A 72,089-nucleotide genomic window follows, 5' to 3' on the forward strand; every position below is an offset into this window, starting at 1 on the left:
TTAACAAACCAGCCTTTTCACGTACCTGCACAGGGTGACCCCCTCACAGGGAAAAATACCCTCAGAAAAATTCCATAAAGTCCTTGAAATATTCTTGACTGAGTCCATTCTTTAAACAGAGATTTTGCGATCTCTTCAATACCCATACCTCCCTCATGCACTAAAAATATAAACTCCCATCTGTTAAAAATGCAGCAGAATTGTATTCCACCACAATCTGCAATCTCATGGCTCGGCATATCCCTCACTCTACCATTACCATCAAGCCAGGGAACCAACCCTGGTTCAATGAGGAGAGTAGAAGAGCATGCCAGGAGCAAAGCCAGGCGTAGCTAAAGATGAGGTGCCAACCTGGTGAAGCTGCATGCAGGCTAAACAGTGGAAGCAGCATGTTGTGGACAGAGCTAAGCGATCCCACAACCAACGGATCAGATCAAAGCTCAGCAGAGCTGATCCATCCAGTTGTGAATGGTGGTGGACAATTAAACAACTAATGGGAGGAGGAGGCTCCATGAACATTCCCATCCTTAATGAGCCCAGCATGTGAGTGCAGAAGGCAAGGCTGAAGCGTTTGCAATCGTCTTCAGCCAGAAGCACCGAGTAGATGATCCATCTCTGCCTCCACCTAAGGTCTCACTATTACAGAAGCCAATTCGATTCACTCCATGTGATATGAAGAAAAGGCTGAGTATGCAGGATACAGCAAAGACTATGAGCCCAATAAAATCCTGGCTGCAGCGCTGAAGACTTATGCTCCAGACCTAACCGCACATCTAGCCAAGCTGTTCCAGTACAGCTACAACTCTGGCATCTACCCGACAAAGTGGAAAATTGCCCAGGTATGTCCTGTCCACAAAAAGCAGGACAAATCCAATCCAGCAATGACTTCGCCATCAACCTACTCTCATTCCATAAGCTTGGTGTGATATTTGAGGTCCTGGTCTTCAAACACTCTTCCTCAGGTGACTGAAGGCTGCACTGGCAACCTGGAGGCGGTGTTGTAGCTCGTCATCAATGTCTGCCCTTGCTGATAGTAGGCTCCCGAGGTATGGAAAATGGTTCACGTTGTCGAAGGCCGCGCCGTGGTTTTTGATGACCGGTGGGGCAGTGCTGTGTGGTGGGGTCAGGTTGGTGGAGGACCTTTGTCTTATGGATTTTTAGAATAAGGCCCATGCTTTCGTACGCCTCGGTGAAGGTGTTGTCGAAGGCTTGGAGTTCGGCCTCTGAGTGTGCACAGATGCAGACGTCGTCCACGTACTGTAGTTCGATGACAGAGGATGGGACAACCTTGGATCTAGCCTGGAGGTGACGAAGATTGAACAGCTTCCCATCGATTCTATAGTTTAGTTCCAATCCAGCAGGGAGCTTGGCACCAACTTTATGGTCTACAGGGCAGCAGTGATATCAACCTCCTATATGGCTCAGAGACTATATACAGGAGACACCTCAAGGCGCTGAAGAAGTACCACCAACGCTGCCGCCACATGATCCTGCAAATCCACTGGGTGGATAGATGCACCAACATCAGTGGTCTTGCTCAGGCCAACATTCCCAGCATCGAAGCACTGATCACGCTCGACCAGCTCCGTTGGACGGGCCACATCGTCCGCATGCCCAACACGAGAATCCCTAAGCAAGTGCTCTACTTGGAACTTCGACATGGCAAGCGAGCCCCAGGTGGGCAGAGGAAACGTTTCAAGGACACCCTGAAAGCCTCCTTGATAACATCCCCACCAGCACCTGGGAATCCCAGGCCAAAGACCGCCCTAAGTGGAGGAAGAACATCCGGGAGGGCGCTGAGCACCTCGAGTCTCGTCGCCGAGAGCATACAGAAATCAAGCGCAGACAGCAGAAGGAGCATGCGGCAAATCAGGCTCCCCACCTACCCTTTCCTTCAACCACTGTATGCACCACCTGTGACAGTGACTGTAATTTCTGCATTGGACTGTACAGCCACCTGGGAACTCACTTTCAGAGTGGAAGCAAGTCTTCCTCAATTTCGAGGGACTACCTATAGAAACGTAGAAACATAGAAAAATAGGTGCAGGAGTAGGCCATTCGGCCCTTCGAGCCTGCACCGCCATTCAATAAGATCATGGCTGATCATTCCTTCAGTACCCCTTTCCTGCTTTTTCTCCATACCCCTTGATCCCCTTAACCATAAGGGCCATAACTCCCTCTTGAATATATCCAGTGAACCGGCATCAACAACTCTCTGCGGCAGGGAATTCCACAGGTTAACAACAATTAATGATCTGAGGCTCATTAATGGACACCTTTCATAACAGCAAAAAAGTTACACTGGGACAAATGTTCAATTAGTTTTCATTCAGGCAAAGTGCAGAGCAGTCCAGCAGTACCCTGGCACCTTAAGAGTGTCATCAGCCTACAATATAGAGCAGGATTATTGGGCCATGATCTGTTTACTTGTTCAGCTTTTGTTCAATACATTTGCTGAGTGCATTAAATTTAAAACAAGGTTTGCATGCATGAAGGTGTGAGAGATGCTGTGGGGCACAGGCTGAAAGTGAATAACAGACTGGGTTTTATGATGATGATGACTCTCATTCATAAGCAAAATGCTGGAAGGGGCCATTGACAGTGCTATCAAGTGGCACTTACTCGCCAATAACCTGCTCATCGATGCTCACTTTGGACAAAAGGGCTGAATTCTAGAGGCGAGGTAAGAGTTACTGCCATTGACATCAAGGGAGCATTTGACCAAGGAGCCCTAGAAATATTAAAGTCAATGGGTATCGGGGGGAGACTTCCCACTGGCTGGACTCATACCGAGCACAAAGGAAGATGGTTGTGATTGTTGGAGGTCAATCATCTCAGCCCCAAAGGCGTCACTGTAAGAGTTCCTCAGGTTAGTGTCCTAGGCCCAACCATCTTCAGCTGCTTCATCAATGACCTTCCCTCCAACATAAGGTCAGAAGTGGGGATGTTCGCTAATGATTGCACAGTGTTCAGTTCCATTCGCAACTCCTCAGATAATGAAGCAGTCCATGCTCGCATGCAGCAAGACCTGGAGGACATTTAGGCTTGGGCTGATAAGTGGCAAGTAACATTTGTGCCACACAAGTGCCAGGCATTGACTATCTCCAATTAGAGACTCTAACCACCTCCCCTTGATATTCAACAGCATTACCATCGCCGAATCGCCCACCATCAACATCTTGGGGGTTACCATTAACCAGAAACTTAACTGGACCAGCCACATAAATACTGTGGCTACAAGAGCAGGTCAGAGGCTGGGTATTCTGCAGTGAGTGTCTCACTTCCTGACTCCCCAAAACCTTTCCACCATCTACAAGGCACAAGTCAGGAGTGGGATGGATGAGTGCAGCTCCAACAACATCTAGAAGCTCAATACCATCCAGGGCAAAGCAGCTCGGTTTATTGGCACCCCATCCACCACCTTAAACATTTACTCCCTCCATCACGAGCACAGCGTGGCTGCAGTGTGTACCATCTACAAGATGCACTGCAGCAACTCACCACGGCTTCTTCGACAGCACCTCCCAAACCCGTGACCTCTACCACCTAGAAGGACAAGGGCAGCAGGCACATGGGAACACCAACACCTCCAAGTTCTCCTCCACGTCACACACTATCTTGACTTGGACATATATTGCTGTTCCTTCATCGTCGCTGGGTCAAAATCATAGAACTCTCTCCCTAACAGCACTATGGGAGTACCTTCACCACACAGACTGCAGCGGTTCAAGAATATGGCTCACCACCATCTTCTTATGAGCAATTAGGGATGGGCAATAAATGATGGTTTGCCAGCAACACCCACATCCTGTGAATTAATAAAATAAAATATAAGAAACCTATGGAAAGGATGGAAGGAGCGTCAAACCAAAGACAACAGTCTAAAATTAATTAGAAAGGAAAATTGGTCTCGGAAAAAGATTTGAAGGATACATGAATACAAAGAATTGAACAATAAAATACAGGAGTTGTAAACTTTTAGAAGCAGGGCAAGTGTCAATATCATAGGAGTAAATGAAATATAGAGAAATAATGATGAATGAGATATTAACAGACAGGCTTTCATATGTTTTGGATAATTGGAGGGCAGGAAGTGGAGTAGAAGAATTGTCAGGAAGCGACTGAATATAATTGAGAATAAGATTGTTGGAAGTGGCACTGATTTGGATAGAAATGAAGGACAGCAGTTGGGATTAGTTAGTGATAAAAAATATTCTACAGCCCGTAGATAAACAAAGGAAGTTAAGTCAAGTCCTCTGAGAGGTAATAAAGCAGTGCTTTGTCCAGAATAGTGATCATAAAAAGAAAAAAAGACTTGCATTTATGTAGTGCCTCTCATGACCACCGGACGTCTCAAAGCACTTTACAGCCAATGAAGTATTTTTATTGGAGTGTAATCACTGTTGTAATGTGGGAAACACGGCAACCAATATACGCACAGCAAGCTGCCCCAAACAGCAATGAGATAATGACCAGATAATCTGTTTTTGTTCTGTTGATTGAGGGATAAATATTGGCCAGGACAAGGGGATAACTCCCCTGCTCTTTTTCGAAATAGTGCCATGGGATCTTTTACGTCCACCTGAGAGAGCAGACGGGGCCTCAGTTTAACCTCCCATCCGAAAAACAGCACCTCCGACAGTGCAGCACCCCCTCTGGAGTGTTAGCCTAGATTCCTGTGCTCAAGTCCCTGGAGTAGGACTTGAACCCATAACCTTCTGACTCAGAGGCTACCTCTGTGGAAAGTTATTGAAGTGATGCAGGATTTGTTTCTAAAACAGCATATGAGAGAACCAACACCAGAGAGTGCAATACTGGACCTAATTTCAGCTAATGGAAGGAGTGGGGCATCAGTGAAGGAATATGTTGGATCAAAGAACCACATTGCTATTAGATAAGGTAAAAACAGTGATTATAAAATAGAAGGGAGACTTTTAAAAAGCTTGATTTTAGGCAAACTAGCTTTGAAGATGAGGAAACACATAAAGACAAAAATTGAGGAGGAAATGCTAATATGAAAGAGTAATAGAAAATAGGGAGGGACTTCTAAAAAAAATTTTAAGTACAGAAGGAAAATGAGTTGGGGCCGAAAAAGATAAAACCACCACAACTGACTAGAAGAGTCAAAAAAGACTTAAGTAAAAGGAGAAAGTGCTCAGGTTGTTCAAGAGCTCAAGTAATGAACAAGATAAGAAAGTCTATAAAGGCAGGCTGAGAATCTCACACAAAAAGCTGATAAGAAGCTACAAAGAAGACACATGAAGAAAATATAGTAGCAAATATAGTAGTAAACAGTAAAGCCTTCTTCAAGTAGGCTAGAAGCAAACAAAGAAGAAAATCAGCCACTAAAAATGAGAAAGGAGTTTGTATGTGAGGACAGTGAAGTTGCTGAATTGCTTAACTGCTGTTTCACAAGTGTTGACTGATGAAGTGCGAGGAGAAATGCTGGAAATAAGGATATGTTTGCAGAGGGGCGTACACTTGATAATTCTGAAATCACAAGCGAGTAAATGCCAAGTAGATTGCAGACACTGATGGATAAGGCACCAGCCCTGACAATCTTCACCCCGGGGTTTTAGAGGAGTTGGGAAAGGTAACTGTGGACCCACTTGCAGATATTTTCCAGAGATCACCGCAATGTGAGCAGATCACAGGGGACTGGAAAATAACAAATTGAACTCCTGCCTTCAATAGGTTAGGGATGAGTCATCTAATTTTAGACCTCCAAGTCACATTGTGGGAACTTGCTTGAAACAATGCCCAGGTCAGTATAAAAGACCACCTGAGGAGCATAGATTAATGACGACAGGAAGTGTGGAGTGGAAGATTGCATTTTTTGAATATATTAGATTTTGTGTTGAACTTTCCAACCTTATGGATAAGAGTAAGAGACTGGATCTTATTTATCGTTAGATAATATTACTGCACAAGGTTCACCTACATAGGATACATAGAAATAGATTAAGGAATGATTAGTTGAAAGAAATTAACAAGTAGCAGTAAATGGGAATGGATGGGAGTTGGTTGTTAGTTGTGCACTACAGGCTTGGTATTGGGACCACTGTTGTATATCATTTTCATAAATGACTTAGAGCCCAGAATCGGTTCAACGTTGTCTATATTTGCAGATAACACCAAAATGGGAGCACTGGGAAAAGATTACAGCCCCTGAATGATGGTGAGATGGTAGGTTTGTGGGCAGAAAAATGGCAGATTAATATAAAGTGAAGAGATTTGGCAAAAGTAAAAGGTAACATGGAATACGTCCTCAGTGGGAACATACAGGAGATATCAGAGCAGGAAAGAAATCTTGGAATATCTGGGGTGATAACTAACACCATTAGCGTACGTATCGCCAGGTAGTAATAAAAAACATGGGTTGCATAGCAAAGGGTCCCAGATATAAATTGAAAGAGGTGATTTTAAAATTGTATGTGGTCTTGATAAAACACCTCCGGAATATCATATCCCTTTTTGGTCCTCCTGCTTCTAAAGGGATATCATGTTAATGAAGAATGTTCAGTGGGAGACTATACAATTAATACTAGATCTTAAAGAAATGATCCATGAAGAGAGGTTGTGTACCTTAGAAGTTTCCTTTTGTGAAAAGACTAGTTAGAAATTTTGAAGATTATGAAGGGTTTTGAGTGAAGTTGTTGTTTTGCTGCATAGAAAATTCCAAAATCACAAAGCAGAGATTGAGGATAATGAAAATTAAAGTAAATAAGCAATTCAGCCCAAAGGAAATTTAACAAAATTTATTTTCCATAAATGTGATCGATATATGGAACAAACTGCAGTACATGCGGTTAATAGGAGACTTTAACTAGTGTGAAATAGGAAATAGACAAGCTCCTATCATTTGAAAGGATTCACAGTTATTGAATTTTATAAATGATATTTCACAAGAAAGAAAGAGAAGAATTGGATGGACAAGCTAAATGGTCCAAAAGTCTTCCCCTGTCTGAAATGTATTTGTTTTATCATAACCTAGGAATTATTCGCTATCGGTCGCTATTACCAGACTAATGCCCAATAGGTGATTGTGGCATTGGTCTGTCTGTTAATTTAACCCATTTAAAGTAAACAAGTGAACACGTGTTAACATAGCTAATAAAGTAACATCGTGCAAACATGCTAAACTTACACTCACTAATGTCGCCAACAGTAACTTCAGGCTTATGTTACTATTGTTCAGTTGCCTGAGTTGGCACGGCCTGCATTTCTGAATGTTCACTAATTACAGCTTTCAGTATGTTCGCCATACCTGATGGGATCTAATACCGTTTAGTAAGGTAAATGTATGACTCATAATCTAAATATTAGGCTGCAAATTGTACAAAATAAGCAGGTTTCTGTGTAAAAGCAAGAAAATGAAGAACAGTCAGAATGAGTTATTAACTGCTACTGGCACAGAAAATACTCTTCCAGCTGTGTACAAGGTTGCCAATGTTTTTCCACATACCTTAATCATTTTACACAAAGATAACAGATACATTCTCGATAGGATACAATTCTGAGAAAACCTTGATGTCAGAGATGGTTTTGATTAAACTCTACGCTAATTGGGTAAGATCTACAAATTCTACTGTGGCAGGACACTTAGGGAGGTTGTTGCTAAACCATAGGATTCGAACTTTTATCTTTTGAAATTGAAACAAATGAAAACACAGCTCGTTGTGGAGGAGGGCTGCTTGCTGAGCAATCTGTACCAGAGAGAGACAGCGCAAACCTCATAGGGAAACATATTTCTAAAACCTCTCCCCTTCCAAATTCTGGCAAGGAAAGACACATAAACAAAAGAAACAGTGATAAGAGAGATAGAAAAATATAAAATAACAGACAGACAGACAGACAGACAAACTGAAAAACACACAGACAGACAAAAAGATACACGTAGATAGCAAGTCTGTTTTTTTCATGCTTGAATTTAATTGTATAATTTTGCATTTTTAAGGAACATGTGTTTTTGGGGAAGTGGGTGTGTTTAGAGACAGCAAAAAGCAAACTTGATTCTCAAACTGTCTGTGATTGCTGCACTGGTACTTTGCATGTCATACCGGCAACTATGTAACAAGTTATGCCGATACTTATATACCCCAAACACAAAATGATTTGACAAGACAGAATGCTATCAATTCGACATTGTTGTTTCCCTATTTCAAGAAGCCAATTCAGCTTAGTCTGCATAGGAACGAAGACCACAATAGACATTGCCAAAAAGATGAAATGGAGGAGCTGGTGCTCATAATCTGCAAACATTATGACCAGTTATACAAAGCAACACTATACAAAGATCCTTGAGGCCTCCAAAAAGATATGATGAGAGGTGATCACTGCTCAGCTGAAGATATTTCCCACATTGCCTGGATACTAGAGAATGCTACACATGTTGTAATTCTGCCAAAAAGATTATGAAAAAGAATATTGCAGATTTTTGTAAAATACTCATTTGTACAGGCAATAGTCCATCCGACATGATTAACAAAAGCTAAGTATATGTATACCACATGTAAATTCTAGTTTAAGAACAGCCAAGTTTTACAGTGAGTAACCCTTCAGGCAAGTCATTAATAAAAATAGAAAAATAATCTAGTGTTACAGACTGTCCCTCCATTACAACATTATTACATTACAACATTATTCCTACATTACAACAGTAACTACACTTCAAAATACATAATCGGCTGTAAAGGGCTTTGGGACATCCTGAGGTTGTGAAAGGCACTATATAAATACAAGTCTTTCTTCCTTCATTCCTTTTATACTCCCTTCCTCCCTTCCTTCCTTCTCTTCTTTGACATTCTTTTGCAGTGGTCATTCATGAATTCTCTTTTAAAACTAATTATTTAATCATTCCTTCTCTCAAGGACGCTTCTCGTTGGGAATGAAAATGTTGTTTTGGCCTGTGTCAATTAGCTAAGTACTTGATTCCAGCAACAGTCAAGCAGAGTGAAGTGGAGAGACCTGTTAAATTACCTGATAGGTACCTCTTGGGCTTGGAAGGTTATCTGACAAGTATGCCCCATTATCAAGAGGTACCTGGACAGAAGTGGAAATACATCTCTCTCCCTGTACATCTAAGAAGTGCTTGTTGGATACTTATCTGTGGTCAAACCGTTGTACTTTAATGAAAGCGCTCATTAATCAGTCTATCGAATGCTAGTTAACCTTATTCTCCTGATGTTTCATTTTCTCTATAGATCTGCAAGGGTTAGACCAAGATAACTGCTGATGGACACAGAAGGAACTGATTCTACACCTCCATCAGCACACAGTGCCCATCCATGCGTTACAAGAGTTATCTATGTCTGACCCCCTTCATGAGCCAGACACTGTAAAAAGGTGAAATAGTAATTACCAACTCAATATTATAACTTCATTTGTGCAATTGGCGATGTGGAAATACCTCATTTCTTGGATTAATTCTCTTGATTTGTATTTCGTTCAGAATTTAAGTTTTTTTCCTTATGTTAAATATTCCACAATTAAGTCTATCTCATTTACTGTTTTACTTTAGCAACATTTTTTTGTTCTATTTATAGTTTTGAATACAAACTTTTCCAAAGTGTGGGATGTCACTAGGGATTTTCATTGACCAGCTAACCAAATTTCCTAAGTTCATAATCGTGTGTGATAATTGATGGCATCACAATGGTCACATTCTTACCTTTAAACATGATTTTCTTGATTAAATGGTTCCTCAATTTCAGTCTTTCACTTTAAGTCTTGTACTGAAAGTTAAATATTGGAAACCTCCTATGTGAAGTCCTTATGTTGCCCTCATCAATGCAGTATTGAGGCAGTGCTGTACTGATGGGTGTGCCGTCTTTCAGATGAGATGTTAAACCGAGGCCCCATCTGCCCTCTCAGGTGAACATAAAAGATCCCACAGCACTATTCCGAAGAAAAGCAAGGGACTTTTCCCCAGTCTCTTAGTCAATATTTATCCCTCAACCAACATCGCTAAAACAGATTATCTGGTCATTATCACATTGCTGTTTGTGGGACCTTGCTGTGCACTTTTTTGGCTGCTGTGTATCCTACCTTACAACAGTGACTACACTTCAATAGTACTTCATTGGCTGTAAAGCACTTTGAGACATCCTGAGGTCATGAAAGGAGCTATATAAATGCAAGTTGTTTTTTCGTTCTTTCTTTCATCCACATCTGAATCACTATCACTATGTACAGCAATCTTGCAGTATGCTATCAAAATATTTCAGACTTTGTAAAGTATATTGTAAATATAGTTGAAGCAATAAAAGAGAGGTTGAAGCAACAAAATCTCATTTTATTAATGTGCCAAGGTGCTCTCATGAAGGTGCTGGTTCTTACCAAGTTATGATTCTACATATGCTAGCAGCCCTCTGATGCCTTACCTGATATCCCCATCACTGAATATTCTGCTAATACTCACCACCCAATGTCAGATTGGATGGTGTCTATTAGCAGACTATTCAACTATGGGGGACATCAGAGATCACTGAATAGGATTTATTTTCTTTACTAGTCTAAGGACTTTGAAGCCAATTGCATTTCCCAGATATCAAACCCTGCTAGAATCAGCTAACACTGGTCTCAGCGCTATATCAGGCAGTGCTTTTCCCCAGAAAACTATCCAGGGATCTGCTGGTTGAATTGCTAATGAGAGTTGTAAATCACATTTTAATGCATAGCCACTATCCCATGAAAAGAAGGGTGGGACACAATTAACGGCAGATCACATAGTACTTAATCAGAAATAAAAACAGAAAATGCTGGAAATACTCAGCAGCTCAGGCAGCATCTGTGGAGCTCGAAACAGAGTTAATATTTCAGGTCGATGACCCTTTGTCAGAACTGATCAAGTACTTAACAAGACATTGGTTTGTAAACCATACTGTACTAACCCATTAACCACCTCCCAGCAGCTCATCATTCAGGCAATGATGTGCCAAACCAGATGAAGTAAAAATGTTCCAAAACTAAATTGCTTTTGGGCAGGTTATCTGGATATCATATAAACACAATGATTGCACCAATACTTGGGAAAGCTAGCTCCATCATTCGTGCACTTTGCGGGACTTTGTATCTTTAATTCTGCTAAAATGTCAGGTGCTGGAGGATGTTTTACTGTGGAAGAAAGCATGACTGTTTGCAGCTCAATTAGCATTAGAGAACCAGCTACTCCTCAGAACTTGCAAACTATTACCAAATCTTTGTCATTTGTTCTTCACTCAGTAATGGTTTTTTTAAGTGTTAAACAGTTTAATTCCCATAATTCCATATTTTTTATAATGTTTTTATGATTTTGTATTGTTATTTCACTTTAGTCAATATGCTACAATTACTATGGTGAGACATTTTATTAATATGGGTAAAAAAGCATTATGAGACACCATAATACAAATTCCAAATTGGTTAAGGTCTTGAAATTACCATGAGATGTGAATGTACAACCTCTTAATGTTTTTTCTGAAACTTGCCTGTTTGCTATTTTAGTGGAGACATGAACTAATTTAAAATAAATGGATTTGCACCTCTGCTAACAAATAGCAGAGAAATGTCAAACAAGTACATTGCATGTTCATATATTATTATCACAGTCATTTCATGGCTTAAATTCTGGACTGTTTCTGCAAAAATACCACACACCTTTGTTGTGTGCTGGTGGGCAAAGGAGAGACTTATTTCCCATGTCTTTTTTTCCTCATCCATTTTCTCCCCTCTTTTTCTAAAGGTGTCGACTCCTTGCTGCCATACTCTTATTTGAGCTCAAGGTGCCCTCTGCCCAAGTAACCATTCTTCGCGTGTAGATTTCACCAGTGAAGGATCACAGCTAAGCCTGATCCTCTCCTCATCCATGCCAAGCAAGGATGGCTGGAGGAACTATTGGGAGGGGGACCCCAGAACAATTTTTCCTCCACACAACTTAAAAGTGTTGAGGCCAATCATAGGACCACTACCACTACCCTGACAACACAGATTGGTATTGAACCTTCCTGATCTGGGCTTACTGCTCAGTTATAATCTGAATAAAATCACTGAACCATCAGGGGATTGAGCCCTGTGCTTTCACAAACAGCAGGTTTGAAGGGCTCAATGGCCTTTTCTTATCCTATGCTTTCTTATATTCTCATGTAATAACTGAAGTCCAGTATAGTGAACAAACACTGGGGCTAATCTGTTAATGCATTAGAGTCCTTTACTACTGTGTGCACTCAAAGGAAGGTTGTAACTATCACTGTTACACCACGTGCTCAAGCATTTTAATGAAAAGCATCATTTGAAAAATATTTACACAGATTTTTCTATCAGGAGAACGAATCTTCTATGTTACAGCTTTGCAGTGATGTCAGCATGTTCTCAGGGACTGATTAATGTACGCAGTGATATATTTTGTTTATAACATATTCTTATCTCTAAATTACATGTTAATTTAGTTTTAGAACTGCACAAAAATTCTCTTATTCTCTCTTCCTCTGATAATATTATTCCGCAGCAGCAATATGACAACAGTGTCTTAGACTTCAGTCAATAGCCTTGTAAATACTGAGAAAATATTATCATATGAACACTTAACATGTTTGTATCAAATTCTTCTATCTGTTATTTTAAAGGAAACTTTAACCATTTAAAATATAAGCTAATGCCTCATAAAATAGCAGAAGCATTTAATACAAAATCTTAACCATTTGACATTGCCCATAGTAATTTCCACAGTAATGTCATTTCAACACTACTTTTAATTGTCACAAGCTCTATAATGACTTTATTGAGATAAGTAATTATTTAAAAAGTGTACATGGTTGAATTTAATCTTGTAGTCCTTGGCACCCATAAACCATTTGAAATTCACTCTCAGTGCTTGTAAGATCATCCAAATCCTGATAGTAAATGTTAGCCTTCTTACTTAGTAGGCCATTTGTAAATCTCTATCAGGTGTTGGCAGAATCTGAGTAGCTACCCGTAAAATGTATATAAAACCCACTCACATATATGAGGGATCCTACATAAGTAATATTTTGTTCATTCTTGGCTATGAATGACTTATAGTGTAAGGTATTATTTTAAATTAGGATCTTGAGCCATCGCTATACCATGTATTAGTTGCTTTTGAATAAAATATTAATGCATTTGCCACTTGTCTTATTTGGGATTTTATGCCACGTGTTATAAAAGCTGCATTATCACACAGTGCACACACCAACCAGGGTTATTTCAGTGTCTGTGATATCCCCACATTTTATTTTCTCCCTTGTCATAGGTTGTACTTTCAATAAAGTTCCACATGCGAGGAGACACTGAAGATACAGTTAATGATGTACATCATCTAATTTTAGCAATATATGTTGTAAAGACATTTTTTATGTATTTGCCCCTATAAAAAAAAAATTCTGATTAAATCTGAAGTTTTCTGATTTGGAATATTTTATTTTAATTTTAGCTCAAAAAAGCACAGATTCACACACACATTTTTTATATCAGCTCAGAAAACAAATTAGAAGGCCTATTTAAAATAAATTGAGAAAACTATTTTGTGTCCCATCATACTAAAAATTATGGGAAAAGAACAACTATTTGTACTTTGACCACACAGTATTATCTTCACTAATATAAAAGCAGAAAATGCTGGAAATGCATAACAGACCAGCCAGCTTCTGTATAAGAACAGAAAATATATCTTCTCATACAGCACAAACCACATTTCTGTCATCATATTCTGTATAATTCTCTGTGCTCTATGTTATTCTTCATTGAGTTCTCTGTATTATATAAAGTCAGTATTTAAGAACAGGTTAGATAGGTGGTTGAAGGAAAGGGGAATAAAGGGATATGAAGACAGGGCAGGCTCATAAGATTAGGACTCCAGCCTGAGTGCAGGATAAACACCAACATGGACTGTTGGACTGAAAGACCAGTTTCCCTGTTGTAATGTCCATGTATTTCTAAGCAATTCTATGGTCCTGCCAGCAAAGTTATATTTATATAGGTAGGTTAAAAGGGAATCTTAATCAAATCTATAAACCTATTAGCACATTTCATAAATCTTAATAGAAATTGGAAGGCATAAGAACATTACGGAGGCATTTATGTTCTGTAGAAAAATGTTGATGAAAATCTCCTCTAATTTAATCTGCACATGAATCAGAACAGTGCAGCAGATCCAAGTCCAACTAGTCTGCAGTATTTTGCAGGATATACAGCACTGTACAGGCATCACCAGATTCAATATCTTGACTGCAGTTTATTCTACAGTCAAATTTTGTTTGAAAACCATCCTGTGAAGTGCCTTGGGACATTTTACTAAGTTAAAGACATTATATAAACAGAAGTGGTTGTTGCTGTTGTTTATGTTAATTCGTGTTTTTAGGCACTGATCGGGATGTGAAGTTCAAACGGGGATCATAAAAAGGCAATGTAAATTCATCTCTGTTCTTTTAACTTTTATTTGTGATTCTGATTCTCTCCCTCCCCTTTTCTCCCAGCAACATCTATGTTCTCTGCTCTTTTGTGTCCTCTTAGGCCAAGTGTAATTTCCCAGCCAAGAAATGGTCCTTATCCCCTGAAAAGAATCCAAAGTTACTCACCAGACCATTTCTCAATGGGATGTAGCATTCTCTTTCACTGGTGCTTCTACTGCCACTGGGTTATTTGCAGATAACTTGATTTTACTACACTAATTAATTATGAATATCACATGTTAATCATGTTTTTGTGCACTATATCAATGAATAATATTACCTGACAGTTTACTAACTAGGGGCTTTTAAAATTTAACCTAAACATCTCCCAATGAAAAGAAAATCTTCATTGCATTCTGGTAGCAAGTCTAGTTTTTTGACCATCATCTAGAGTTTTATTGTTCGAGTTTGGCACAAAGGGCAAAAAGTTTATTTTACTCAAACATTTTTAGAATGGTGAGATAAAATGTGCTAACAAACTTTTTCAAACGGCGCTGAGTCTGATGATTATAATTAATGAGGTGAATGTGAAAAGAGGTTCACCTGACAATGGAGAGTAAATGAAACAAATTTAAAGCAGCCTTCTTGCCTATCTCCTGACACATTTTTTATCGTACATGTAAGGGGAGCGGTGTCTTACTTAATGTGTCTCTTGCAATCGATGCCAAAACCAACACTTTTAACATTAAGAGGGTCAAAGTATGCCCTGTGACTAACTTCCAGTGGTTAAAAGGGGTGGTGCTCCTGTTCCTTCAATATGTAAAAGTCTTCACTGATTAGATTAGGAGATGAAAAGAAGGATTCTTGTTGGTTGAGAATGGTGCTAAAATCCATAGTAAACACATGGTTTTTCTCAGCACTTAAACTGAGGGCTTCAGTGAGATAAATATAAAGTATAAATGGAATGAGATTAATATACTCAAAGGCAGAAAATGTGTTTATTATGAGTACAGGCATGTACATTTTACCACTTGGCTCTTTCCTTTTATTAAACATTGTCACAGATGCACACCTTCAAGAATTATATACTTGGGCCTGCTTAAACCGCTGTAAGAGTAGAGACATCATATTCCAGAGGTCATGGTGCAGAGTATCAAGACTACCTGATACACAAACCTGACAGCTTTACTTGTCAGTTCTATGTCTGCTAACAATGTGTATTCCATCACAATATGAGAGAGGTCTATCATGGTCGAGCCCATGTTTTGACATAGACAGGCAGAGATCTATAGTCTGGACTACTCATGTTCTCAGCAGCATCACAATTTAAAGGAATACGGTCATGTGTAAAACAAAATAGAGGAGGAAGATGATATCAGTTGATAGTTTAATAATATGCACTGGTTAAATAATTTTATTACAGTAAGAAAATGCTTAGACTTTTATGCTAATATACTGGAGTTGTCAATAACCGGTTATGTTAGAATGTCATCATACCAAACTATGGTTAACACAATCACAATCGTTAAGGAGGTGGTACTCAGTAAGATAATGGGACTAAAGGCAGATAAATCCCCTGGACCTGATGGCTTGCATCCTAGGGTCTTAAGAGAAGTAGCGGCAGAGATAGTGGATGCATTGGTTGTAATTTACCAAAATTCCCTGGATTCTGGGGAGGTCCCAGCAGATTGGAAAACTGCAAATGTAATGCCCCTATTTAAAAAAGGAGGCAGACAAAAAGCAGGAAACTATAGACCAGTTAGCCTAACATCTGTGTTTGGGAAAATGTTGGAGTCCATTATTAAAGAGGTAGTAGCAGGACATTTGGAAAAGTAAAATTCGGTCAGGCAAAGTCAACATGGATTTATGAAGGAGAAGTCATGTTTGACAAATTTGCTGGAGTTCTTCGAGGATGTAATGAACAGGGTGGATAAAGGGAACCAATGAGTGTGGTGTATTTGGACTTCCAGAAGGCATTTGACAAGGTGCCACATAAAAGGTTACTGCACAAGATAAAAGTTCTCGGGGTTGGGGGTAATATATTAGCATGGATAGAGGATTGGCTAACTAACAGAAAACAGAGAGTCGGGATAAATGGTTCATTCTCTGGTTGGCAACCAGTAACTAGTGGGGTGCCACAGGAATCAGTGCTGGGACCCCAACTATTTACAATCTATATTTATGACTTGGAAGAAGGGACTGAGTGCAATGTAGTCAAGTTTGCTGACAATACAAAGATGGGAGGAAAAGCAATGTGTGAGGAGGATACAAAAAATCTGCAAAAGGACATAGACAGGCTAAGTGGGTGGGCAAAAATTTGGCAGATGGAGTATAATGTTGGAAAGTGTGAGGTCATGCACTTTGGCAGAAAAAATCAAAGAGTAAGTTATTTTTTAAATGGAGAAAGATTGCAAAGTGCCGCAGTACAGTGGGACCTGGGGGTACTTGTGCATGAAACGCAAAAGGATAGTATGCAGGTACAGCTAGTGATCAGAAAGGCCAATGGTATCTTGGCCTTAATTGCAGATGGAGTATAAAAGCAGGGAAGTATTGCTACAACTATATAAGGTATTGGTGAGACCACACCTGGAATACTGCGTGCAGTTTTGGTTTCCCTATTTACGATAGGATATATTTGTGTTGGAGGCAGTTCAGAGAAGGTTGATTCCGGGGATGAGGGGGTTGACTTATGAGGAAAGGTTGAGTAGGTTGGGCCCCTACTCATTGGAATTCAGAAGAATGAGAGGTGATCTTATCGAAATGTATAAGATTATGAGGGGGCTTGACAAGGTGGATGCAGAGAGGATGTTTCCACTGATGGGGGAGACTAGAACTAGAGGGCATGATCTTAGAATAAGGGGCCGCCCATTTAAAACAGAGATGAGGAGAAATTTCTTCTCTCAGAGAGTTGTAAATCTGTGTAATTCGCTGCCTCAGAAAGCTATGGAAGCTGGGACATTGAATAAATTTAAGACAGAAATAGACAGTTTCTTAAATGATAAGGGGTTATGGGGAGCAGGCGGGGAAGTGGAGCTGAGTTCATGATCAGATCAGCCATGATCTTACTGAGTGGTGGAGGAGGCTCGAGGGGCCGTATGGCCTACTCCTGTTCCTATTTCTTATGTTCTTATGTTTATATCACAATAGGTCAAAGTTCATTTTGGACCGATCTGTAAGAATCAGCACAGGATGGCCACTCAGTGTGCCATTCAGTCTTTTTTAGTAGAGGTACACAGCTTGAAATAAGAACCTCAGAACTGAAGCGGTTTGCAGCACAGGATGCCGTTCAGCCCATTGTGTCTGTGCTAGCTGTTAGCTGGAACAATCCCAAATTACTCTCACTTAATAGCCCTGTTTCAAATGTTTACCCGATCTTCCCTTCAAGCACTCATTTGCAAATTATTTCGTACTTTCTTAGGTCTCTATATAAATAATGTCTTCCTAACTTCTTTTCTCAATCTCTTAATGACAATTAAATTGATGACCCTTCATCATTGAGCCTCCAACCAGAGGAAATATTCTTTCATTTTCAACCTTTCGAATCTCTTCAGAATTTTTTTTTAACTTCCTTAAATCTCCTCTTAGCCCTCCCTTCTCCTGTCGCAATAGTCGCAGTTCTCATGTCTCTCTTCCACAACTATAGTTTCCCATTCCTGGAATTATTCTGATCAAGTTATGCTATATATCCTCTAAGCTTTTCAGATCCTTTCGATAACGAGACGCCCCATACTCTGCCCTCGCATGGCATCGTACAAATTGATCATAACTCGTAGCCTCTTATAAAAAATAACATGCTGTTAGCCTGTGTATCTGCCTCCGGGACACTTTGTTCGGCTAGGGTTCTCGTTTCTCTACACCATTCAGGGATTTTCCATCGACTGTACATTCTCAATCTTTGTTTTTATCCGAAATTGCGAAAGGGAAAAGTTTGATTTTTTTTTTTAGCTTATAGAAAGCCTTAAATCCACACCAGATGAACAGTGGTCACTAGTTTATAAACTGCTGATTTGTATCTCTCCTGATGAATCGTGTTGCAAGATACCGTTCACTTTAGACATATGGAAAGCGATATACTCCTGTAATATATAAGTGAATTTTTTTAAGCACTGATTTTATTCGCTGAAAATCTTTATCGAAGGAGAACACAGCAAGTAAACATTTTCAAGGTTAAGTAAAGTCATGATCTGACGTATGTAAGTTTTTTTAAATCACAGTGTGTTATATCAGCTGAGATACACCTTTATTAATGGCTCAATATTGTCAACATCCGCACTGACGGGCACAAAAACAGACTGTGCTGAATGCGTCTTTAATATTTAGATGAGGTGGAGTTCTTATAGACTGAACAAGCCGCCATGTTCCCAACTCAAACAGATCCATTTATGCAGGACATATTGTGTCGTGAGCTGGCCAAGCCAACCATTCTCCACAAATATTCTTTGATTCACTGCTCTCGCTCCCTGCCAAGTGAATAATTATCCGCAGAACCGAGCGCCCTTACCAAGAATATTCTCTCATCGGGAATTTACAACGAAATATTAACAAGGTTTCTGTTGGGCCATTTGTTTTTGCTCTAGCCGATTTTCTGAAGTTTAAAAGGTTTCGTACCATTATTCCCTTAATCCGGTTGTCGCTACATTGACTATAAATAAAAGAGGTGCGACAGGTTATACAGAGGACGCGGTGTGTGAGCTTGAGACAGTCCAACTGGGCAAAGCATGCTGGCAGCTAAAATATCCAGCAAACAGCAGCCAATTAGAAGCATTTTCGTTATTATTCTGTATCTACCGAGTGCTTTAGACTGCACTCATTTCCTTCAATCGCAAATGTAGTTTAAGCACGGCTTGCGCTTTCGTTATTATTAGTAATGTATTCCTGGGCCAATCCGTCTTAAACCAGTCACTGCAAACAGCGCTTGAAACTTTAAGCGAAGCTTTCAGATGGGAAACATTGTTTGCCCAGCCAAACACACGCGAGGGGCAGTGGCCGTGTCTATAACTGCGGATTGTCAGTGGCGGGGAAACTCCGACTGAACTATGTTTAAAAAACAGACATTAAACAGCGCGAAGTTATTGTTTGTCCTCGGGCTGTGTCCGCTGCCGCCCCCGCGGAAAGGGTTAAGCGCCAGATTGGCAGCGAGATGCAGTTACTGGGAGACGTCGAGCGATGGGAGGTTCCAGCCAGCTCGCCCACCATTTGATTTCCATTTCCTTTCCCTTTTTACTTCGATCTTTGACCACTTTATGAACTCTGTCTCTCCCTCCCTCCCTCACTCGCACCTTCTCCCAGTTGGAAAGTTTGTATTTCTCTCTCTCTCCCCCCCCTCCCTCTGCTCCCTGGCAGATGTCACTGACACCGATCTGCTCTCCTTGCTTTGGACGGATTCAGACCTACGACGATTTGGCACCAGTTGGAATCGAAAGGACTTTATACTAAAAGGAGACTTTTGGGTTTTTTGTACCCCCTCCCTCCCCCAGGGTGTGAAGTTGCCACTATCCATTCTCTCTTCCTGCGGGGGCTGCTGCCCGGGACTGCCTCTCCACTGCCCCGGTGATGTACCAGGGCTTGGCCAACCCTCCGCCGTACACGGCGCACCCAGATCCGGTCGGGGCTTTTCTGCACTCGGCCAGCTCGGCCGTCTATGTGCCGAGCTCCAGGGTGACCCCAGGCTTCTCTTACCTGCAGAGCGGCCCTTCTCCGCACAGCGGCCCGGTGACCCCGCACCCATCCTGGGCACCGCCGCCCGGAGGCAGCGAGCCCTCGTGTAGCCGGCACCCCGCCTCCTCCTCCTTCTCCAGCAGCCCGCCCGCCTCCAGCAGCCTCTCTCCCCGGGAGACCGCCTTCAGCAGTCCGCTCTCCATCTCCTCGGCCGCCGCCGCCGCCGTGCGGGACCAGGTGAGCATCAGCTGGACCCTGAGCGGCTCCTTCCCCAGCCACTATCCGCAGTACATGAGCTCGGAGGCAGCCACAGCCTGGAGCCCGGCTCCGATGGACAACCCCGCCTTCAGCCTGATCCCGGCTCGCAGGCACGGAGAAGGTAGGAACCCGAACTGGGCTATGGATTGGGAAATGTGGGAGACTGTTAGATCAAAGAATGTTGGAGCCACACGAGAGGCAGATGCAGCGAGAGAGATTGTTACTGTTTTTTTTTGCTAAAATAATCTTTCAGGAACTTTTCACTTGTTCTGGGCACTGGCGGCGGTTCCAGCTGATTGGCTCACTCAATCTTCCTCAACTCGCATCTCCCAAAAACTTAGTGCTAGATTTTACAACAGGGTCAGGTTAATACAGGGGGAAACAATCGAGAAACATACTTCTAATCGCTGAATAGCTGAATGTTGACATTTTAATGTGCAAGTTAGTTACAATCGGTAACTAGAAGGGAGCTGTGTATGTCAGAGTTTGTTAGCGTGGCTTGCTGATTGTATATTTAACAGCGTGCCAATGTTTATAGTCAGACTAAAATCGTTAACTCCGACAACTTTAACAATGTGTAAGAATAAACTGCAGCTAGTACTTCCCCAGTTAACCAGTGGCGGGAGACAGGCAGGTTTTAAGTACAAACAGCAGGGTTCTCGCTATATTTTGAAAACCCGACAGATTAAAATTATACACGTGAAATGTTCCATGTGACAGTCTAATGAAATATTTTATTCTAGACGCCTGTTCTCATAGCCTGTGTTACTAAAGTATTAATACCGTGAATCATGTTTTATGGACTATTCAGGACCGAGCACAAATTACGTCTTGAATCACAAATAGCAAGTATCTCGATTACTGACTGGACAAGATACGCAACTGAGGCCTAGCAACAATGTGCACGGATTACCAGCAGTGCCTGTATCAGTGGGCTGTGTATAAGTGGGCGAGATGGTCCCGTAGCTCAACTACAGATTCAATTAGTTCATCATGTCCTTTCAACAGGCGGAAGTAGAATTCCCATTAATGAGATTTAATAAATTCGCAATTTTGTATTAAAAACAAAAAATGCTGCGATACAAAGGAGGTCAATCAGCGTGTGCAAAGGGAACAGTCAGGTTATGGAGTTTCGCGCGTTGGGATGCCTGTGCCGTGCAGATCGAACACAGTGAGAAAATACAGGCCAGAAACAGAACGTATTTTAACACACCCGTTATCTTACAGCTCACGCCTTATTTTAGTGTGTGCTTTGGAACCCCGAGTCTGCTGTGCTGTCCGAAATGGCAGCTTATGCCTTTTGACGATAAAGTAATCAAACTGTTGTACTCCAAAGGATGTTCAATCTGAGACAGAACGTGGCTGGGATTCACTACACTGCTGGGTAAACCTGTCGGTGATCAAAAAGTGGCTGAATGCGAGTCAAAGCCGCTCTGTGGGTGTGCTCCCTCTGCTCTGTTTCATTACAAGTATGAATGATATGGTGGTGTCACGGGTAATGTTAGCCCACAGTTGTCGAACATGCTGTGAAACAGAGCAGGTAACAGAAGCTATTCCAGATTAAAATAGCTCGTATTTCAATAACTCGAAGTCTGTATCCAGATGTTGCTATTAGCAGATTGTAAAGTATTTATTTTCAGAAGGAAACAATCCCATATAATTCAGGCAAATTAAAATATATTTCCTCTACAATCCCCTCCTGGTTTGTACTTTAAGAGACTGTGTTTATTTTCGTTGAATTGTCTCTAAGTTTTCATTCTGCACTTTGGGTTTCAGTACAATCCATTGTGGCGGCTCGGCTCTGCTTCACATGGCGATGAAAAGGCGTTTAGTGTTTATGGACGACATAGCTGGGAGCTCAACGATCAGGAAGTGAATTGAGATTTAATAAATTCGCAATTTTGTATTAAAAGCAGAAAATGCTGAAAGGGTCAGTCAGCGTGTGTACAGGGAACAGTCAGGTTATGGAGTTTCGCGTGTTGGGATGCCTGTGCCGTGCAGATCAAACACTCGGTTCAGGACAGAAACAGAACCTTCTGGGTGGAGGGAAATAACACTTTAGAGACTTTTATAATCCACAATTCCCCGCCAGAGTCCGCTCTTTTCCTGCCAGCCCCGCTCCCCAGCTCGCTGGAAATGCAGAACACGTATGGATATTATATATATATATATATATATATGTAAAGTAATATAAGAAATTGGAGCATTCAGCCATTCAGCCCTTCGAGTCTTCTCCGCCATTCAATAAGATCATGGCTGATCTTCAACTTCATCATTTTCCTGCACTATCCCCGCGTCCCTTGATTCCCTTAATATCCAAAATGGTCAACAACCTAAACACGTGACAGAAATTGGTATTTTCTGCAAACACCCAGCAGGTTATAAATGAGTGGGGAAAATATGCGCTTCCAATATCCAATCTTACACACATATTGTAACCTTTTTCTATGTAAGATACAAAATGTTGCATATACCAGATACTATATTACTGGTCCTGAAGAGCAATTGCCATATATCGGCCTGCAGCCCGCGGCCTGTGGGTATCAGACGGCATGTAGTGGGTTAGTAGTTGTACGGGACCGGCACTTTCCTCAGCGTCTTGCTGAGGGTTTCCAGGCCGTGTTTGAGCAGAGTCTCTGCTTTCTTTGAGGGGAGTGGGTTTCCTTTGTTCCATCAGGCAACCGCAGCAACTGGGCAGTGAATGGGAGCAGTACAGGAAAAGGTGTTAGGCAGGAGCAAGACATGTTTAGTATCAGGAAGAGAACCATGGAAATGTATGTTTTTTTTAACTGAACTTGAGAGATTTCGTTCGTCGAAATATAAACTCTTACTGAATGTTATTTGAAAAGTCGCCGTGACCTTTGAGTACAGGACAGAGCGATCCAGGGCTCAGAGAACTCCGGCCAACGTAAAGCAACGAAAAAAATATTGTCACAATTTTCTAACATTGAAACTTTATTTTACATTTTCTTAGCAATCCGCTACTTCTCCGAATTAAGCAACTTTGAAAAGATCTTTGGTAGCTTTCTGGGAGAGAGAGAGGAGTGCTTACGTATTGAATGAACACGTCCAGAATGAAATTGTGGGCTCGGGAAATGCCGTGCCCTGAATGGACAGCCACTGTATCGGTTGTTACTGAATGTTCCCTCTGTATCGTTGCCCGAAGCACAGTCTAGATTTTCTTTTCAAAATGCAATTTTTTTTCAAATTCATCTGTAGCTGCGAGGTTTAAAACACAACTGTGATACAAAGCAGTTGAAGTACAGGACTGCTAATAGTTTCTGCAGGGACTCTCTGTCAGGGTCTACAATTTCACAACAACTTAGTGACTAGTGCCTCAGTTCTCTCCTGGCGGCCCACCACAAGACAGCCCCGAACACACTCGATAAGAACTAGTGATCTCACAGTATGATTTCTAAAATGACACCACATTAATCGAGATGATGTCGGTTCAGTTCTAACCTGGTTGATTTGTGTTCAGGTGAGGAGATGGCGAACATCCTTTTACTGTACCATGAAAAGTAACTGGCCGTTTTACAAGGATCTATCCTGGTTCCCTCCTTTAACCAAAAAGGGAAGGTGAAAAGCTGCAGGGAATAGAAACCAAAGAACAACGCAATCTGAGAGCGCCGCTTCCTCGGGGAATCCGGCGACTTAAAACGCCGCGAAAACATAAAAGTAAAGGAGTGAAATACCTAAAATATGAGCCAAACAAACCGTTATACTGGCGAATTTGGGACCTTACGGAAAATCTCGACACCTGTGTGGAGACATGTTAAAGGGGTTGATCAATGGGTATTAATGGGACAATCGGGACTGCCCGAGCTCAAAGTTTAGTAGAACAGCATGTATCCAATGAATAACAAGCGATAAGCACCCCAGCATGGCAGAGGAGTAGACTATACAACGATGCAGTAATCATTGCATTTTTACATCATGTTAAGGAGCATTGCTGTACGTTCTGGCCCGCTCCCACTGTCTGTTCGCTGTACACTTTTCAACCTTCACATGCCTTCTGTTTTTAAATTTAGATTTCTTGGGGGAGGAGAGGTATGGTGTGGGGAGGGGGGGGGGGGGGGTTGCCCGGGTTGCCCCTGTGAGACGTGTATTTCCCGAAATGGAACAAATTGTGTTGATAGAAACCCGGCCTTGTGTCTACTTTGCCTATTTTATTTTTGTCTGTGCTTTCACCAATCATCGCGTTCGTCAGAAACTGCCCTTCTCCCAGCTGCCTCTTGTTGCTGTGCTGCTAATCTAGAACTGAAAGAAAAAAAGTGTTGGTGATTTTAATACGGGAAAATACATACCAAGCCAGTCAAGTCCTGAAATATAAATACAGGAAAGGGTAAGGTTGAGACGAGGGGCTCACCGCAACCGGTAACTTCTCCTTTCAGATATTGACTAATTCCAGCATCTTCAGCGTTTAGTTCTGGGTAAGGAAGACAAACGCGTAACCCACTCGAAGGTAGAGCTCGCACCCCATGCATTCTTCACTAATCGCCGAGTCGCACCTTTATTACGGTTTTATCACCAAAGACACTCGGGCTAAAATCACCAAATGCTGCGAGTTTTGTATGTGGGGAAGATTTGGGATGAATTTATTCTGGAATCCCGCCATCCAGATTATCCGCTTGGTTTTTGACACAGGTCGGTTGGTAATCGGATTCCGGCAGCGAAATGCAAATAAGGACTAAAAGCAACATTGTCCAAATGATACATTTTTAAAAAAAATACGGAGCCGTCTTTTGACTGGGGTTCGGGTTTGCGTTAGAAGGCAGCACGCGGGATTGTATTGAAACAAGTGGTTTCATTCAGGTGTCCATACTGGGCTGACGGTGCAGTGGCTGTGAAATGGCCGGTAGCCATTTACGGCGCTGCTCCCTGAGCCTTCACTCAAAACATTTCAAAATTAATTGTAGAAAAAAGAGAAACAAATAATAATTTTTATATTTGTGTCTCCGGCGTTATTTTATGTATAATATGTTAAATGTCCAATTTATAATTCCTTTTTACTGGGGGGGGGGAGTGATCATTCATTTTTTATGGTTTAATTTCAGAAAGGCAAACCTTTGGCAAAAACCTGATCCGGGAACGATTGTGTGAATTAACTCCTCTGTACTGGTGACCTGTTGTGGTACTTGCGGGTTTTAATTAATTGGTATTCAAATTAATCGAACTCGATTGCTTAGTAGTTTAATGATGAATGCGCTCAGGAATTAATTCTAGCCCAACGGTAACTCGGTGCTGCTTCTAACGGCGCCGGAGGGGAGTGGGAATGTATAAGAAGTTCTCCCCTTTCACTGACTGAAACAAGCTGAATGCAATAGCGAGGGGAGAAGGCTGCACCTTGCAAAAACGCGCCGTGATGTTCAATAAAATCGAGCAATAAAGACGAAAACGGGACACTCTCAGACGGCCTCGATCGCCCGGATACCCGGAGCGGTTAAATATCCCCGTTTCTAGGGCGGTTTAATTTCACTACAGTAAAGTCAGAGTTTAAACTACTCTAGCTCAACTATTAATAGTGCATTGGGGAATAGGCAAATACGCGATCGATTAAATCAACAGACTTAGCGAGGACAGATCTGCTTTGAATTTTAACAAATATTACAAAATCAATTCAAAAAAAGTTATCTCTATCGAACACTGGGGAACAGTGGGCGATTGCATCAAGCCGGTCAGATCGGTAAAGTCGATGAATGTCCTGCGAGTTTGGTAACGGGGTTGTTGCGCCCAGAAGCGAGAGAAGGGACGAGACATCATAGAGATGCCTTTGTTGACCGCAACAATAATGATGGACTGGTTACAGCGAGAGAGACAGAGATGGAAGTAAAGTAGAGATGGGTAAGGGGGCAAAAGAAAATGAGACCGAGGGAGAGATTATAAACAGGAAAGTGAAACGAGATAGACAGAGAAAACTAGACATAAACAGACCGGCCCACGGTGTCTGTTTAATGCCGACATTCATTTTATACCAGAATCCACGATTGCATACCCACTCCTATCCTATCCTCAATACACATCATAAATTGAGCCCATCACATCACAGCTGCCGAGTTACTGAAGTCAATCGCCGGGTTTATTGCAAACCCGAATTACTAAATGTGTCGCGGCACACAAGGATCTGTCAAAGCTGCAGTGTATTAAACTTCATTAAGATTTGTTTCCCGATAGTCTGGAATTACACATTGACCAGTCTGGCCGAAATGCGGTAATGTGTGAGGACTGGTGCAGTTTATCAATGTACACGCCGTGTGCTTATAAAAGAAGGATTCTATAGACATTAACTTGTGTTTTTCTCTAATTAAACATTCTTTGATCAAGATTTTAAGTATAAATCAACATTTTAAAAAAATCAAATAGTCGTTAAAAATGAACGACGCTTAAGTCCGAATCAGTGAGCTCCAGTGTCGGAAACAGTGAGTGCCGGTATCGGAACATAGAAACATAGAAAATAGGTGCAGGAGTAGGCCATTCGGCCCTTCTAGCCTGCACCGCCATTCAATGAGTTCATGGCTGAACATGCAACTTCAGTACCCCATTCCTGCTTTCTCACCATACCCCTTGATTCCCCTAGTAGTAAGGACTTCATCTAACTCCTTTTTGAATATATTTAGTGAATTGGCCTCAACAACTTTCTGTGGTAGAGAATTCCACAGGTTCACCACTCTCTGGGTGAAGAAATTCCTCCTCATCTCGGTCCTAAATGGCTTCCCCCTTATCCTTAGACTGTGTCCCCTGGTTCTGGACTTCCCCAACATTGGGAACATTCTTCCTGCATCTAACCTGTCTAACCCCGTCAGAATTTTAAACGTTTCTATGAGGTCCTCTCGCATTCTTCTGAACTCCAGTGAATACATGCCCAGTTGATCCAGTCTTTCTTGATAGGTCAGTCCCTCCATCCCGGGAATCAGCCTGGTGAACCTTCGCTGCACTCCCTCAATAGCAAGAATGTCCTTCCTCAGGTTAGGAGACCAAAACTGTACACAATACTCCAGGTGTGGCTTCACCAAGGCCCTGTACAATTGTAGCAACACCTCCCTGCCCTTGTACTCAAATCCCCTCGCTATGAAGGCCAACATGCCATTTGCTTTCTTAACCGCCTGCTGTACCTGCATGCCAACCTTCAATGACAGTGAATGCAGTGTCGGAAACAGTGAGTGCCAATGTCAGAAACACTGAGAGCCAGTGTTCCAAACGGAGAGTGCCAGCGTCCCAAACAGAGAGTGCCAGTGTCGGAAACAGTGAGTGCCAGTGTCGGAAACAGTGAGTGCCAGTGTCGGAAACAGTGAGTGCCAGTGCCCCAACAGTGAGTCCAGTGTTGGAAACAGTGAGTGTCAGTGCCAGAAACAGTGAGTGCCAGTGTCCCAGACAGTGAGTGCCAGTGTCCCAAACAGTGAGTGCCAGTTTCGGAAACAGTGCATCCAGTGTCAGAAACAGTGAGTGCCATTGTGGGAAACAAACAGTGAATGCCAGTGTCAGAAATAGTGAGTGCCAGTGTCGGAAACAGTGAGTGCCAGTGTCAGAAACAGTGAGTGCCAGTGTCGGAAACAGTGAGTGCCAGTGTCAGAAACAGTGAGTCCAGTGTCGGAAACAGTGAGTGCCAGTGTTGGAAACAATGAGTGCCAGTATCAGAAACAGTGAGTGCCAGTGCCGGAAACAGTGAGTGCCAGTGTTGGGAACAGCGAATGCCAGTGTCGGAAACTGAGTGCCAGTCTCCCAAATAGTGAGTGCCAGTGTCCCAAACAGTGAGTGCCAGTGTCCAAAACAGTGAGTGCCAGTGTCCCAAACAGTGAGTGCCAGTGTCCCAAACAGTGAGTGCCAGTGTCCCAAACAGTGAGTGCCAATGTCGAAAAGAGTGAATGCCAGGGTCGGAAACAGTGAGAGCCAGTGTCAGAAACAGTGAATGCCAGTGTGTGAAACTGAGTGCCAGTGTCCCAAACAGTGAGTGCCAGTGTCGGAAACAGTGAGTGCCAGTGTTCCAAACAGTGAGTGCCAGTGTCCCAAACAGCGAGTGCCAGTGCTAGAAACAGTGAGTGCCAGTGTCCCAAAGAGTGAGTGCCAGTGTCCAAAACAGTGAGTGTCAATGTCCCAAACTGTGAGTGCCAGTGTCCCAAACAGTGAGTGCCAGTGTCCAAAACAGTGAGTGTCAATGTCCCAAACTGTGAGTGCCAGTGTCCCAAACAGTGAGTGCCAGTGTCCCCAACAGTGAGTGCCAGTGTCCTAAACAGTGAGTGCCAGTGTTGGAAACAGTGAGTGTCAGTGTCGGAAACAGTGAGTGCCAGTGTCCCAAACAGTGAGTGCCAGTGTCCCAAACAGTGAGTGATAGTGTCGGAAACAGTGAGTGCCAGTGCCCCCAACAGTGAGTGCCAGTGTACCAAACAGTGAGTGCCAGTGTTAGAAACAATGAGTGTTAGTGTCGGAAACATTGAATGCCAGTGTCCCAAACAGTGAGTATCGGTGTCCCAACAGTGAGTGCCAGTGTCCCCAACAGTGAGTGCCAGTGTCCCAAACAGTGAATGCCATTGTTGGAAACAGTGAGTGACAGTGTCGGAAACAGTGAGTGCCAGTGTCGGAAATATTGAGCGCCAGTGTCCCAAACAGTGAGTGCCAGTGTCGGAAAAAGTGAGTGCCAGTGTCCCAAACAGTGAGTGCCAGTGTCGGAAACAGTGAGTGCCAGTTTCCCGAACAGTGAGTGCTAGTGTCCGGACACTCGAAGTGTGAGTTATCAGCTCCCAGTACAAACACAGTCGAAAAGCATTACTTAGAGTTCAGTTCGAGCAGCTTTCATTAAAATGACCAACTGTTGGGGAAAGAAAACGGCACATTTTGAAGTTAACCACGCGCCAAGTTTTATTTGAATTCATCGCCCATCCATCTTCTGGCCAAACTCGGATTGCCTTTTAACCGAATGGTGGATTAGGAGATTGTGTTATTTACTAATTCTGTAACTTCAGGTCTAAACTCATTTTTGGACTGATTTTATTTTTTTATAGTTTCTCCAACTGAATATTAAAAATCACGGGCTCATACTGCTTTTAGTACCTTAAAAGCAAATTGAATTAAATGACTTTCTGCTTTTGCTCGATGTGAGTAATCCAACCATGCAGTCAATCGCAAATATGAGATTTAAGCAACCGATATCTTATGAGAATCGGCATCAAATTCCTACAAGGTTCAATGTTTTAGCGTTTTATTTCCCCAGATTACTGATGAAAAATTGTTCCATTCTTTGTACATCGCTGATGGCACATTTTTCTCACAGTATATTAAAACTATTATAATAAGTCATTTAGTAACATTTTGCTTTTAAGTGTGAAGGGAAGAATCTGGGAATGAAAACATGTAAAACAGTTCAATCTCCACATTGCCAATAGGACATCGGACCCAATGGTCGTTCCAAATCCGCTCTCGACCACTTTCGTTTTAGACATTTTTGATGCTGGCGGTCCTCAAGAATACTTTTTTTGTGAAATCGTCTAAAGCTTTTATTGAAATCTTTTCCTACCTTCAGACTGTGTCAGAACTGAACCGCCAGTATTGCATTTATACGAGATCTACGTAAGCATCTACGTCACTGACGGTTATGAAGCCATGTTATGGCAGATGTTAATGGGTAGAATTGGTTTGTTTGCACGGCTACTCTACATGTGCGACCCACTCTCACCCAGTGGCCAGTGACAATGTCAGGGCACCCACACAATAAGCACACAACAGGCACGTTACTATTGGCACCGAGTCCTGATCTGCCTCCGGATCTAGACACCGATTAAAATAAGGAACTTTGTGTTGTATGAGTGAATTATGGGAGCAGCGGCTTGATAATGCGGACGACAGAGTTCAGTGAAAGGAGACAATTCTCGCGCAACGTGATATTGGAATGAGCGCACGCTAACACTTGTCCACTTAGACCGCCCATCAGATTTATACTTAAATGCCTCAGTGAGCACTGCCAAACTTGCCTTGTAGTGAATCAAATCCACAATGGTTGTGAAGATACTAGAGGTATAGAGATGTCAACCCTTCCTCCTTCCATTGCATTTGAAAGATATACTGACTGTTCAGTGAACAAATTCATTTCAGCACACATTCCCATTGATCCCGAATGCGGTTTGAATGAATTACAATATATACACAATTGAATGAATCTCATTGGTCATTTTCTTGCGGACTAATTATTATAAGAGATGTGGTAGGGCGGAGGCTATTTTACGCCGACAATCTGTTTAGTTTGAGGGACTGGGTGGCACGGTAATTTAAAAATAAACTCCCTTTCTGTCTCTGGCACCAGGGCGTAAATCTGCGTTTACTGTTCCCGTCGGCTGTAAGATTCCGACATGAAATTCATTCCGGACAGTCTTAACCCAGTTTAAAGTGGATGCTGGCCCATGGCACAAGGCTGCCCACATTCAGAGAGGCACCGGGGAGAGCAAGTTCAAACCAAACTGGCGCGTCAGAAACTGCTATTCTGTGAAGAGGTTCGGGCTCATTGTTGGGACAGATTGGAGTTATTACTTTGATCAGTCTGTTCCATACCTGAGCTGGGCGTTATGGATGCTGCCACTGAGTACCCAAAACAAGTGTTCCGGTTCCAGTCACGTCGTCTATTGCCTTAGAATTATAGACATTTACAACACGGAAAGAGGCCATTTGGCCCATCGTGTCCGTGCCGGCCGACAAAGAGCTATCCAGCCTAATCCCACTTTCCAGCTCTTGGTTCGTAGCCTTGTGGGTTACGCACTTCAAGTGCTTTTTAAATGTGATGAGGTTTCTGCCTCTACCATCCTTTCAGGCAGTGAGCCCCAGACGCCCACCTCCCTCTGGGTGAAAACATTCCCCTCAAATCCCCTCTAAACCTACCAATTACTTTAAATCTATGACCACTGGTTGTTGACCTCTCTGCTGAGGAAAATAGGTCGTTCCTATCCACCCTATCTCGGCCCCTCATAAGTTTAGACATCCCGGAGATGAGGGGGTTACCTTATGATGATAGATTGAGCAGACTGGGTCTTTACACGTTAGAGTTCAGAAGGATGAGGGGTGATCTTATAGAAACATTTAAAATAATGAAAGGGATAGACAAGATAGAGGCGGAGAGGTTGTTTCCACTGGTCGGGGAGACTAGAACTAGGGGGCAAAGCCTCAAAATACGAGGGAGCCAATTTAAAACCGAGTTGAGAAGGAATTTCTTCTCCCAGAGGGTGGTGAATCTGTGGAATTCTCTGCCCAAGGAAGCAGTTGAGGCTAGCTCATTGAATGTATTCAAATCACAGATAGATAGATTTTTAACCAATAAGGGAATTAAGGGTTACGGGGAGCGGGCGGGTAAGTGGAGCTGAGTCCACGGCCAGATCAACCATGATCTTATTGAATGGTGGAGCATGCTCAAGGGGCTAGATGGCCTACTCCTGTTCCTAATTCTTATGTTTCTTATGTTTCAACACCTTGATGATCATGAATAGAAAAAAAACTATATTGTACCATTTCTTCACTGCGTTTTCCTATATCATTACACCGATCAGTGGTTGAGTGAATAGTTGAATGGCAAAAGTTGACATCTCCTTGATCTCTATGAATGCTGCAGTCGATCCCAAACCAATTTTCTCTTCTTCGCAGCTGATATCACCTCGTCTTTCTACCCAACGTTGTGCTGATAACGGAGCTAACCTGAATGTGAATTTAAGCCAAGTGGAATTTAAAAGTCTTGCCTCGCTCAATACACACTAAAGTGCATTGACACACTGCTAGTCGACCGTTATGAAATTTCAGGTTGTAGTGAAAACTCCAGAGTCAGGTCTAGATGTATTGCTGGGATTTTAACGGCCGGTTCTCCGTTGAGGTGCGACCAGAATATAGTCAAAGGCACAACACACTGCAACTACAGTGTCCTTGTGAGGGGGCTTGGCTCCGCGCTGACCGCAGCTACCGTGCAAATGAGCTTAGGGCCTGAAACTAAACAGGGTAAGATTCCTTGGAGGAGTCTCACTCCGCTTGACTTGGGGCATAGTTCAGCAACACCCGACCCACCTTCAAATTTACATCGGTGCGAGATGGTTAGGGTTTCACACCAAGCTAAATGTACAGAGTGTGAATATATTCTAAAGTGCAACTCTCGAACAGAAAGGCCTTACACTCAATATTTGCTGTGTAAGTTTCCTCAGTTTCCGTCCAGGATCATCATCAGAGGCAGTCCCTCGAAGCGAGGATGACTTGCGTCCACGCCCAAAAGGGATGAGTTCATAGATGTTTCAATGTTCCAGATCCCGAACTAATATTCCAGATTCCGAGCATGGAAATCTTTGTATAGATGTGTTAAAGGCAGCCTATATCTTCAAGACTTAAGTACATTGCCTTCAATTTTGCTTATTGCTTGATAAGTCTAGGAGACAATTCATAAACCTTTATCTTCCCAAAATAAAAAAACAATAATGTTGGCTGTATAAATAGGTGGTTGCTTAATCCAGGCAAATAATTTAATTACTTATATTCAAGTTATGGCCTATCGGAGTCCTTTAGAAGACTGCAGAATCCTCAAGATTGCATTATTTAATGTTAGCGCTGTACATGCGGACTTACACATATGCGCAGAGTTGCACTTTCCCGCGTTAAATTAAAAACGGAATTGGAGCAACAGTGGGAGTTCCCATTTTCTGAAGTTATTGGAATGAGTCCCGCTTGCGATAATAAAATGCCCAGAAAGCCCACCCGATCTTCTGAGCTCAGCTTGACCCCACTCTGGAGTTGTGCTTCTCACAGTGTTAAAGCATGCAATGTTGCGATGACTCGCCCAGGGGGTTTCACCCTGCTGTACTTCAGAGTCAGTTTCCAATGGCTTGCTGGGGTTGAAAGGGCCGGTGCTACCCGTTAGGAAAGGTGCTTGCAAGGAGCGCTGGCACGGAAATCGTGGGTGGCAGGTAGCCCCCAATTTTACATTCATTCAGGGGTTGAAGGTTGAATTTTTTGGCCAGTGTTCACGGCAGCTCTCTTTCTTACTGATCGGAAAATCAGCCTATACTGTCAGTTTTGTATCACTAGCCAGTTCACAGCAATGCAAAGTTGGCAATATAGCTGTACCCTTAATGTTTGTAGACAGAAGAATTTCAAGACTCAAAACCTTTATCGTCCTTAACTTGTACTACACTAGATTGTACTGATAGCCTGGCCATATATCGTTTATTTATATTTATTGTGTGTACATGTTTAGCAGTTACTTTGGAATCTTCTTTCTGTCTAGAACTACTTGACGATGTCCTTGAAGGCCGAGAGTGCGTGAATTGTGGAGCTATGTCCACCCCACTGTGGAGGAGAGATGGAACTGGCCACTATCTGTGCAATGCCTGTGGACTCTATAACAGAATTAATGGAATTAATCGACCCCTTATCAAACCTCTCAAACGGCTGGTAAGATATAGGAGAACCGTTCAGCATAGCTTGATTGCAGTTTTTAGTTAATGCGCTGCTGTGGCAACCACAGCATTCTGTAAGTTTGAAATAATTCCAAACAAGCAATAATCTCAGAGCAGTGTCTATCAATCAATAAATGGCTCCCACACGCTCGATTAAGATGCTCATTCCGCAAGAGGAGTTGTCTTTTGATGAATAGACATGTTATTCCCATGTTATCCTTGCTACACTGAAGGATTTGTTTGAAAAAGGTGGAACCCTCAAGAAAGATTTAAGATATTTGATGTTTTCAAACTAGTACACAATTAGATTGTTTAATAGTGTTTGAAGTAGAGAAAAATACTTCAGAATGTGTATTTTAACACGTCTTAATGACTTTGAATTGCTTTTATTTTTGTTTACGACCTTTAATATTTTGACTGCAGTTAGGTCTGTTATCACTGGTTTTTAAACTTTTAAAATTCATCTTTCAAAGATAATTTTCCATTATTAACTCCTTAAAGATCACAGAATGGTGCTTTGAAAAGTGCAGTATTTGAGATTGTCATTTTGTTTGCAGGTCGTGACAGAAACAATCATTTTTTATTTGGTATAAAAGAGAAATTCATCCCTTCAGTGATCATAGTTTTGTTTGAGAATTGTGCTGGTTCCTTCCTCTAATATGTTGCTTTGGACAGTGTATTGTAATAATTGTTCGAGTAACCAATCAAAATGGAGATAAATTATCGCTGTCTCTGATTGGTCTCATTTCCTAATTTTATTATTTTCTGTAGATAATGTTAGTTGGGTGCATTGTGATTGGCTGAGACTCAACTTTATGAATTTATCGGATCATTCTTTTAAAAAAAGGAAAACTCCGTCATTTCCAGTTCAGTTTGAAATCATGATATCTCTTCATGAGTTAGGAACAGGCAGGCCATCCAGCCCCTCGAGCCTGTGCCGCCGTTCAATTAGATCATGGCTGATCTGTATCCTAACTCCATCTACCCGCCTTGGTTCCTTACCCCTCACCTATCAAAAATCTATCAAACTACTTTCACTCCACCAAATTTTATTCCAACAAAATACTAACATTCATAACATTTAATCAGCTCAAATAAGTTTGTTCCCATAATATTGCCTTGAGACAGTTTCCACTCTCTAATTTATACAGTAAACTGTTAAACTGAAAGAATATTTTAGTGTATACAGTCAGGACCAGTCGATATTGAACAATATCAGCGCCTTAAATTCAGCTATGGCCCATTGCTTGCAACTTTCAAACCCAAGCGGAAAGCAGTCGTACAGATTGTGTGGATTTAGCACTCTTTGAACCAGGCCGCCGTTTAATGTTTGATGTGCAGTGATATTCTAATGTGTCCCAAATAAAGAATGGGGGACAGTATTTACATAATGGCTTATGTTAGGTTACTGCTTAGTTGGAAAAAAAAACGAATGCTCTTTACAATTATTGTGATATCAGCAAATATAAATTGTCATTTGACTGGAAGAGCAGCATAAAGGAATTAATTAATATACAGGAAGGCGTCAGACGGCTAATACAGTTCAGATGACAAGTTTATCAACATTATTTGTACCATGGGCTTGTGTTAAAGCTTTGAACTCCCGCGTAAATAAATTATTTTATATAAATGTTTTTTTTAAAGGGGTTAAACAATCCACGTGGTGTGAGAGCTGTCCGAGTTCATTGTGGTCTGAGTGCATGATACCAGATTACATTATTCACAGCGGGATTTTATGGGGCTACATTTGCAGGGGCGCTACTGGTTTATTGAGCGTCTTGTATCTATTATAAGGGTTTTAATTTGTGAGATGGCGTTATTGCCGCTTAAGCTATCTATATATATATATATTTCGCACATATAAATATATAGACTGCTAAAGCTCATTATTGAAAACTCGTGACAAAATAACTCTTCCCACGGGATCTTCTTTATCGGGGTTGAAGCTGTCTCCTGACTAAAATGGGCCTGTAAGAATGTATGCTGCAAATGAAGGGACATTAAAAGCAAAGCTAATCAAGAGGATGCTTCACTATAATGCTGGCGCGAAACTAACTTCTCGATGTTTAAAGCTCAGAAACACACCTCGTAATGACTTTCAGCACAGATATACAACAGGGCCGTGCCAACCATTTATTTTTTCGTAAATTAACATTATTTCACTTATTAAAATGATTTATCTGATATTCGGATTCGTCGAAGGACTTATTTTAAACAAGTGAGTGCGAATGTTTAAGATCATCAGTTTATCCATTAATCACTTTCACGGTAAAGGCAGCAGGGGTTTCATCCACACGTTGAAATGGGATTTTTAGCCTTTGCTTTATCAGCTGGTTAGCTGCCACTATAATATATTGGCTGTGAAATGTAATCTGAACAAGCCGGGGCTCGCTTGTACCATTCCTGGCTAAATGTGTGTTCAGCATGATGTCAACATATTAATATGGTACCAGGTACAATATACACATGTCCGTTACTCAGCTAATAAGCTGTAGATTAAAACAACATTTCCAGTGTTTGCTTTACTGTTACTTTCTCACCGGCCGCAGATCAAATATGTGCGCAGTGCTGGCCCCTGGCCACGCCCACTGAATGGAAATCAAGATATTCGGTCAATTATTGATTCATTGCCAATCCAGGTTCAAGAAAGGGTTGCCACCTGTCCAGCTTTACACATGCCAATCCGCTTTTTGACTGTGCAGTCCTGACATGTGAATAAAAATGTAGACTAGTCAAGATTCGGGGTTTCTAACAGAAGTCCACGTTACCCGTGCGCCTGACGGGTGAAAGCATTTTATTTATTAACGTTATGATTATCAGCAACGAAAGCACAAACCATAATCGAATACCCTGTCCTAATCCCATCCCGCCACTTCCAGTATTGGAGGGCAAAATGTGGACCCGTTCTATTGAAGCAAAAAAAATGCTTCCTCCACAGAATTCCTCCCTCCCTTATTGAGTTCTGTAGCACTAAGTTCGTTGTGGGTGGAAATGACCATAGCCCAACATGATTCACCAACGTGAGGAGAGAAGGGATGATAAGAGCAAATTGGAGCAAAAGTAAACGGAAGCCATTCTTTCAATAAATGAGATTTGGAAGCTGCATTTTTCCCGAAAGATATTCGACCTGTTGGGGAATTATGCATATGAGGGGGAGGGGCAACCTAAAAGGAGGGGATAATAAAAAAAATATAAATAACATAAATAGCAGATTCTCTCCTAAATAAACCTGTGATATTTGAAAAGAAAATAATCAAATGCTAAAGAGAAATAGTTCCAAGTTTGTTTCAGACTTAAACACTGGGTTTACAAGTTCAATTGGACACCATTGCTGTGAACACAGACTGTCTGGTTTCCCTTTCCTCTAGAATAAAAACTCCCTCACCATATATAATATATTTGTATTCTTTTCCATCTTTACTTTTTAAGTTAAGTGATTAAAAGAATCACTTGGCATAAAGAGTTACACTCACTAGGTGTCTGCTTCTGAATCCACACGCAGGCCAGTTATACTAAGCAGTGATGGTAAAGTATCGACTATATGCAGTAACCCATTAGTATTATTGTTATGCTAACCCACCTTGGGACAACATAGCTGCTCCCTTGGCCTGCAGTACACACCCTTGGTTTCAGCAGCCAGTAAAAAGCACATGCCTCACAAAGGCCATCACGCATTATTAAAGTCTAACAGCTACTCTTAATAGCCTTTACTTATTAAGCAATAGTCAATATTAAAGTATATTGTCTTGACTGACAGATAGGTTAAATGATTTAAGGATGAGACCAAAGGTCTAATCTGTCATTGTTCTGTCAATATGTTAGGGAACAATTTAAATGATTCTTGAGCCAAGGTAATCTGCGGTGCTAAAGGTTACAGTTAACCAAGGGGCCAATGGCAAAGCTGTTTCTTAATAAAGCACGATTCCTAGAAGGCCTTGCACAGCAGTAAATTCCAAGCTTTTCAACCTGGAGGTTGAAATTTCTCTTCGATAACAAACATTCCTACCTTCTGGAAGCTCTGCAGAGATTGTGCTGTAATTGAGTTTTAATACAAAGTCTCTGTTGTTTGTGGACAGTAACACTGTCTTTTCTCTGTCAGTCTGCATCTCGGAGAGAAGGACTCTCCTGCTCAAACTGTCACACCACTACGACCACCCTGTGGCGGCGTAATGCTGAGGGAGAACCTGTCTGCAATGCCTGTGGACTGTACATGAAGCTCCATGGGGTAAGTAGACACAAAAAGCCACAGCACTGTTCAGAAGTGTGCCACACAACAGAATACAGATCTGTGTAAATCCACCACATTTAATTAATACTCACAAAGATGAGACAATGCTACTGGTCAGAGGTTGGTTCAGCAAATGCTCTTTATCTACAGAAAGCTGGTCTTGAAGCTAGGAAGCTGAAGATTGAGTAGAATGTTGCTTTCGGCCTTTATGGTGTGTTTACTATTCTTCACTTTCCTCACCTGCAAATGTCCAAACATGTGGAACTTCCATTTTTATTTAATCACTTTCTTTTACTGCTCTTTGTTTCATGAGTCAAAAGGTTGTGGGCTCAATTCCCACTCCAGAGACTTGAGCACGCAAATCCAGGCTGACACTCCAGTGCTGCACTAAGGGAGTGCTGCACTCTTGGAGATACTGTCTTTCATATGAAACGTTAAACCGAGGCTTCATCTGCTCTCTCAGGTGAGTGCAAAAGATCCCAGTGCCGTGGGATCTTCTACATCCACCTGAGGGAGCAGACTGTTTAACGTCTCATCTGAAAGACGGAACCACTGACAGTGCAGCACTCCCTCAGTATGGCTCTGGAGTGTCAGCCTAGATTTTTGTGCTCAAGTTCCTGGAGTGGGAGTTAGCCCCAATGTCCTGTCCAATATTTATCCCTCTATCAACATCACAAAAACAGATTAACTGGCCATTATTACATTGCTGTTTGAGGGAACATGCTGCGCACAAATTGGGTGCCACGTTTCCTACATTACAACAATGATTATCCTTCAAAAAAAGTACTTAGCTGTAAAGCGCTTTGGGATATCCGGTGGTCATGAAAGGACTATATAAATGTAAGTCTTTCTTTATGTTCATATGGAAACAAATAATGAAAACTCAAACAAATTTATTTACTAAATATATATCAGCTCTAAGGTCAGGTATGTGGATATTGGCAGGATTATATATATCACCAACTGAAAATCCCCCTTCAAGGGACTCAGTGGGTAGCACTCTCGCCTCTGAGTCAGAAGGTTGTGGGTTCAAGTCCCACTCCAGGAAATTGAGCATAAAAATCTAGGCTGACACTCCAGAGCCATACAGAGTTGCATTGTTGGACATGGAATCTTTCTGATGAGACATTAAACAGTCTGCTCTCTCTCAGGTGGATGTAGAAGATCTCATGGCACTATTTCATAGAAGAGCAGAGAAGTTATCCCCAGTGTCCTGGCCAATATTTATCCCTCAATCATCATCAATAAAAACAGATTATCTGGCCATTCTCACATTGCTGTTTGAGGGAGCTTGCTGTGTGCAGATTGGCTGCCACATTTCATACATTACAACAGTGACTACACTTCAAAAAGTATTCCACTGGCTGTAAAGTGCTTTGGGCCATCTTGAGGTTGTGAAGGGTGCTGTAGAAATGCAAGTCTTTCTTTTTGAACGCTTCATCAAAAACATTTCTCAAAATATATCGACTATGAATGTTTCAGATATCAGTATTTTATAGATCTAAGTTACTTGCTTTTGAAATAATTATAAACAATTATTCCCTCCCTTATCAGGGTGGTGGAAGGCAAATTCACTTTGTTTCCATTTAATTCCCTTGAATTTTCCAGGAATTATGTAACAACGGCTTAAGATCTGGAACACACTACCTCAGTGGTGGAATCAGAACTTTCAAAAGACAATTGGACATGTACTTGAAGAGGTCTAATTTGCAGGATTATGGGGAAAAAGTTGGGGTATGGGATTACATTGGATAGCTCGTTCAAAGAGCCGGCACAGGCATGATGGGCCAAATGGCCTCCTTCTGTGGTTCTATGCTAAAAAGATAATTTTGATCTGAATACAGCCCAAAGGAAAGAAATGTAGATCCTTTACTTTCTACTGAGGCCACATGTAAAGGACAGGTACTAAGGCCCTATGACAATATGTTGAAACAACAAAGGCGACTGCAGTTACATTTCTTGAAGAGATGTTTACTCCCATTCTAGTTTGGAATGCGTTCTCTCATGTCCTGACACCCCAGTTTAAAGGTGGCTGTGAGGCAAAGAGATTTGGCAACCGCCTGATTTAAATTCCATTATGTTGTTCCTAAATTAATAGAGAGTATTAGTTACTTGGTACCACCTGACGCATGAATAAAGTTACACTGTGAGGTCACATTCAGTTCACATCAGCCTGATGCAGGTTTCAAGTGATATTTTAGTGCAAGCGACGTCCAGACTAACTCAGTGTGATTTTTCAACGGTAATGATACATTGAAGATATGAGCTTTTTATTTCTGATCAGCTTCTGTTCATTACTGTATTTATAAATTCCTTCGTTTAGTATTGTAGAAAAATTATGACATAGGAGGCCATTCAGCCCTTCGTGTCCTGCCGGTTAAAAGAGCTACCCAGCCTAATCCCATCTTCCTGTACAAGGTCTGTAGCCCTGTAGGTTATGGCACTTTAAGTATTTTTAAAATATGATGAGGGTTTCTGCCTCTACCACCCTTTTGGGCAGTGAGTTCCAGACCCCCACCACCCTCAGGGTGAAATTTTTTTTCCTTATCTCTCCTCTAATACTTCTACCAACTATTTTAAATCTATGACCCATGGTTATTGACTCTGCTGCTAAAGGGAAATAGGTCCTTCCTATCCCTCATAATTTTATACACCTCAATTAAATCTCCCCTCAGCCTCCTCTGTTCCAAGGAAAACAACCCCAGCCTATCCAATCTTTTCTCATAGCTAAAGTTTTCCAGTCCAGGCAACATCCTCGTAAATCTCCTCTCGTAGTTTTACTTATTCAGCTCTCACTTCACTTGGCAGATACCGCGACCTTTAGCAATGAAAAAGGAGGGAATTCAGACCAGGAAACGCAAACCAAAGAACATGAACAAAGAAACACAGCCGGCAGGTGAGCAACAGTCTCCAGCACTGATGACTTTTATCATGCAACCTTTCACTTTTCTGGCGAGACATTCTTGAGTCATAGAAAAGATCAGGTAGTCCCATTAGTGAAATAATGCAGGAAGCTGGTCACCAACGAGACAGTCTTTTCTTGCAAATCGTTCTCAAATACTTGTTCCATATAGGCATTTCCAGCTGCAGCCCATCACTGCAGGCTTTTAAGACAAATGTGAGAGAGTCCTTCATAACTCGCATCCCATTGCAAACGATACAAAGTTTACAATTAATGAAGAAATACTTAAAGGGAAATAGCAGGTGTTGGCACAGATCATGTAAATTATGTCAGAGGACACTGACAGATGTGTGGCTGTCACCGGGATATGTTTCTAAAGCACCATATACATTCTCTGAATCTTGAAGGTGTTGAAAACAGTAGTTTTAATTTAAATTTACAGTGAGTTCTTATATGTCTATGTTAGGAAAGAAAAGTTCATATTTGAAATAATCTACCAGGCAGGGTAATAGGGATAAAAATAGGGGTATTCAAAAGCAGTTGGATGCTATAATGGATAATTAGGTACAGGCGTGATGAGCTTCAATGGGCTATTTTAGATTCTTCTTTTATTCTTATGCATGTGAGAAATGAACCAACCCACTGGGTATAGAATGTTGCCTTATTCTAGTAATCTCTGGTGTACCACAGCATCCAACAGGGTGTATCGTCTTTGGCTTCTTCAGAAACTGAAAACTCGACTCTTTAACCTACTTGACAATTTTATGTATGTTGCCATATTACTTCTACTAATTTTCTCTCCTGAGATATATGAAGGCATGAGTAAAATTAATGTTTCTTGTGTAATACACTGTACGCAGTAAAGGCTGGTTGTGATAATCACACCTCTAATCTCAAAGATAGGAAGTCTAAGAAACAGCTGGTAAGGTGACCAAGCTCTTAAATGTTCATTGTGTGTTTACTTACTACAATACATTTTGATCAACATTTTTAGTTTATGTCAGTGCAAGTCATAAAGAATGCAAACGTAATGGATAAGGACTTTAATAATCTCCTCAATAACCCACAAATCATTTTATTAAAGCTAATTTGTTCAGATTTCTATGATGTAAATGACCTTTCTCACACATTATGAGAAAGCAATGCTTTAGGATCTAGTTTCCCCTTCATGTGTTATGGAACAGTGTCAAAGCAGCTTTGTACTTATTTTGTTATCTATTCACCCTACACACACACACACACACACGCACACACTGTTGGAAATAGATATTTGCTCTATCCACCATGCACAGACTGAGCTCAGGTATATATGTATAAGCTTCACTCATATAGACTAACCTTGTGGAACAAGATTCTGGAAATAAATGGACAACTGGACTTTCGTTTTCAATTCTGACGAAAGGTCTTGCACCCAAAACGCGAACATGTCTTTTCGCTTTGCAAATGCTGACTGACCTGCTGTGTATTTATAGTATTTTCTGTTTTGTTTGGCCCTTTATTTTATTGGACAACTAATTGGTTGAAAACTGATATCCAATTTAATGCTGGTTAATTGAGTATTCAGCATCTCACCCAGTGGTTTGATAATATGCTGAATAAGCCCCATCTCCAAATATTAGGCAGTCATTTCAGAAAGTATCACAATATATGGTACCATAATGATTATTGTGTTCCTAACACAGATGAGGCTGCACACAGGGAGCTTAAAGTAACAGTGACCTCAGTCTTTAATAAGACACTCCAGAGTGAGGAACAGGCCTTGGAGGCCGGCTTATATACAGTGCTCTCAAGGGATGCTGGGATCCCTTGAGGCTTCAGGGGATGAACTCCCTGGTGGTGAAACATGGGAGTGCATGCTTTATAGATACACAACATAACTCCCCGCCAAAGTCAAAGTGAAAACTATTTACAAGCTGAGGCGGTCGGTAGACTTTCTTTCCCTTGTGGACCGCCTCGGTACAAATGTCCATTCTGGTGTGTTGGCTGTGCCCTCGCTGGGCTGGCGTGTTGTTGGCCCTGTAGGGCTGCGAGGTGAGCCTGGCCTTGCTGGGCTGTTGGGCGTAATGGGTTCAATTTTCTGGTCCGGGGTTGGGTCGTTGATCCTTTGGGTGTGTGTTGTGGGCTCAAAAAAGGTGGTGTCTGCTGTGGGTTGTTCAGGACAGTCTGTGAACCGCAGCCGCGTTTGGTCCAGGTGCTTTCTGCAAATGTATCCATTGTCTCGTTTGACTACAAACACCCTATACCCTTCTTTAGCTATCACCGTGCCCGCGATCCACTTGGGACCATGTCCATAGTTTAGCACATACAGAGGGTCATTCAGATCAATTTCCCGTGACACAGTGGCGCGACCATCGTTTACATTTTGTTGCTGCCGCCTGCTCTCTACCTGATCATGCAGGTTGGGGTGAACCAGCGAGAGTCTGGTTTTAAGTGTCCTTTTCATGAGTAGCTCAGCCGGGGGCACCCCTGTGAGCAAGTGGGATCTCGTGCGGTAGCTGAGCAGCACTCGGGACAGGCGGGTTTGGAGTGAGCCTTCTGTGACTCGTTTAAGGCTCTGTTTGATGGTTTGTACTGCCCGCTCTGCCTGCCCATTGGAGGCTGGTTTAAACTGGGCCGAGGTGACATGTTTGATCCCATTGCGGGTCATGAATTCTTTACATTTGGTACTGGTGAAACATGGGCCGGTGTCACTGACCAGTATGTCAGGCAGGCCGTGGGTGGCAAACATGGCCCTCAGGCTTTCAATGGTGGTGGTGACGGTGCTTCCCGACATTATTTCACATTCAATCCATTTTGAAAAAGCATCCACCACCACCAGGAACATTTTACCGAGAAACGGGCCCACATAGTCGACATGGATCCTCGACCATGGTCTGGAGGGCCAGGACCACAAACTTAGTGGCGCGTTGCTCAACTAAGCACATACGCTGCATTGCCGTATACAGGACTCTAAGTCAGAGCCGATACCGGGCCACCACACGTGGGATCTGGCTATCACTTTCATCATTACTATAGCCGGGTGTGTGCTGTAGAGATCCGAGATGAACGTCTCCCTGCCCTTTTTTGGTAGCACTACATGGTTACTCCATAACAGGCAGTCTGCCTGAATGGACAGCTCGTCATTTCGCCGGTGGAACGGCTTGATTGGCTCTTGCATTTCAACGGGGATGCTGGCCCAGCTCCCATGCAGTAAACAGTTTTTTCCTAGGGACAGCAGAGGATCTTGGCTGGTCCAAGTCCTAATCTGGCAGGCCATGACAGGTGACTTACCATTTTCAAATGCTTCCATGACCATCAACAAGTCTGTGGGCTGTGCCATTTCCACCCCCGTGGTGGGCAATCGTAGCCGACTGAGAGCATCTGCACAGTTCTCGATGCCTGGCCTGTGGCGGATGGTATATTTATATGCTGATGGCGTGAGTGCCCACCTTTGTATGCGGGCTGAGGCATTAGTATTTATCCCTTTGTTTTCAGCGAACAGGGATGTGAGGGGCTTGTGATTGGTTTCCAGCTCAAATTTGAGGCCAAACAGGTACTGATGCATTTTCTTTACCCCGAACACACACGCTAATGCCTCTTTCTCAATCATGCTGTAGGCCCTCTCAGCCTTAGACAAGCTCCTGGAAGCATAGGCAACAGGTTGCAACTTCCCCACAATGTTAGCTTGTTGCAATACACACTCGACTCCGTAAGACGACGCGTCACATGCTAGCACAAGTCTTTTACACAGGTTATACAATACATGCTTGATGGAGCATAAAATATTTCTGGCTTTCTCAAAAGCAATTACTTGTTTTTTTCCCCCATACCCAGTTCTCACCTTTGCGCAATATCATATGTAGGGGCTATAAAAGTGTGCTCAATATCGGTAGGAAGTTACCAAAATAGTTGAGGAGTTCCAGGAACGACCGCAGCTCCATGACGTTCTGTGATCTGGGCACATTCCTGATAGCCTCTGTCTTGGCGTCTGTGGGCCGAATGCCGTCCGCCGTGATCTTTCTCCCCAAAACTCCACTTCTGTTGCCATGAAGACGCATTTCGACCTCTTCAGCCGCAGCCCTATGCGATCCAGTCGCTGGAGGACCTCCTCCAGGTTTTGTAGGTGCTCGGCGGTGTCCCGACCCGTGACCAATATGTCGTCCTGAAAGACCACTGTGTGTGGTACCGACTTGAGTAGGCTCTCCATGTTTCGCTGGAAGATCGCTGCAGCCGACCGAATTCCAAACGGGCATCTGTTGTAGATAAATAGTGCCTTGTGCGTGCTGATGCAGGTGAGGCCCTTCGAAGACTTCTCCAGCTCCTGCATCATGTAGGCCGAAGTCAGGTCGAGCTTGGTGAACGTCTTGCCTCCTGCCAGCGATGCAAATAGGTCATCTGCCTTAGGTAGCAGGTATTGGTCCTGGAGCGAGAAACGATTAATAGTTACTTTATAATCGCCTCAAATCCTGACCGTGCCATCACTTTTGAGTACTGGAACAATCGGGCTGGCCCACTCATTGAATTCCACTGGGAAGATGATGCCCTCGCGTTGCTGCCTGTCCAGCTCGATTTCCACTCTCTCCCTCATCATGTGAGGTACCGCTTGCATTTTGTGGGGAATGGGTCGTGCCTCTGGGACCCGGAAAAGTTTCCAATGCCTGGCTCAAAAAGGAAAGGAATTTGTTAAGAACCTGGGTACATGAGGCCTCATCGACATGTGATAGCACTCGGAGGTCATCCCAGTTCCAGCGGATTTTGCCCAGCCAGTTCCTTCCAAGCAGTGGGGGGCCATCACCCGGGACAATCCAGAGTGGCAGTTCATGCATCATGCCCTCGTAGGTGACCTTGACCATGGCGTTGCCCAGGACAGTGATAAGCTCTTTGGTGTTCGTTCTCAGTTTCGTGTGGACGGGGCTCAGGGCTGGTCTGAGTGCCTTGTTGCACCACAGTCTCTCAAACATCTTTTTACTCATGATGGATTGGCTAGCGCCAGTGTCCAGTTCCATGGCTACGGGTAAGCCATTCAATTTTATGTTTAGCAGTATAGATGGACATTTTGTCGAAAATGTGTGCACCCTGTGTACTTCAGCATCTGCCTCCTCTCTGAGGCTCGAAATTGCTTTGATCCACCATGGACCGATCTTCCTCTGCCACGTGGTGATTAGCTGGTTTTGCAGATCTTGCTGCTCGTTTGCAAGCTCGTTGGAGGTGCCCCATTGTTCCACAGCTCTTGCAAACATACCCTTTGAAGCGGCATGAATAGGCTGAATGAAAGCCTCCACAACGCCAACAAAGTGTGAATTGCCTTGCATTCATCCTTTGTTGGGGACTCTGAGTCATCTGGGTCACCTGAGGCCTGCTGGCAGTTGCAGACTCGTGGGTTCTGCCCTGTACATTTCTGCTCACAAACACAGTTCCAGTTAATTTATGAACATTACAAGCACTTGTGTGCTGAGAGATTTGTTTGGTATTATCACTGGTAGACATAAATGCCTGTGCTATTGCAATGGCCTTACTGAGGGTCGGTGTCTCTCCAGTCAAAAGTTTTCATAGGATGGTCTTGTGGCCAATGCCCAGTACAAAAAATTTTCTGAGCATTTGCTCTCGGTAGCCATCAAACTCACATTGTCCTGCAAGTCGCCTTAGCTCGCCACTTCCTGACCTTCAGATCTGGCATGTGTAGAACTGATACCTTGCCATTAGCACGCTCTCCTTTGGGTTAAGATGCTCCCGGACCAGTGTACACAGCTGCTCATATGACTTATCTGTGGGTTTCACCGGAGCCAGAAGATTCTTCATGAGGCTGTAGGTCGGTGCCCTGCAGACTTTGAGGAGGACTGCTCTTCCTTCTCTGTCCAGCTCGTTGGCTACAAAGTACTGGTCTCGCCATTCGACATAGGCTTCCCAGTCCTCACCCTCCGAGAACTTCTCCAGGATGCCCACAGTTCGCTGCATCTTTGCATTGGATTCGTATTCTCATCGCCAGTTATTGTGTTCCTAACACAGATGAGGCTGCACACAGGGTGCTTAAAGTAACAGTGACCTCAGTCTTTAATAAGACACACCAGAGTAAGGAACAGGCCTTGGAGGCCGGCTTATATACAGTGCTCCCAAGGGTTGCTGGGATCCCTTGGGACTTCAGGGGATGAGCTCCCTGGTGGCGGAACATGGGAGTGCATGCTTTACAGATATACAACAATGATCACTTGGTATACCTTTAATTACCACTCACAACACTGTTTCTTTTATCGCAGTCATATCTTATCAAAAGCCATATTGTAAGAAGCATTTAATATTGTAGAATGTACTGATGCAATGTATTTATTTTCACTCTTTCTTAGGGCTGCTGTGATGAATACACAAATCAAATATTCCTATTTTCTCTTTTTGTTGTTTAGCACCGTTTTCAAGTTTGCCATCCACTCCCAATAGCACCCCTACTGGTGCATTAGAACTTATCACACCAAAGACTGAGCCGGGCCTTTACTCATCTGCATGCAGAGTCCAGAGGGTCAGCACCCAGGTAGGGTCAATGAACGGGGGCAGGGGAGAACCTGTTGGGCTATTCCTTATCCTTTATTCAATGTATTCTGAGAAAGGTGACTCAGTTGATGTTTTTTGGTTGAAAGGAAGCTAGTGATTAAGGGATAGAAATTCTGGCAGTGGATCACAACTTCCACCCGTTGCTTTGGTTCCACCATGACTCTGTCCCAAATCCCAGATACAGATCATCACCATGTTGCGAGAAGGCATCTATGTCTGTAATGGCCCACTCAGTAGAAGAGGTGAAATCTGCTGCTTCTAAATGGGGGCCCACAGCTGGATCAGACTAAAGACCTCAGTCAACAAATCGTTCTAGATCCTTCCCTCCTCTGGGAACAATTTTTGTTTGATATCTGCGTAGTGGGGTCTACCTTTGGCCCAGAACAGCACCTACGCTTACTCTCAGCAGGTATATGTAGCCCAGGGCCTAACAGAAGTGTTTCTGGTGGGATTCTCAGAGTAGCTGGGGAACGCCCTCAGAAATGTCCCAGGCAGCTGTTGGGATGTGGAGGCTGGCCAGCCGAAGACATGTCAACCGCCATGTCTCTTCCGTCACCCCCACGCTTCCTCCCCCTACCCAGTGAAGCCCTGAAGCGGCAGAAACTGGGGCGGAGCTAGGTTCCACCTCACCTTTCGGGTTCCTCCCCCACTCCTCTGCCAGAATTCTGTCACACGAAAGAATGGAAATTCTACCACTACATTTCTTGGCTCTAAGAATAAATTACTGATCAGTGCAAAATTCTCTGGAAAGATTTTTGAGTGGTGCTGGTGAGCACAGTCAGAAACAATATCATAATTCACAGGATATATTGTTGACAAAGGAAATAATGGCCACCCCAGATGTGACGAAATACAACGATAAAAACTAGATTTTCACTACAATCAAAAATACAGAGTTCAGTGCACTAAGCAAGGGATTTGGTTTCTCAATGAGCTATTGACATTTATTCACAAAGAAGAGAACAACCCTTCAACAGGATATAATGAATGAAGGTTTACCATATTTGTAATCACTTTGATCCTAACTATTTGGTGTATTATTATAAACTATGGTGATTAGGTCCCTAGCTAGCATTAGAACACACAGAGTACATTTTCTGCTGCCTGACTGAATGTTAATAATTCATCTTAAGCCACTTCTACTGCTTTATGCCCATCGTCAAGCCATTTTGGAGTCTAGCCTCTTATTGTTGATGCAGAAAGTCTTCTTTTTATTGCAGCCCTAATTTTAAAGGTGTGTTTTTAATTAAAAATTTCCATCAAAAATCTGATCCCTGCAAATTCCTGTAGCATCTTGGGCAGGCTTTTCTTCAAAATATTTAAAAAAAATAAATCTTTAACCAACATTTAAATCATTTTATCGCTTTTACTCCATTGGAAAAATATGTCATCGGCAACCAACAATGTGCCCAGCTTGCTCACAGTTCCCTGTTTGAACTTCTTCAGTGCTGCTCCTGGCCTGCCCTGCCCACGCCACCCAGACTACTTTGGCCAAAGTCGCCAATGACTCTTTCTGTGACTGAGAATGTTCAAATATCCAATTTTCAGTACATTCAATATATTTAATTCACTGCAAAATTTCACTTTGGAGAGAACAGCGGATTCTAACTATGTAATCATTGCTATAACATTACATTTTGGTTAAAATTGAATTGTTCAATGAATAATTAGAATGACTGCCCCTAATATTTACTCGGAGCTGGGAAGAGAGCGGGGTGTGGGAGAATACTCAGCAGTGAAACCCGAACGTATGGGTTCCCGCACACCCTGCTGTATTTAATGGCAGGGATTCTTTAAAATTGTTTGAATAAGGTTTCCTACACAGCAGCCAGTCAGATTGATTGGCCGGCTGTCTGCCAGGCTGGAAATCCGTCATGGAATGGATGGGTAAATCTGACATCGCGGAAGGAAGGTGCAATTCGGACATTGCGGGGTTGGAGAGTAAATCGGACATCGCATGGGTGATTTGCACATTGCAGTAATGGGGGATGAATCTGGCATCACGGGGGGGTTATTCGGACATCACGGGGGGATGGATTCAGACATCGTGGGGGGTTCAGACATCACGGGTATGATTCGGACATCACGGGGCTGAGTGTCAGCCGATCACAGGAGTCCAATCATGTGGGGATAAGCTTGTTGGTACTGGGGGAAACCTTCCAGTTTCTCGTGGCCCACAAGCAGTGCAATAAAGGTACTCACCTCATTGGTCCGGCTCTCCTCACCACCTTTTACCTACTGGCCTCAATGAGTTAAAAATAAAAATGGAGGCACGTAGCCTCCTTAAAATATTTTAGTGGCCGACCCGCGTCCTGAGAGCAGGTTGGTCATCCGCGTCCTGACCTGCCTCCATGAAAACCATAATCAGACGGGTTGGGGTCGGGATTCAGAATTTAAACACTTTTATCTTCTCACTCGTCCCCAACCCACCCATCTTTGGCAGTTAAAACTAAGTCATGATAATTGACTGAATTTCTCCATTTCATAGGTACCCTGGATCCATGTAAGTAAAACCCAGAATGTTTCTTGGCAAAATAGTTCTGAAGTTGTCCGGATTCAGGTTTATTGCCAAGTTGCTTTGGGTCAAGATGTTATTACTGTAGTGTGAGATACTTGTATTACAATTCTAACGTAACATAGACTTGCCCAGTCCTATTCATGCTCCACTTCAACAGCTCTCATATCCTTTGCTTCTAGGACACTTCAGTGGCAGGTGGCAACAGCCTTCGCTTCAGCATTCCAGCACTGAAACTGACAAACTCCGGTGAAGCAGCCACAAGTAGAGATTCCAAGGGAGGCAGACCTTATCCCTGGGGCAGCATGGAACTGGTCTGACACCCAAGAGACCTCCATCACAATCCTGCCAAAGCTACGTTTTCACTGATACCAAGAATGGAGTTTGCAACTCTGATTCATTTTATCTGAATGAAAACTGGAAATTATGAAAAGAAGATAAAAGAATGCCAGGAAGAGAAATCAATTGGAATGCTGGATCATATCGTGTTATAATTTAAAAGAGTGAGTGTTGCAAAAATGATGTCTTACTGCCAAGGCTTAACACCACCTAAATTCTATGTAGGTGACCTTGGTGCAATTCTGATCCAACATTGTTAGTAATTAAGTGCCTTTTTTTGGACCACCACTTGCTGTATGTCTCTAACTTTCCACTTGAAAATGGATATTTTGGAGTATACTCGCTGGACAGTTGCAGCTATGGAACAGTTTGAACAGACCTTGCCTCCGGCAAAAATACAATAGCGTTTCATAGAGAAATTATTTTTCCTTAGTGTAACTAGTTCTAGTTCTATATGGATGGTTCAGGCTAATAATAAAAAGCAACATAATAAATTCAGATTGTGTCTCAGCTATTAGTGTCATGCCTGCAGTATGTCTATTGGATCAGTCACAGTTGATTAAGGTTGGGTATGGACTGTCACTCATTGAACAATCTCTTATGGTGCAAATCTTTCTGTTCTGCTGCCTATAGCTCTTGCAATATTTACTTAAGAAAGAATACTGGAGCATGTAATGATACCATTGTGGCTGGGCTTTCTTAATAGTTTGTTTGCATGTGTGTTTGTGTACGCATGTGAATGTGGGCTGGGGTCAAAGTTCAGTTAGGTAAAAGGTTGTGAGGTAAAAATACTTAGGGGCCAAAATTGCTCCTTTCTATAAGGCTGCTGGCCCGGCCGAAACGCTCCCTGGTGGCCGTGTTTGCCACTAAATTGGCTGCAGAGTTCGCAGCGACCTTAACCTTTAACTGAAGGGGTGCGACGTTGTGACGGGTCAGCGCAATGACGTCTTGCAGCTTCGGTCACCCCGCCCCGCCCCTACCCCGCTAGTGACCGCCACTTCCGACCCGCTCCAAAAAAAACCCCAGAAGTGCTGAATTTCTCTGGTTTGGCCGCTCCATGCATTGGGGCGGCCAGAACATAAAAAACGGTAGGGGCGACTTGTTTCGGACGGTGGGCAATTTCAGCCCCTTACTCTTTTTTGACATTTTATTTTTGGGAAGGAAAGCTTCACTGGCATGTAGTCACTTCCAGACATTTATTATTCTGCATATAATTTAATAAAAACACAATTTCTGATCACTTATTGCACAATATCAGGCTGATTATACTGGCAATAGATGGCTCTTCTCACCCGCACCGTGACCCCCCCACACCCTGATCCACCCACACCCTGACCCAGCCTGACCCACCCTCACTCTCCCACACCCTGACCCAGCCTGACCTACCCCCACCCTGACCCATCCACACAGCCTGACCCACCCACATAGCCTGACCCACCCGAACAGCCTGCCTGTGGGTAGTGTTGAACTAAAGATTACAGCCACACATTGTCAACCATCTACAGGCTGCATATCTCTATCTCTTCACGTTGGTCTGAAGTCAGGTGGTATGAGCTGGGTTTGAGTCATGTTACCAGCTGGTCTGAGACATGTTAAAGCAATTGTTAAACTAAATAAAAATTAGTAAACTGGAGGGATGAAGACATTATGTGCCCTCAGTTACAAAATAAAACATTGCAAAAAAGCAAAACAGTCAAAATGCGTATCAGCATTCTTAAATAATGACACCATAAATATTCAGTTATTGAAAGCACCACAGATCTGAAAACTGAAAGAGAGCATTGAGACACTTTAGAGATACCATGCACACAATGGTTCATGTCTGGTTCTCCCAGGAGGACTATTATAATTTGTCAAGAGTAGCAAAGTAAAGAGTGGTAGTATGGTGACTAAACTGAGCATGTGGAGTGAAAGGTGCACACAATAATGGACTCTCCCAGGGAAGATGAGAGGACAAGAGGCTCTCTACCTTCAGTCTTAAATTGAGATGGAATTAAATATGGCATCACAAACCATCTGTATATTTATAGTACAGCTTCATTGACAGAACTATGTCCTTATTGGAGACTGGTGGTCTGTGAGCTCCATGTACAATGGCACTGACCCAGGGTGCTGACAACTCTGTTACTGCTGTGTGAGTCAGAGATGTCTCCAGATTCCTAGCAACCACTTTAAACTCCAGCGAAATATCTACTTTCTTTCCATCCATTCCTGAAACCTGCTATGACCCCCAAGTATGCCTATTTATTATTGAATAAGCCAGATTATTATTGAAGCATATAACAGCACAGATGGTGTGCGCCGAAGTCAATCTAAGGTCACTCTTCACATGAAAGTGATCTGACTCAAATAAAATATTTCTTCCAAAGTAGTTTGATTTTGCATTAATAAGAAAAAATGCTGACAGCATAGTTTATGCTTTTTTGTTGAATGAAATACCTCTGTTACTGACCTCGATCCATACAGGTGATTTGACACATTGAATTTTTCATGAATACTCCAACAGCATCTCGCTGAGAGACTTGGCATTCACATACATGGAGGTGTGAATTTGCAGAATTTACCCACTAAACATGGCAAAAAAAATTAGGGCTTGTCTATTCAAGTGTAAGTGAATTTTTACTGGTGTGGCAAGTCGTAATTAGGGCCAAACAACCTCTCTGGCACTGAAAATGTACTTTTACAAGTGTGGAATCTCATTCCTTCAGATTTTAATTATAATTGGAGATTTAAAAGAAATTTAAAATGAAAATCAAACTTTTTCTTTTACTTTTTCTTTCTGTCTCTTTTATCTCTCTCTCTTAGTCCCATCTTTCTTTCCCTCTCTTTATTTTGCTTTCTGCACATGATTTTGCATTGAATTAAATTTTCTAATTTACATTTCCTGATTTAGACTCTGCGGCCGTGATCTCGTCGACCGTGGCGGGTCCGTGGTGGGTTGCCGGCGGCCATTTGAAGGAAGCGGGTCTGATGACCTCATTTGATACGTCATCAGCCGATTTGCTTAAAGGGACCGTGGCTACATTGATTTTGATTTGTTAAGCCCGCCCCGCGCATTTGCTGGCCAATTGAAGGAAGCGGGTCTGATTATCTCATTTAATGATGCGTCATCAGCCGGTTTCCTTAAAGGGACCTTGGCCACATTGATTTTGACAGTTGTTCTGTCAGAGTTCTGTAGCATTGAGGTGCTGCAAACACTGATAAGCATTGCACAAAGGTGCACGGCTGCATCCAGATTCTCCTATGACTCCCTTGAGATGCTTATGGAGGGAGTCACAGCACGCTGGGAGGTTCTTTTCCCTTTCAATGGGCGGAAGAGACCACCCCAGGACACCAACGCAGCTGGTTGCATATTGCACAGGAGGGCACAAGCAGGGATGTCTCAGGAAGAGCTGGCTGCAGTGGCGCAAACCTGTCAATGATCTCAGTAGATCACGAAACGTTACTGGAAAGCCACACTCAACCTCATCTTGCTGTGCCACTCATCACATCCCCATCACGTTTCCCTACCCTACTCCTGCACATCCTTACTCACTCCAACTTACCTTGCACCTCCACCCATCCCTCTCTCTCTCTATCTATCTACATTTACACATCCCCATCTCACTAGCCACACCTCACATTCACCCTCATCCTTGTCCAATCATACCAACTAACAACACACAAGGATAGGCACTTGGGTCTTTTTAGGCAATGTTCATGTAGAGTTTCTGCTAATGTGTTGTCAAGTATTGAAATCTTTATTTTCAACACTTTGCGTTCTTGGACAGATTTGTGTGAACCTTTCAAAGTGGCTTAGTAAGTTGTAGTGAATGGTGAGACATAAGGATACCCCCCACAATGGTGATGAGTGTGAAAGGAATCCCTTGGGCATTGTAGGGATGCTTTATGGTGCTGGTGTGGGATGGTACCAACCTGGTGCATCATGTTTCAGCCAAGATGTACAGCTTTAGGTGAAGTAAATGTGGCCATGGTGAGGCCATCCCTGGTGTCCCGGGCAGCAATGTGGTCGGGTGCTGATGCTTCACAGGACACAGGGCATCAGGTGATTGCAGAGAAGTTTGGTATTGTTGTTGGTGATGCTGGTGTGTTTAATGACGTTGGTGTTGGGGCAGATTATGGGATTCTGAGGACCAAGGTGTGATTTTCTCAAAGGCACTGATGCTGCTGGAATAGATGGTAGCTGAAGTTGAGATAACAGAAGCTATCAGTCACTGGTGAGAGAGGTTGCTCCAAGGAGGTGCCAGTGAATAGAGAGTTCACTGCAGACACTTCCAAACTGCATACAGCTCAAAAATTTCTTCCAAATCCTGAAGGCTTCAGCCTCTGAGATTGGATAGTGAAATGGTAGCTTTTATACCACTTCGCCAGCTGTCAACTAGCCAAAGCAATGGAGAATCACTGAGAACCGGAAACACTTACCTGGCGTGAAGCCTGAACGACGCGAAACTCCTGAAAATTTGGAAAAATGGTAAGTACCTGGTAAAATTATTTTAAATACCTTTAAGCTATCTCTTAATGACATTAATTGGCTGACCTGCTGCTTGGTGTCAGGTCTATGAACCACAGCCAGGAACTTTGGAAACTGATGAGGAGACGGGTTCAGAGTGGGATCCCGCTCCACTGTCAATCTCAGCCATTTTGACAGCAGGCTCACCTCCAAGCCTGCACTCGCAGGGCTGGTAAGATTCTGTCCTGCGTGTCTTAGGAAAGATTCTTCAATATGATTGGTTGAAGAGACACGCAGTTGCTTACCCTGTTCACACAGATCTCAAATCCCCTGTAGAGGGTGCCGTGCTGTGTCGGCTCTCTAATAACTGCTAGTCACTGTGCAAATGTGCAGAGAAAGTCTGTGGGCAAGTGTAAGTGTAAAGAATAGCTAGTGCCGTTCGTTCACCGCAGACCGCAAACTCCAGGTCGATGAAATATGCGGAATACAGGTTTGTTAATTATCACTCAACAGATAACAGATTGGAATATACTTTAAAGCTCCCCTGAAGGCCTTAATGGGTAATGGCACTGCTTGCTGCAGCACAAAGCAGACAAAACAAACGTTCGAGACGTGACTTCTAATCTCAGCTGGGGAAGCAGCGGAATTATAGAATTACTGCACAGAACTATCAGGTCTGCGTCAGTGCCCACTCTTCAACTGAAGCTATCTATTCCAATACCATTTCCCAATCCCTTCGCCGTAGCCTCTATATTCTTCCTTTCCAAACAGAATCAGAGTTGGGAAGCTACAGTTGGTCAGAAAGCTTCTGGGCGCAGAAGGGAAAAATCAGCCAGCACCTCATCTCAGTCAGGTGACCCTCGCTGGAAGTGTGGCCATTGGGTGAGATTCCATACAGCTGAATCACCTGCTGACACTAGTCGTTAGGGCTCACATATGGAGGATGACCATTTGGGGAAGGCATTGGAGGAGGTTTGATGCCTATCGAACCAGCAACAGTCAACACCTTCAGGACATAAGGGGAGAGAATTGGTAAGAAAGGATGAGGATAATTCAATCTTTTTTTGAAGTCAAGCTTCAGGTCTCTTTAAGAAGCAAACATTATGTTGAGAAAGGAGCATTTATGAACCATGCAATGTAAAAAGTGATTTTATTCTTGCATGAGATTACCCTGTCTAAATTAATGAAGCATGTTTAAACAAGGTTGATTAAAACCACCAACCATCAGATAATGTAAGTTTTATTTTCACATGTAAAGTAATTCGGACAAAAGGATACTAGCTCTGATGTCTTCTGTTGCCACTTTGGGCAAAAAATTCATTGGAACAGCGCCACCCATTAACAAGACGCTAAGCACTTACCACCAGAGCACTGCGCTGTCAGAGTCTCCCGAGAACTTTAGTGGAGCTTTACCAACGGCGCTAACAGTTAGCGCCACCCACTTGGTGATGTCAATGTATGTGCAATGCTCCGTTAGCACCACAGTTGGGAACTTCAATGGGTTCACCTGTCTTAGCGCTTGGCGCTAATTGGGACAGGGAAAGCAGGCTTTCCCAAACCTCCCAGGGCGATAATGAAACGGATCAGCAGATGGGTGGTTATAAGGTGATATTTTCATTCAATTAATTTACATTTGTTTAAGTTTGTCCGATGTTTAATAGTGTTCAAATGACTTCTCTTGCATTTATTTGTACTCTTCAGGTGGTCCAGCTGACCTTCCCTTTAGGTGCTAGGATGCCGGTTTCCTAGTGCCACAACTTCATCAGCGCTCCCGCGCTAGCGCCTCGCAATTGAACTTTTGTGCCCTATGAGAAGTGTGGATCTCTTCCCTTAGTGCTCCACTCCCCTCTTAGGGCGCTAAAAATCAATAACCCGGTTGGAGGCGATAAACATCGCCTGGCGCTAAAGTCAGTGACCAGGCGGTGTTACTGCCTCAAACCAGGATATAATCAATTTTTCACCCGTAAAGTCCACCCGGTGAATACAGTTAGGTTTTACATGTTCTGCTCATAAGGTTTCGGGGACAACTTCCCACGCTGTAAGAACACATTATGAGGATTCAAGAGACACTGTGATTACTAATGGAATGTGATTGCCAGACTTTGTTCTGTGTAAATGGAGCCACCACTGGTTCCCACTATCTCAGTTACTATATTTGCTCTGGTGATTGAACCCATAGCAGTGCTGATACAATCATGTCAGGACACTGTAGGTATCTGAGCAGCAGGAACAGAACACAGGATTTCCCTCTTTAGAGATTAGGTCACTGTGGGATCATTAAGAACCCCGTGATTGGCTGTTGCAGCACTGTAATAAGTCACAGTATACTTAGAGTGTTGATTTTAGGATTTGCATTGTGTTTCTTGTGCCTCTGCATAAGGATTTTGTAGACTGTTACGTAAACTGTTATTCCATGCCTGTTCTCCGCTGGCATTTCATCAGAATGCATTTAGTTCATTTAAGCAATCTATAGAAGATATTAATAATTATATATCAGTGTCACACTTTGTTACAAGCGTAAATCAATCTGAAGGTGTTGTCTGCTTCCGAGCAGCATGAAATTAACAAGTACAGCCCAATCTGCAAATTTCTTTGATGAAACAATTAAATTGCCTGATTTATTTAACAGCAACTAGACTTTGTGGGCTTAAAAAGACATTGCTCCACTTGACTCATCCATGGTGCATTAAATGGCGTGACTCTCCTGTCCTTATAAAACTGCGTATCATCTGGATTACTATGAGCAACATCACAGGAGATTTACTGTTTATCTGAAAAAATGATTGATATTCATTACATGATCTAACAGCAACAATAAACTCCAAAGTGCATCTATATAGAGATATCACCTTTTGCCAAAGCAAGCACTAGTATAATAAAGCCCTGATATATATATATATATATATATATATATACACACGCACACATCATCTCATGTATTACTGATTAGCAGTGTTTGTTACTTATAGTGAAATTGAAAATGTGTTCTTTCAACATGTTTATAATTTTGTTATAATTAGCTAAAAAGTGGAAACTTTCCTCTCCTGCCATATCAGCCAATTTGAGTATTTAAAGCTGGTCAGCTGAGTGTGGCAGAATGAGATTCAGGTTAGTACACTATTCACTTTGGGTATAGTAGCCAGACTGTGTTCCTGGACCAGCAATCAGATCTTTCCTCTTGCTTTTTATTCTGCGGCAATGTATAGCATTCTCGAATAGGATCGGTCTTCATTCCAACTGACTAGTCCCAATAAACCTCTGTTAAATTAACCTGAAACCCCTACCAAAGTCGAGCTGATTCACTGACCTACGCCAGTTTTAAATGTGGGACATTTGTGAAGAACTTCCCATGCATTAGCTCAGTCACTCTACTGCAAGGCACTGGTGTTATCAGGAAACTGCACAAACAGATGATAATGACAGGACCTCCTGTCAGTACTGGCGTCTTAAACTTGGATGGTAAAATCCTAGACTGATGGTTTTGTCCCTGACTTGCAAGATGAGGTCTTTTTCTGGCCCTACCTTTGCTGTAGTTTTCGAACCTGAAACAATTAGATGTGCCCAAATGTTCCTTGTTTATTGTTTCAGGACTATTTGGTGAGATATTTGCAAGGGAAGAAATTATTCTTTTAAATGTTAGGCTACCTACACATCACATTTGGTGTAGTCTACATATCCTAAGTGTTAATTAGATTTTTGCACTTGGAAGTTGTATTCCTACAGACAGTACCTATCGTGTTAAATGCATGATGAAGTTCAGCACATTTTTTAACTACTGCATTTGCTTTTTAAAGTTAGCATTTCCAAAAGCAAAAGATAAATAGTCATCTGGGTTCCTAATATTATCTAGCCTGTGTCACATTTTATTACATGGGTTACTGTAAATTTTAACCCTTGCATGTTTGATACCAAAATAACAAAATAAGTAGAGACTTCATGATGGTACCCAAGTTACCAGTGAAAGATTGTTACTAGGATACTCAAGACAGCACGGGGAACTCAGGAACTCATTTGTATACTGAAGGATTATATATTATATAAATTCAATCGATAAAAAAGTAAATAATTAATTTGAAACTTACAGCAAAATAAGCAGATTAGAGATTTAAGATAGCCAAGAAGAAAGGAGGTGCCCCTTTTGAATTCAAATGGGATGTAACTTCCACACCAATCATTCTGAGTTAAAGGAGAATAGTGCAGAGAATTTTTAGTATAGTGTTCTCTCTTCTTTCAACCTCCCCACCTGCCCGTCTACGATTTTAGGAAGAATAACTCAGTATCATCCTGTCTTGTTTCTATTAAAGATTAAAGATGTTAAAAATCTGCATTTAAAGATCTGTTTTCACACTTATTAGGATCTATTTACAGACTTAAATAGGGTTCATAACACCTGCAATGTAAGATAGCTGAGGACCAAACAACTTGAGGAATGTCAAGCAAAATGCTGCTAGAGTGACAGTGAATGCTCGAGAGGAAGGCAGTCATACTCAGAGCAACACAACATTGTGGGAGAGAAAGGACAAGCTGTGTACCAAAGACAACATCATAAACAGGTGCTTTAAGCAGGTTCAAGGACAGAAGAAAACAACCAAACAATTTAATATGTTCCAAAGCTGTTTTTATAGTGGTGCTGCTTTTATTCATACTGTGCCCATGAGCTGGTTCCCTGATTTCCTGCATTTGACTTGTAGACCCAGATGAGTCAGATGCCAGGATAAGAAAGTTGGATTTAGTAATGTAAATGCCGAAAGCCATCTCACAGGCATGGTCTCATGGAATCTAAAGTAAAACAGCCCAAGTCTCTTTGTGATCATTTAGTTCTTCTTTGTACACGTATGGCCCATATTCTTCTCAATCCCTTGACAGCGTTAAAATTCATTTGCATTGTGCCTGCTCAATTGCATAACTGATCTAAATCTTTTTGCTGTGTCTATTGCTCTTGCTATCTTAATGTCCTTAGCAGATCTCACCAAGTTCCAGTTGATTTGTTGTAACACAATGCTTCCAGGGTTGTGACTCAGTCAGTTCCTCTTATGCACACAAAGACCAATTAATGAATCAACCAGTTACTATATTAAAGAGGCACTGTCTTCATAAAAATTGTCTTATCAAACTTTATTCTGATTTGTTTGCAAACACACAACACAGTCATCATCACATCATTGTAAAGGATTTTATCAGAATGAAAGTAACAACTAGCTCTTCTCTCTCCCCAACCAACAGAAAGAAAATCTTGATAAATACATTTATATGAAAACAGGCCTCCTTTAAGATATATGCTGAGCAGTAAATGAATAAATGGTAAATAGCTACAGCACTTTCTCACCCTGCAAACCTTTTTTATGAATGCAGTGCTCCTTTAAACTACCTAAGATTTCAGTTTATGATTCCTAATTTCTGCTACATTTTGTTACAACGTTCAATGAGTAACCTCTCTCAGGTCAGAGTTTATGACATTATCAAAAGTTTTAAATTAAAATCAATTTCAAAAAAATCATTCAGTTAACAAGGAAAAATATCTCTAAATACAAATGGGTGTTACGGTTGACTGGACGTGTATAATTGTTCAATCTCTATTACTAAAAATGTTCCAAAAATGCAAAAAAGATTTACAGTGATGATACCAGAACTGAGAGATTATAACTCTCAAGCACAACCATCAATAAATAAAAAATAAAACTGAAGTCCTACCTCGGCCCGGGAACTCAGCGGGCCGACCGGCCGGTGTGGGAGGCCACCCGGCCGGGGATAGGGTGCGGCAAAGATCGGACCGTTCCTTCGGCTGAGGATAGGGGTTGCGAGCATCGGGTCCTGCTCACAGCCCACAGGACATGTTGGGAGGGCAGGAGCATGCGCGCAGACATCACTGCACATGCGCGCAGCTGCCGGCAGTGCTTTCTGCGCTGGCCTGTTGCTACGCCCCCCCCCAGTTCACAAACTACACCCTGCTAGGACACCGGAGAGTCGGCAGAGCGGGCAGGATGGGGCCCCTTTTTTTCGGCGCCATTTCCAGCGCACAAAGTCGGCGCATTTAAGGTAAATGCGCCAAAAAAAGGGGTTGGGGAAAATTGGGCCCAAAGAGGGTGTTTCCACTTGTGAAGGAGTCCTAAACTAGAGGTCATAAATATAAGTTAGTCACTAATAAATCCAATAAGGAATTCAGGAGAATTTGTTTTATCTAGAGAGTGGTTAGAATATGGAACTTGCTACCACATGGAGCAGTTGAGGCAAAAAGCATAGATACATTTGCAAGGAAGCTAGATAAATACATGAGGGAGAAAGGAATTGAAGAGTCTGCTAATAGGGTTAGATGATGTAGGATGGGAGGTGCCTTGTGTGAAGCATAAACACTGGTGTAGACCAGTTGGGCCGAATGGCCTGTTTCTGTGCTGTAAATTCTATACAAAAATAACATTGCATATGGAATCAAAAGTCAATGGATTTAATGCTACATTATATCTTTAATATTTCAGTTGAGAGACTTAAGTGTAATAAAAGTTGGTACAGTAGCTGCTCCGTGCAGTGTTTTAAGGCACTGTGATAACCTTATTAAAATGTAATATTTCAATTTAATGAAACATTACCGGTTTTCTTTATGTACTCCTGAACATTATTCTTGTCAATGGCATGATGAAGAAAGGCTGATGTACTGCCACATGTTAGAGACTTCCAGTGCTCACAGAAATATTTGTACTGAACATGGGGGCAAGGCGACTGTAGATGTTAGGGCTGAGGGAAAACTAGACCAGACACCTGAGCCAATCCAGTATGAAGAAACCAGAATTAGTGTAATCTCTTAAAAGTTATGGCAACAAAGAAACATTTAAGTCGTTACCCTGGAAACAACATTGGCATAGTACAACCTAGGCTGGTGACAGAATACTGAATTAACTGTGATCTTGACAATTGGATATTATGAACTTTTCCTAAAGTGTGATTGTAATATATTATCAATGATAATGCAAATTGGTCACAATATATCCTTGCTGACAGGGTTTCCATTTTCTAAACAGGACCAATAATAGAAAATCTTCCACTGGCCTGGCAGTTTACAATGAGACTGACCACACATGTGGAATAGTTTCCAATCCATTGTGACATATTATGACATACAGTTAAACCCGACAGCATCACAAGATGGTTAATTTGCTTGTCACTATCATGTTTGAAAAACAGATCAAGTCTGTGACTTTCTGTAAAAACATTCTGTCTCTGTTCTCAGAGCACTGATAAGCACAAATGACAGAGTGTCTGTACTGTGTCTAATGATAAAAGTGTCTGTACTGCTTCATGTATCACAGTGAAAATACATTACTCTAACTCAAGCAAAGGTAACGAAAGATTGCATTAACTCTTTGAGCACTGAATCTCCTCTGTGCATTTCAAGCTGCATCTGTATCCTCATAGAGATATTTAATGTCGTAGAGTGTAATTCAAGAAATCTTTGACAGAAATGTTCAGCGACCCAACAAAAATGATGGATGTCTGATTGCTCAACAGTGGGGCTTTGGATTTCAGAGACATGGCCAAGAGAATTAAAAACAAAAACACTCAACATCAGAAACAGTGGAACAAATACCTGAGAGCATTAGGTAAACATATTGAAAGAAAGACTTGCACTTATACAGCCTTTTATCATATCTCTCAGAAACTTCCCAAATTGCTTTGCATACAGTGAAGTGCAGTGACTGTTGTGCAGGCAAATGCAGCAGGCAATCTCTGCACAGCATGATCCCTCAAACAGCAACTAGATGAATGGCCAGCTAAAGTGAAACACAGTTCAGGATCAAATATCAAAAAACAAAAATGATTCATGAATGTCAGCACATGTTTGTAAGTGAAAGCTTTCCAGCTTATGAACTTTTTAAAGCATGCAACTAAATGGATGCTCTATATCTTGACTTTCAAAAGACATTTGATAAAGCACCTCAAAAAAGATGGGTAAAGAATGTGAGAGTTCGTGGAATTAAGGAAAAGCAGCAAAATGGATTAAAACATTTCTGAATAATTGGAAACTGAAGTTAATTATAAATATGTACTGCTTGAGCTGGGGAGTTGCACTTAGTGCATTCAGTCCCTGGATCTTGACTATACTCAGTGTTCATAAATGACCTAGAGAAAGGGAGTTAAAGCATCGTATCCAAGTTTGCTAGTAGCATAACTCTGTGTGGGAGACAGGCTTGTATAGGATGCAGATACGATTCAAAGAAATGCAGAGAAGCAGACCACTTGGGCTTGTAAATGGTAAGTGGAATTTTACGTGAATTAATGGAAGATGATGCAAATAGATGCAAAATGTATTTACTCTGACTACAAGATGAATGATTGTACGTTGTGCAAGGTGGAGCAAAGGATCTAAAGACCTGTCTTTGGCACTGTCTCTGCAGGGTGAGATGCTGATTAGTAAAAGACACTGAGATTAGAGTCCATTAGAGTGCCAGATGCTTGGAGTTTATGTCCAAGGACATTGTATCACTTCACTACAATTCTTTTAAAAATGAATGAAGAGTAGGAGGAAATATAATTCAGGGTTTTTAAAAAAAGGTAGTAAGGGGAGTAGATAAAGGATAGCCCAGTAAATTCTTCTAGCAGTGTCCAAAGCGCAAGACAAGAGAGCTGGTTTTATGGATCTTAAACTGCTCAGTTACTTTTAAGATACTTTTAGGTTTGAACAAATTGTACCATTCTACATTCTATAAATGATATGGATGCAATTCAAAAACTGTTAGTAAGGCAAAAAGAAATTGATTATTAATAAGCAAAATGCACAGACAACTTCACAACAACCAGAATGCAGTGTTTAATTACAAAGCATCTGAATGTTAGAAGCCAAGAAAAAGTTAATACTGTCATGAGTCTTCACTGCCAAGACAATACAGTCAAAGTATATTGTAACAAAATTACACTGGCAGCAAAGTATCATCTTTCATCAGATCAGACTAACTGAGATGGCATATAAACTCAATATACTACATAAAGAAGATCAGTCAAACCCAGAACACCCTGAGTTCTTGAATAGGAGTTGATGCTTAAAAGCAAGTAGCATACCCTTACCACCAATTCCATCCCCCTCCCCGACCACTGTCTCAGGCTGAACTAGACTGTTTGCAACCTTGGCATCCTAGTCGACCGAGTTGAACTTTGGACCCCATATCCGCTCCATCACAAAGTCTGTCTTCTTCCACCTCCATAACATTGCCTGCCTCTGCCTCAGCCCATCAGCTGCTGAAACCCTCATCCATGTCTTTGTCACCTCTGGACCCAACTATTCGAAAGCTCTCCTGGCCTCCCATTTTCCATCCACGGTAAACTTCAAACCATTCAAAACTCTTCAGCCTGCATCCTTTCCTGCATCAAGTCTCATTCACCTACCACCCCTGTTCTTGATGACCTACATTGGCTCCAAGTCTCCCAGCACTTCCAATTTAAAATTCTCACTCTTGTGTTTAAATCCCTCCCTCTCTCTGTAACCTTAAAGCCCCATCCCCCCCCTCCTCCCCCTCAACTCTTGTTCCTTCAAACTCTGGCCTTTTATGCATCACCCCTCCCTTTGCCCAATGTTGGTAGTAGTACCTTCAGCTGCCTAAGCTCCACACTCTGAAATTCCCTGATGATGCCCCTCCACCTCTCAATCTCCCTCTGTTTTTTGGGAACCTCCTTAACACTCAAGCTTTTGGTCACCCCCACATAACACCTCCTTCTTTGGCTTGGCACCAGTAATGTATGTACCTGTGAGTATGCTCACAGGTTTATATAGCAGTTGCATTGTGAGTGGCTTAGCCAGTTATTTGATGTTCACAAGACGCAATAAAACCCCAGTCAGTTGGGTCGAGGTCATCCATGATGAGATATGCAGTTGTGAGCCTAGTGGATGAACTGGTAATGTGTAGTGTGATTGTTAAACCTTTGTTAATAAACCAACTACTTCTTAATAGCAATGTGTTGCTTAAGCAAAGAACCCATGAAGCAAATACATTACATCGTCCATTTATTTCTGACTTATCATGTGCTAGAAACCATGCTGTAAAAATATTGATGATGGGTGAATTGATTTTTGAAAGATTATTGCAGACTGTACTCAGGATGGTGACTACCTAAATAAATTCTGATGCAGTGACAACACCTTATTTAACTGAACACATTTTACATTGTGCTTTTTTTTCTCTGATGTGTTAACTACTGAATAGTTGATTAAATCTTTCTACTATTTATCTGACAATTTGTAAAGCCATTGCTGTAATGTCAACTGCATGCTGCATGACCTGAATATATATGGAATTCAAAAACAATCAGTGTTTGAAAATGGGACAGTTGACTGAGATGATCAGGGTGTGGAATATTACAATAACAGGTAGAGATTTACAGAGATTTATGGAGATTTACAACCCTATCCTAGAAGATCATGCTTGGTCTGCAGCAGCCAAGCATTAGATGTGATCAATCAATCAATCAACTACAGAGCTGAGTAAATAAACACAATTCAACTATTTTAAGCTGAAATATCTTTAAGAGTCCAAGGAATTTTTTAGGTGTATTTTGGTTGTTGCTTTCAATGAGAACTCATTAACAAAAAACAACAATAACTCACATTTGTAGATTCAAAAGAGAGCTGGATGAGTTCCCATGAGTGGTAAACATCTCGACCTATAGAAGGTTGCTGGGCCAATGGAGGCTAGTTTCACCAGTCACCATGGTCTCCTGCAGCTAGCCTGATAGCCTTAGTGGACCAGAGAGGAATTCCCTAAAGATTTGTCCTAAATCAGCCTAAGTTTTTCCTCTCTGTTTTGTTGTTTTACCCATGTGATTATGTAACTACAGGGGGAGGGGATGGAATGGGAGTGATGTTGTTACACCATACTGGGTTGGGACAGGCTCAGTGGACCAGTTGGCCTCTTCCTATAATTTTCCCTATGCCAGTGTGCTTATATAGAGCTTTTATTATAGAAAAGCACCCCCCACTCAAAAAAAATAATAAGAACTCATGGGGAAAAAATGACAAGTTATGGGCTCATGTGGCTTTAATTGTATCAATATGATTTGAACTTTTTAAAAACGAAACCTGGCCATGCTTGTACAACATGACTGCAGGAACATCAGTGATTATTTACAGCCATGTTAAACATTGTGAAGTGCCAGTAAGTAATCCGTAAGAGCCTGCAGGCAATTGTCAGAATGGGACTACAGGGTATTCAAATTTAATTGCCTATGGCCAACAGAAGATCTACAGCTCTAGTTACTTCTCCATTTTGACCGTATTTATACAACACATACCACCATTCCATACCGACAATGTTTATAAAGACCTTGGTTAGAGCCTGAATTAAAATAGATCTAAGGAACAGCCATCCTTCTTGAAAAGCAAAGAAACTTCAACATCTGCTCATCTTTCAAGGATACAACTACAACCTACATTACAACAGTGGCTACATTGGCTGCAAATTGCTTTGGGACGTCCTGAGGTTTCAACCAGAGTTAACCAGCAATAATCTGGAGTAACAAGGACAGCCCAAGAATGAGGATTACCCTCTTGAACAACCAACACATTAAAATGACATCCAGATAGAATATTTATTGGCTATGTATGTTTTACATTGAAAACAAACTCTCAGTGTACAGAATCCTGTCCACATGAGACCTTAGCTAACAGAAGTTATCACAAGTTAGATTCCTAGTCTATGCTGAATTACCTGTTCTCGTCCAGCATTGCATTACAGACACTGCAATTGGCCTCGGTGCACTGGGTAAGAGAAGGCAAAATCAAGCAGGATTCCCACTCCTGAACTCTGTACAGTGATCCTTGTGTATATGCACGAAGATCAGGAGAGGACAGGATACTCTATAGAAATACCATGACATGAAAAGAAAATGGCTGTCAAATAATCACTGAAGGCAGCCATTTCCATGAATGTTAATATCTGATCTTGTAGGTCTATTAGAGCAGCTGTAAGGAATTGTGAGCAAAACATTCACAGAAGCTGCAACCCCTTCCTATTTAGCAACAAATGAAAACATAAAACAAGAAAAGGCCTTTCCGCCCATCAAGCCGATCTCACCAAAGATCATGCACAATCATTCTTGTTATCAACTCTATCCAATCCATTTCATTTCCAAATATTAATCAAGCAAACTACCACAGCAACTAACCTTACACCCTACGGTGTTCATCCTTGGCCATTGCCTTCCCTGGTATGGCATTCCCAAGATCGCAGCAATTCAGGAACATTCATGTTCCACAAAGCATTCTATCATCACTATTTGTACTTACCCTTCTAAACCCCAGTCATAATCAGAAATTTAATTTGCTCTCTTTTAAAAGTGTTAGTCGACATGGCAATAGCCACTTTATCTGGGAATCCATCTTGCAAATCAACACTCCAGGCTTCTTGCCAGTTTTCCACAAGTTTGGAAAATCATCTTCTCCCCTTTTAAAAAAAAATCTGATTTAGCTAAATGATTTTAACTAATACAAGTTGAAACTACTGAGGTAGAGTGTATGACGTACAGTATCAGCACTAATGTATGTAATTGGTATTTAACATTAAGTACAGAGTAATACCCATCACCTTCAATCACTGCCCTGCATTCAACCTTTTGCAACGAGTAAGGGCAGTAAAATACTCTCTGTATCCTCCGCCCTTCTGTCACGTGGCAGATATTATTTTCTTTTTCCTTCAGTACTTCACTTCAGTCAAACTGATCCTCCACCACCTTCCATAATTTGTCGTGCTTCCTCTTAATAGGATGCATTTGAATAGAGTTCAAGCAGAAACCATGTCAATAAACGGTCCTTGTAAAAACAAAATCACCTTGCCTTCTGTATCGGCAACTGAGAACTGTCTCTTCCTTCACAGTGAAAAAACGCTCTTGACTCAACACCAAATTCAAGAAAACTCATCATTTTATACAGAACATTTTGGTAGCTTTCCACTCACTAGATAGGAACATAGAGATAAAGGTATTTACAAACCAGCAATGGGTACAATGTGTGGAGAAGGAAATCTGTCTATTCTGTAATCTGCCATTCATTCCAGAGGAACTGATTATTTCCACAGTCTCACACACAACTACAGCTAATATGCTAATGGCTCAAAAACTTACGCGATCTGTTTAAAAAAAAAAGAAGAAATATCTACATAGAAACTTCATTACAACATCTAAGTCGTATGTTTTCCTTTCATTTATCCTGTAAAAACAGCAAAACCCAATGAGGAGTTAGTGAGTAATCCTATCAATTGCCAGCTGGAATGCCTGGAACATTCACCGAAAATTGAATTGAAACCTGACCAGAAATGAGGCCTGGGCCCACTCTAAGTCATTAGGCCGTGAGAATAGGCTCAATCCCCAGCAGCAGCTGTTAGCTGAGATGTCCTTAGATAAACTAACACATTTCTTATTTTCCAGTCTTTAGTGAAACTCAACCAATAAGTAATGAGAGGGTATAAAACTGTTAGCTGTACAAATAAATGGAAGATCAACAAGCCAATGAAGCAATAATCTCTTCAAATTGAGGCACTGGAGCTGTTTAAAAAAGGTGCTAATGCTAGTTAGCAGAGGACAGTTGCTTAAGAACACAATTCACTCAATGTCCTACAGTAGCATTGATAACAGAATATGAAAACGTCGGCTCTTCAAATAAATAAAGGATCAGCATCTTAACGAGGAGTTGATCTGTATATTGGGCTCTTACTATGAGTGGCTCAAGCTGTCACTGTGTCAGAAATGAAGAAAAATGAGGTCTATTGTCAACATTAAATGCTCATTGTCCAATAGGATCCTAGCTGCTCCTGTAAAAATCCTAGAGTATTGCCAAAACCTACAGAGATTTCAGATGAGCAGGAGGTTTAATTCTGACAGGCTTGAACACTTACTATCATTAATACGTTTTTCACAAGGCCTGAAAGGACAGGATCCATTTGCTCATGCATCTATGCACATGTGCACTGTGTGTCACATGAGGAGTTCCCAGTCTGCACAAACTTAGAGTCAACATCTAATGGCCACATCCTTAGGCAGAGGCAGCTAAGGTGCTGGATTATTTAGTTCAGCATCTTTAAAAAGCTCATAGAAAAGCTGGATCAAGATAGCGCAGGAGGGCCTGAATGGAGTAAGTTCATCTCTGTAATTCCAAAACCAAAGGCTCTGGATGGAGCAGATGGGAATGCTACTTGATAGCCGGGAATTACCAAACGCATAAAAGAGTGGTTGGAACAGTGTTGCTATGAGCAGCCTCAAGACAGCAAACAGGAGCAGTGGAAAGCACATCTGATGCCAGTCACAACACCTCTGGTTAAGCCCAGTGGGTTGCCCCTTAACTTGCTGCTTGAGCACCTGAAGCTACATGTGGTCTGGCTGTGTACTGGATGTGGCTCCATCACTGTGGAACTGTGATTGCATTTCATTCATCTTCATAACTCAGACTACAATATTTTACATGGATCAACCCCTGCAAAGTGCTCAAAAACTTCAAATAAGAAGTTTAATCCACAACACTTCAGATTGGACTCCTGAAGTGCGTATTAAATCAGGGCCATTTTCTAAGTATAGGTGCAGCGTCTCGAATCCGGAACCCTCGGGACCGAGGCCATTCCGGATTCTGCGCTTTTCCGGACTTTGAAACGTCTTTCTGACGTCACGAATCCAGAAACAACTGAGCCCAGGTTCGGGTATTTCCGGATTTTGGAACGTCGGGAGGGAGGTCGGTGGGTGGGGTGGTTTACCTGCCGAGGAGCTGTTCGGGCATTCATGAGGTCATCGTGGGGCCGGCCCCGCCAGGATGTTGTCGGGTGGGCCCCGCCGAGCAGCTGTTCAGGCGGGCCCCGCCAGGATGTTGTCAGGTGGGCCCCGCCGAGCAGCTGTTCAGGCAGGCCCCGCCAAGGATGTTGTCAAGCAGGCTGGCCTCGCCTAGGAGGTCGCTGGGTGGGCTGGTGAGGAGGCCTCGAGGTCGGGCAGCGGCGGGACTCCGAGTTCAGCAGGATCATCGGATCAGGATTCCGGAAAACATTTTACGGATTCTGCACGAACCTGCCACCAATCTAGAGTCTGGATTCTGGAACATTCCGGCTTCCGGAACTCCAGATTCTGGACGCTGCACCTGTAGTATATACTCGTAGTTTGTAACCCCTTCCTCTTCTTCCCCACCATTTGTCACCATAGTAAGTTCTTATTTGTTAATGTTCCATCTATCTGTGAGGGCCCATGCTCTCTAACCACTAACTCAACCCTCTTTAAGCAATCCTAAACTTGAATAATGTTGCAATTTTATTATTCCCAGTTGACGTGACCAGGGATGAAACTGTGACTCAGCAAATAAATGTATCCCATTACCGCACAAGGCAGTTCATTTATTCAATGAACTATTGGGGGAGACTGAAAGCATCAATTTTTAAAAACATAAATTGCCTTTTACAATTACTCCTCTCAAGTGCGCACAAATTACAAGTGTATAAAATAATATTGAAATATGCACAATTAATAGTACAATGTCTTAAATCCAGAGTGGTTAACATTGGGGAAATGTCAAAGAGCGAAATTTGTGAAAAGGGTGCAATCCATTTAAATAAATGGATCTATGCTAGTTTTAAGAGTGAACTACACGAGGTTATATTCTGCTTCCATTAAGAATATATATATTTTGTGAAGTTACTGTGCAGCTTTGCCACATAGAAAATAGGTGCAGGAGGAGGCTATTCGGCCCTTCGAGCCTGCACCACCATTCAATATGATCATGGCTGATCATGCAACTTCAGTACCCCATTCCTGCTTCCTCTCCATACCCCTTGATCCATTTGGCCACAAGGGCCACATCTAACTCCCTTTTGAATAGATCTAACGAACTGGCCTCAACAACTTTCTGTGGTAGAGAATTCCATAGGTTCACAATTCTCTGAGTGAAGAATTTCTCCTCAGCTTGGTCCTAAATGGCTTACCCCTTATCCTAAGACTGTGACCCCTGGTTCTGGACTTCCCCAACATCGGGAACATTCTACCTGCATCTAACCTGTCAGAATTTTATATATTTCTATGAGATCCCCTCTCATTCTTCTAAATTCCAGTGAATATAAGCCTAATCGACCCAGTCTTTCTTCATATGTCAGTCCTGCCACCCCGGGAAGGGTGAACCTTCGCTGCACTCCTTCAATAGCAAGAATGTCCTTCCTCAGATTAGGAGACCAAAACTGAACACAATATTCAAGAAGTGGCCTCGCCAAGGCCCTGTACAATTGTAGTAAGACCTCTCTGCTCCTACACTCAATTCCTCTCGCTATGAAGGTCAACATACCATTTGCCTTCTTCACTGCCTGTTGTACCTGCATGCCAACTTTCAATGACTGATGTACCATGACACTCAAGTCTCATTGCACCTCCCCTTTTCCTAACCTGTCACCATTCAGATAATATTCTGCCTTTATGTTTTTGCCATCAAAGTGGATAACCTCACATTTATCTACATTATACTGCATCTGCCATGCAGTTGCCCACTCACCTAACCTGTCCAAGTCACCCTGCAGCCTCTTAGCATTCTCCTCACAGCTCACACTGCCACCCAGCTTAGTGTCATCTGCAAACTTGGAGATATTACATTCAATTCCTTTGTCTAAATCATTAATGTATATTGTAAATAGCTGGGCTCCCAGCCATGAAACTTGCAGTACCCCACTAGTCACTGCCTGCCATTCTGAAAAGGACTCATTTATCCCAACTCTCTGCTTCCTGTCTGCCAACCAGTTCTCTATCCATGTCAATACATTACCCCCAATACCATGTGCTTTAATTTTGCACACTAATCTCTTGTGTGGGACCTTGTCAAAAGTCTTTTGAAAGTCCAAATACACCACATCCACTCTATTACTTACATCCTCAAAAAATTCTAGAAGATTTGTCAAGCATGATTTTCCTTTCATAAATCTATGCTGACTTGGATCGATCCTGTCACTGCTTTCCAAATGCGCTGCTATTACATCTTTAATAATTGATTCCAACATTTCCCTCACTAACGATGTCAGGCTAACTGGTCTATAATTCCCTGTTTTCTCTCTCCTTTTTTAAAAAGTGGAGTTACATTAGCTACCCTCCAATTCATTGGAACTGATCCAGAGTCTATAGAATGTTGGTAAATGACTACCAATGCATCCATTTCCTTAAGTACTCTGGGATGCAGACCATCAGGCTCTGGGGATTTATCAGCCTTCAATCCCATCAATTTCCCCAACACAATTTCCTGACTAATAAGGATTTCCTTCAGTTCCTCCTTCTCGCTAGACCCTCGGTCCCCTAGTATTTCCAGAAGGTTATTTGTGACTTCCTTAGTGAAGGCAGAACCAAAGTATTTGTTCAATTGGTCTGCCATTTCTTTGTTCCCCATTATAAATTCACCTGATTCTGACTGCAAGGGACCTACATTTGTCTTCTCTAATCTTTTTCTCT

The 72,089-nt window shown here is 42.2% G+C and overlaps 1 protein-coding gene across 1 annotated transcript; it reads left to right on the plus strand.

Moving 5' to 3' along the window:
- Positions 1–19,521: 19,521 nt before the first annotated feature.
- On the plus strand, positions 19,522–50,713 carry LOC139279846 (transcription factor GATA-4-like). The gene is made up of 6 exons (XM_070899105.1): positions 19,522–20,424; positions 33,538–33,704; positions 37,809–37,934; positions 40,746–40,833; positions 47,217–47,341; positions 50,059–50,713. The coding sequence occupies exons 1-6, from the start codon at positions 19,941–19,943 to the stop codon at positions 50,194–50,196; spliced, it is 1,128 nt and encodes a 375-aa protein (XP_070755206.1). The 5' UTR covers positions 19,522–19,940; the 3' UTR covers positions 50,197–50,713.
- Positions 50,714–72,089: the final 21,376 nt, after the last annotated feature.

This window comes from Pristiophorus japonicus, chromosome 14 (assembly GCF_044704955.1).
Source record: "Pristiophorus japonicus isolate sPriJap1 chromosome 14, sPriJap1.hap1, whole genome shotgun sequence".
Classification (NCBI taxonomy): Eukaryota; Metazoa; Chordata; class Chondrichthyes; family Pristiophoridae; genus Pristiophorus; species Pristiophorus japonicus.

What these genes read in the sequence shown, in the direction of transcription:
- LOC139279846 (XM_070899105.1), top strand. Translation starts at nt 19,941, where the DNA reads ATGTACCAGGGCTTGGCCAACCCTCCGCCGTACACGGCGCACCCAGAT. An exon ending in CAAAGAAACACAGCCGGCAG is followed by an intron (nt 40,834 to 47,216) that starts GTGAGCAACAGT and finishes TTTGTTGTTTAG; the next exon opens with CACCGTTTTCAAGTTTGCCA. An exon ending in TCCAGAGGGTCAGCACCCAG is followed by an intron (nt 47,342 to 50,058) that starts GTAGGGTCAATG and finishes CTTTGCTTCTAG; the next exon opens with GACACTTCAGTGGCAGGTGG.